At 47.5% G+C, this 69,782-nt stretch overlaps 4 protein-coding genes and 1 non-coding gene across 8 annotated transcripts in view; 1 reads left to right on the top strand and 4 right to left on the bottom strand.

Moving 5' to 3' along the window:
• Window positions 1–3,835, bottom strand: part of LOC606418 (protein disulfide isomerase 5) — a 4,565-nt gene extending 730 nt beyond the window's left edge. Inside the window, exons 1-11 of the mRNA NM_001112293.3 lie at window positions 2,909–3,835; window positions 2,653–2,782; window positions 2,331–2,496; window positions 2,097–2,215; window positions 1,853–1,933; window positions 1,666–1,755; window positions 1,320–1,391; window positions 1,163–1,231; window positions 713–790; window positions 485–619; window positions 1–13 (exon numbers count right to left, since the gene is read on the bottom strand). The exon at window positions 1–13 is cut by the window's left edge and continues 41 nt beyond it. Of these exons, the coding sequence (NP_001105763.2) occupies window positions 1–13; window positions 485–619; window positions 713–790; window positions 1,163–1,231; window positions 1,320–1,391; window positions 1,666–1,755; window positions 1,853–1,933; window positions 2,097–2,215; window positions 2,331–2,496; window positions 2,653–2,782; window positions 2,909–3,387 (1,432 nt within the window). The 5' untranslated portion in view covers window positions 3,388–3,835. The remainder of the gene's footprint in view (window positions 14–484; window positions 620–712; window positions 791–1,162; window positions 1,232–1,319; window positions 1,392–1,665; window positions 1,756–1,852; window positions 1,934–2,096; window positions 2,216–2,330; window positions 2,497–2,652; window positions 2,783–2,908) is intronic.
• A 23,602-nt stretch (window positions 3,836–27,437) lies between these two features.
• LOC111590245 (U4 spliceosomal RNA) lies at window positions 27,438–27,587 on the bottom strand. Its single transcript, XR_004852944.1, has one exon. It is a non-coding gene; the product is annotated as a U4 spliceosomal RNA (small nuclear RNA).
• A 268-nt stretch (window positions 27,588–27,855) lies between these two features.
• On the top strand, window positions 27,856–39,453 carry LOC103638020 (subtilisin-like protease SBT6.1). Of its 2 annotated transcripts, XM_008661030.4 has the most exons (11): window positions 27,877–28,525; window positions 29,921–30,049; window positions 31,978–32,130; window positions 32,522–32,638; window positions 34,009–34,193; window positions 34,967–35,087; window positions 35,160–35,230; window positions 35,577–36,660; window positions 37,355–37,870; window positions 38,443–38,503; window positions 38,580–39,453. In XM_008661030.4, the coding sequence occupies exons 1-11, from the start codon at window positions 28,010–28,012 to the stop codon at window positions 38,675–38,677; spliced, it is 3,051 nt and encodes a 1,016-aa protein (XP_008659252.1). In that variant the 5' UTR covers window positions 27,877–28,009; the 3' UTR covers window positions 38,678–39,453. The 2 variants fall into 2 exon arrangements, with proteins under 2 accessions (XP_008659251.1, XP_008659252.1); XM_008661029.4 differs by having other exon boundaries at window positions 27,856–28,525; window positions 34,967–35,230.
• Window positions 39,454–39,497: 44 nt separating this feature from the next.
• On the bottom strand, window positions 39,498–43,582 carry LOC100279880 (alpha/beta-Hydrolases superfamily protein). 3 transcript variants are annotated; one of them, XM_008660272.2, is made up of 10 exons: window positions 43,205–43,582; window positions 42,330–42,466; window positions 42,051–42,224; window positions 41,231–41,467; window positions 41,059–41,159; window positions 40,886–40,958; window positions 40,738–40,806; window positions 40,540–40,647; window positions 40,201–40,326; window positions 39,498–39,936 (listed from the first exon to the last, which is right to left on the bottom strand). In XM_008660272.2, exons 1-10 carry the CDS (start codon window positions 43,536–43,538, stop codon window positions 39,880–39,882), a joined length of 1,416 nt encoding a protein of 471 aa, XP_008658494.1. In that variant the 5' UTR covers window positions 43,539–43,582; the 3' UTR covers window positions 39,498–39,879. The 3 variants fall into 3 exon arrangements, with proteins under 3 accessions (XP_008658494.1, XP_020399214.1, NP_001146305.2); XM_020543625.1 differs by having other exon boundaries at window positions 39,498–39,923; window positions 42,156–42,224; NM_001152833.2 differs by having other exon boundaries at window positions 39,561–39,923; window positions 43,205–43,553.
• A 2,644-nt stretch (window positions 43,583–46,226) lies between these two features.
• On the bottom strand, window positions 46,227–69,425 carry LOC100217275 (uncharacterized). The gene is made up of 16 exons (NM_001320109.1): window positions 69,146–69,425; window positions 68,921–68,993; window positions 66,884–66,949; window positions 66,406–66,471; window positions 66,191–66,273; window positions 65,650–65,701; window positions 65,399–65,464; window positions 53,499–53,566; window positions 53,370–53,418; window positions 53,203–53,287; window positions 53,007–53,105; window positions 50,650–50,701; window positions 49,834–49,885; window positions 49,636–49,752; window positions 48,700–49,563; window positions 46,227–47,060 (listed from the first exon to the last, which is right to left on the bottom strand). Exons 1-16 carry the CDS (start codon window positions 69,355–69,357, stop codon window positions 46,482–46,484), a joined length of 2,583 nt encoding a protein of 860 aa, NP_001307038.1. The 5' UTR covers window positions 69,358–69,425; the 3' UTR covers window positions 46,227–46,481.
• Between the last annotated feature and the right edge of the window lie 357 nt (window positions 69,426–69,782).

Raw genomic sequence — 69,782 nt, 5'->3', positions numbered from 1 at the left:
GGTAATTATTCACCTGCTCATAAACATGGAAGATTGTAATGCAAAGTTTAAAATTTGACAAATCCACTTGGAGATGTAAGCATGCAGATGCATTAAACTGTGCTTCCAGTAGCCAAAGCAATGTGCCTCTAACCAAGAGTTTACAGATATTATATCATATTCTCATGATATTTGCTAGCGTTGGATGGACATGGTCGATTCAGTTATCCCATACAGTGTTGGAGTGAATCTGAGTGAAAATTTACTTTTCATCTCAATTCGCTACAGCACACATGAATTGAGATGGATACAAGTATATCCAAACAAGCCCTTAGGTGGGTGAAATGCCCTTGAAAATTAATCAAGATATAGCACAGAATATTGATACTAGATAGAAATTTGCACTGCAAGCCGGCAACCTGTGATGCATGAACATGGTAGAGAAAGTGTCAACTATTAATAATCCCATGCCTTTTCTTGGATGGTAATGCAAAGATTGACTCACCTTCAATTTGGGATGTTCATTCACAGAAGCATCTATGCGCGCAAATTTAAGATTGTCCGAACCACTAAAATGCTTCGCCAGCTTCTCAACATTTTTACTTATCGCTTCACAGTCAACACACCAAGGTGTATGAACCTTTCATTTCAAAAAGGATTGTAAGACCATTTAAAGAACAAATAATGTACATTAAAAACGAGAAGAGGTATAACAAATAAATTCGTGATATACCTCAAGGAAGACGTTTTGATGACTTTCCAGCACAGAAGAATCAAATGTACGACCAACAACCTTTTCAATAAGTCCCTTCTGCACAATGTAGGGTCAAACATACTGCTTAGTGGTTACACAAATTTCACAAAAGGAAAATACCCAAAACATTTCGAAACGAACAGCTCAGTACCAACATAAAGACCATGTAAGTTGGTTTTCACACACGCTACACCCGTGAACCCCCATTGGATCTCGTTCCAATTTTAGACATCCTTGCACCTTTACTACGCAAATTTTATTAAATGACAAGAGGAGATTGTTACCGAGAATCAGAACTACATATTTCAGAAATAGTAAGTTGTAATTATGTACCCTTAACCTGTGATTATTTCAAAATTAGAATGCTTCAGGAATTCAATCTCAGTACTACATACACCATACAAGTTTTAGCAAATAAATAAAACTTACCTCTTGAGGCAATGGTTCTGATTTGTGGTATGGCGGGAGCGTGCCATCCAGAAGACTTAAGCAGAACTCCTGTTGTCCAGCAACACAATACAGTTAAGTAACTGCCTCGAGTGGTCAAGTAAAATTCAACATAATATCAAAATAAAAATCTACATACCCTCAGGTTGTTTGCATTGATATCTGCCTCCATCAGATACTTGGCTCCATTGCTTGTATCAAATGCTGTAACCTGGTGAATCTTTCTAATTTTAGTAAATAAAAAATCTTGGACTTAAACAACATAGAAAAAAATTGACGATTGTCAGCTCAGGTCCCAGAGTAATAACTGCTATTATTATCACCCACTACCTTTAAGGAATCAATTATCCAAGTCAGTAACCAATCCGACTCCACCCATACCCACTCATAAGTCACAAGACGTCAGCGGTAGAACACAAGTGCCCTCGTGCATTCATGAAAAAAAACAATATGCATACTAATTAGGAGTCCAACATGAGACTTACAGTAGGCTTTTTTTCTGATTCAAGGCCATAAAGAGTGAGGAATGGTTTTGCAAGGTTTTCTTCAGCAGTGTCAACATATATAAACATTATCTGCAATGCCGTGGAAAAAACATGTTTAACCAAAATAGTCATCCAGGTGATGTGATTATGGTAAGAAACAAAATAAAAAGCACCAATATGTTGGCACCTTTGTCTTGAATGCTCTGGCTATTTCTTCAACCATAGATTCCAGATCTTCAAAATCATAAGCCTCTGCAAAGGTGAAGACCTAGAACAAATTTGCAAGAGAATAAATTTAACTGTCCTTTTGTAAGGATTGTAAGTGTACTATAGTTTTCTTTTGGTCATTATACAGTTAATGGTTTATTGCAGTTGAATGAAACATACATGTGATTGATCAGCAAAGTAGAGAAAAGGCAGAGAGTGCCAACCTGTAGCTCAATAGGGCTTGAATATACTTTACCAGAATTGAGCTCAGTGAATACAGTAATTAGAGGAAACTTGTTGAGCTCCACAAACCGCAAAATTTCCTTTTCTTCAAATTTCCCATCTGCAAAATCCCACTGTATGAGTTACTGCATATGGAACAAGAATTGCAATTTAACCCAGCATATTTGCTTCAGTAATCTGTGTCTTTTCTCCAGTAAACTTTACAAAATACTTACCGAACTTTTCAAACTTCTCTGGCTCGCTTTTAACGAGGCCCACAAATTTCTCCTCGGACGTAATACCTGGAAATAGAACTTTGGCAACACTTGTATCACTGGTTTCTACAAACTGTACCTCGTTGTCTGTGGTTGCTGCCTTCACAAATTCTTCATGGTCTGCTCCCTGCCAAAAATATGGATATGAGTGAGGACTGGATATGAGTGAGCACAAATTGAACAGATGCCAAAGTTTATTCCACAAGTTTTTACATTTCGAGCAAACTAAAACTTGAAAACGATACATTTTTTCCGCATCCAGCATTTCATAACGCACCAGTACCTCAAAATTCTTGAATAGACCAATAACAAAGGTCATGTCCTTTTTGAGGAACTCCTCAGCTGAATCCTTAGACTGAAGCCTAATGATTGGCACGCCAGTCTTCTTTCTTACCCAAGTAACTATGGCGTCCCTATCAACATGAGATGCATATAATTCCCAGTCAATTGGTCAGACACATGAAAGGGCACTCCAGCAGACGATAGATTGGTAATAACATAACGAAAAGAGACAAGAGAAAGCAAAGCAGCGTCCTCACTTGGTGTGGAGGCCATGGTAGGCGTGCTCGGTGCCATTGACGAAGAGGAGCACGGTGGGGAAGCCCTTGACCCCGACGGCGGCAGCCGCCTTGGGGTAGCGCTCCCCGTCGAGCTTCGCGAAGGCGACGGCGCTGCCCATGGCGCGCAGCGCGGCGGCGGCCTCGGCGAACCGCGGCATGAGCTGCGCGCTGCGCTCACACCACGGCGCGTACCCGAGCAGCAGCAGCTCCGCGTGGTCCTCCACGGCGCGGCGCGCGTTGTCATTGTCGAGCGCCAGCACCATCGACTGCGCCCGCCGCACCGCCTCCCCGGCGCCCTCCGCGTCCAGCAGCCCGCCCCGTTCGGCCTCCTCGTCGATGGCCAGGAGCTCGTCCAGCACGCCCGAGTCGTCGTCGTCGTCCAGGTCCAGCCGCGCCGCCGACGCGGTGAGCGCTAGGACCGCGAGCAGCAGAAGCGTCACAGCCCACCGCGCCCTCATCGTGCTCGACGAAATGCGCGGCGCCGCGGTCTCCCTTCCCTCCCTGGCTGTCTCCCTTCCACTCCTCCGAGATCTAGCTCCAGTAGAGCCCGCACGACGCGCCACCGCCACGAGGGGATCGAAGGAATCGGGGGGTGGGGTGGCACGAGTGCGCGATGCGATGGTGCCGTAAATTGCTCTCGAGCTCGAGTGTTCAAACGGCAAGGCGGACGGGAGGCGTGCGCCGCGACTACCGGAGCAGGCTGCAGTAGCACGAGGTGGGGTCGTGGGGAGCTGCAGCACAGAGATGACGGGTGGGCCTAGCTGGCGGTGGGCCTGGTGGTGTCAGTGGATTATAGGGCGGGCCGCGTGCGGAGGACGTGTCGGCGAGAGGGAGGACACATGGGCTTGCGGTGGCCGACGGCGACCCATAAGCCAAGGAGAGTGACGGAGCGGCATCTGCATGTGATTACGATTAGATTAGAGTGTGGCGAGAAGGTCAGCACTTCCTCTTCGGACGGACGCAAGTCAAAGCCGCAAAAGGGATTGAGATTCAGATCCAGGTCGAATTGCTTCTATTGATCCCAACATTTATGTCCCATTTGTAACAAAAGATCGCGCCGGATTGGCAAATGGTGAGCAGGGCCGGCCATGAGGGGGATGCGGAGGGTGCGGCCGCACCGGGGCCCCTAAAATAGAGGGCTCTTCTGACCACTAAACGTTAGCACTTTTTCTCCGCTAAGCATATCTACCCTAGACATAAATACGCAAGAGCGATGCGCTATCGATCAGTTCCGTTTAGATTGTTAAACTAATATCTCAATTACTTATCTAATATTCACTTCGTTCCAAAATAGTATTTGTTTTAACTCTTAATTTTTATGTCTATATGCAACTAGATGAGGAATCCACTAGAGAAGCAAAATAAATTATATTTTGATACAGAGGGTATTATTTAGGGCCCCTTTGGCAGGGCTCTGGCTTCTCCAAAAACGGCTTTGGCTCTGACTCACGAGGTGAAGCCACTTCTTTAGATGAGCCAAAGCCATTCTGAAAAATCATTTGGCAAAACGGCTTATAGGTTGTTTTTCAGAAAGACTCTTGTATAGTTTTGTCGGCGTTTCGAGACCGGGGGGTCCCTAAGCCGACGAGTGAGTGTGCTGCGTGTCCCAGCCCAGATGGGTCGAGCGCGTGGGCGAGCGCGAAGGGGGGAGAGGCGAGGTGGCGGAGACGGGCGTGAGAGAGGTGGAAGTCCCGCGGCCTTCGTGTTCGTCCCGCGCCCAGGTCGGGTGCGCTTGCAGTAGGGGGGTTACAAGCGTCCACGCGGATGAGGGAAGCGAGCGGCCCCAAGAGAGCGCCTGTCCCGTCCTCGGTCCCGCGCGGCCAACCTTCTCTAAGAAGGCCCTGGTCCTTCCTTTTATAGTCGTAAGGAGAGGATCCAGGTGTACAATGAGGGGTGTAGCAGAGTGCTACGTGTCTAGCGGAGGGAGAGCTAGCGCCCTAAGTACATGCCAATGTGGCAGCCGGAGAGATCTTGGCACCCTGCTGGCGTGATGTCGTGGCTGTCGGAGGAGCAACGGAGCTTTGGCGGAAGGACAGCTGTCGGAGCGGTCGAGTCCTTGCTGACGTCCACCTGCTTCCGTAAGAGAGCTGAGAGCCGCCGCCGTCATGGAGCTTGGGAGGCGCCATCATTGCCTATCTGGCGGAGCTGGTCAGATGGGACCCGGTCTTGTTCTCTGCGGCCCGAGTCGGCTCGGGGTAGAGTGGTGATGGCGCTCCCTGTTGACGTGGCGGGCCCGCGCCCGAGGCCGGGCGACGTGGGGGCTCCTCCGAAGCTGGGGTCGAATCTGTCTTCCGTTGCCGAGGCCGAGTCCGAGCCTCCGGGTCGGGCGAGGCGGAAGTCGTTCGGCAGAGGCCAGGGCGGAGTCCGAGCCCTGGGGTCGGGCGAGGCGGAGTTCGTCGTCTTCCGGGGCCGAGCCCGAGTCCGAGCCCTGGGGTTGGGCGGAGCGGAGTTCATCGTCTTCCGGGTCTTAGCCCGAGTCCGAGCCCTGGGGTCGGGCGGAGCGGAGTTCGCCGTCTTCCGGGTCTTAGCCCGAGTCCGAGCCCTGGGGTCGGGTGGAGCGGAGTTCGCCGTCTTCCGGGTCTTAGCCCGAGTCCGAGCCCTGGGGTCGGGCGGAGCGGAGTTCGCTATGGCGCCCCTGGCGAGGCCTGACTGCCTGTCAGACTCACTCTATCGAGCGGTGAAAGCGAATTAGGCTTACACCTAGTCCCTAATTAATTTTGGTGGTTGAATTGCCCAACACAAATATTTGGACTAACTAGTTTGCTCTAGTGTATAAGTTATACAGGTGTCAAAGGTTCACACTTAGCCAATAAAAAGACCAAGTATTGGGTTCAAACAAAGGAGCAAAGGGCCAACCGAAGGCACCCTGGTCTGGTGCACCGGACTGTCCGGTGCACCACCGGACAGTGTCCGGTGCACCAGGGAAGGTCGACTTTAAACTCTTCACCTTCGGGAATTCTCGGAAGCCGGCGCGCTATAATTCACCGGACTGTCCGATGTACACCGGACTGTCCGATGTACACCGGACAGTGTCCGGTGCTCCAAGGATGAGCGGCCTCGCGAACTCGGCAGCCTCGGGAATTCACTTCGGCTGCTCCACTATAATTCACCGGACTGTCCGGTGTACACCGGACTGTCCGGTGTGACAGCGGGCCAACGGCTACTTCGGCGCCAACGGTCACCTGCTAGCGCATTTAATGCACGACAGAGCGCGCAGAAGTCAAGCACGCGTGGCATGGCGCACCGGACACTCCACAGTACATGTCCGGTGCGCCACCGGACATCCAGGCGGGCCCAGAAGTCAGCTCTCCAACGGTCGGAACCCTAACGGTCGGGTGACGTGGCTGTCGCACCGGACATGTCCGGTGTGCACCGGACTGTCCGGTGCACCATACGACAGGCAGTCTTCTCCAACGGCTACATTTTGATTGGTGGCTATAAATACCACCCCAACCGGCCACTTCAAGGCGTGGGAGCCCAAGCAACATTCCAAGTCATCTAGTTGACATACTCAAGCCCTCCCAACCACATATATTCATTGATCCATCCTATACACAAGATTTAGACCACTACAACCAACACAAGTGTCACAAAAGAGAGAGCAAACAAAAGAGAGCTACTCATTTGAGTTTAGCACTAGTGCCTTGTGAGATTCATTGAGAGATAGTGTGTGCTTCATCTTTGTGTTCATTTGCGCGTGGAGTTTTGACTCCCATTGAACTTCCTCCAAAGTTTTGGAGGCTTGTAAAAGCTAGCAAGAGACACCAAAGATTGTGGTGGTCCTTGTGGGATCGAGAGTGATCCTTGAGAAGAAGAAGAGCTCACCGATCCTTGTGTGATCAGGGGAGAGAGGGAAAGGGTTGAAAAAGACTCGTCCTTAAGTGGACTCCTCAACGAGGACTAGGCCTTCGAGGGCCGAACCTCGGTAAAACAAATCACCCGTGTCTATTGTGTTTATTGCTTGTGATTTGTTTGCTTTCCCTTGCTCTAAGTTTTCTTGCACCATTATTTGCTAATTTCATTTGGTATTGCTTCAAGCTAAATTTCCATTTAGTGAAGCAACTCGTTGCAAGAAAGAACTCGTTCTAGTGCTCCTCTCATCTAAGGGTACTTGCTTTGTTATTCTATAACTTATTAGTTGTATTGATTTATCTCTCCCGCATTATTTAGCAATACTCCTTTCAAGCAAGAACTTAGTTTCTATTCTCCGATATTTGTATATCTTGTTCTAACCACTAATCAAGGGATCTAGTTGGGGGATAAAGTTTTAATTTTCAGGTTCCGCCTATTCACCCCCCCCCCTCTAGGCGACTTTCAATTGGTATCAGAGCTAGGCACTTCATCTTGAGTCTAACAACTCGAAGTGATGGCTCGTAGAAGATCCCAAAAGAACAAGAAGACCCAGGAGAACCCAACTCGGAAGGAGGTAACTCTTGAGATTTTATTTGATGATTGCTCTAACTATGATTCATGGTCATCTAGTGTGATAAATGCTTTTAGAACCATAGATCCTCGATTAGAACAAATTATAGACAAGAGTATTTTTCCCTCTAATTTCAATGGAAAAATTAATTCCGAGGAGGATCAAAGATGTTATCGCTTAAACTATCTAGCTTTTGACATCTTAACTAATTCTCTTAGCAAAGAAGATTATCATGCCTTCATATCAAACTATGACGAATCCGTCCATGATGCGCATGATATTTGGACTAGAATTAGAAGCAAATTTGATGAGTCCAAACATGATAGTTCATTTTGTGTCTCTACTTCCTTTAGTATTTGTGATGCTAACCCTTGCAAGGAAGAAGAAGAGAATGAACGATGGAGACCAAACGATGAATCCACCTCTCCAAAAGGTTTGTCTTCCCATTTCGATTCCCACATGTGTTGTGTGGCTAATGCAAATGATAGAGGAAGCACAAATGAGGATGAGGAGGAAGAAAGAAGCTTTGTGCAACTCTACGCTCGCTTAAGCCAAGAAGATAAGGCGGTCATGCTCAAACTTATAGAAAGAGCGAGAGAGCAAGGCGAAGCTCGTCAAAGGCTAGAAAGTATTCTCTCCATGAAGATGCAACACTTTGACGAGTTGACTAAAGAACATGAGGAGCTAAAGTGCTCTCATGTTGATTTGGTCCAAAGGTATGAAACTGTTTCAATTGAGCATGATAACGCTTTACATTGTATCGCTCAATTAGTAAATAGGAATACCTTGCTTAAGGACCAAGTAGAAAAGCTAAAAGTTGAAAATCTAGCTTTTCAAGATAAATATGATATGCTTCTATGTTCTCATGAAAATCTTATGGATGATCATATCATATCAAACATTGCTCATGAGGTCGTGATAGAAAACTTAAAATCCCAACAACCTCACTCATGCACATGTATTCAAATTGATACTATATTACCATGTGCTAATGCTTGTTGTTTGTCAACAAGCAAATCTTCCTTTGAGCTAGAATTTGCAGGAACAAATGATGATTCATATCAAAAGCTCAAAGAAGAAAATGAGAGGCTAAAGAAGAGCTTGACACAACTAAAAGGGAAATGCATTGCCCAACCTTCTCAAGATAACCATGATCACATGGTGAAGAAGCTTGAGACGGGAACAACCGTGGCATGTACTACATCCCTTGAAGAAAATGTCAAGGATTTGAGGATTGCCAAGAGGAAGAAACAAAAGATGAAATTCAACACCTCCTCCAAAAGCCTCAACCACACCTCCACAAAAGGTAACATCCAAGGTAATGATCAAACCACACTTCACATCAAGAGGTGTAGTGAATGCTTTGAAGAGGGGCACTTGATTAGGTCATGTCCCTACATTAAAAATGGCTTGATTATTAACAAGGATGATAGACTTTGTTTTAAATGCTCCAAGAAGGGACACTTGCTTAGATCTTGTCCCCATTTAAAACAAAAAGGCATAGGGTTAGAAAAGAAAGTTTTTACTAACCATGTAGCAGGCAACAAACAAGGAAAGAAGAAAACGTCAAATCTTGGAAAACGCCTTTGCTACACATGCCGTAAGAAGGGACATCAATGCAAGGATTGTCCCATTGGTAACAATTTCACTCCTAACTTGTCAATTGATTCTCATGTAACTAGGCAACCCAAAATTGCAACTTGTGCTAGAAAGGTAATGAGTTTACCTAGTGCTAACACAAAGGACTTTTGGGTTCCTAGATCTTTGTTGACTAACCATGATGGACCCATCAAGCGATGGGTACCAAAATATGCTTGACAACATTTGTAGGAGAAGGAGATGATATGAAGCCTTGGGGTGCTTGAGAGAGTCCATTCAAGCTATCAATCTTCAATAATCTATATCCGTGATTGACCCAAGGTTATTCTTCAAACTACTACATCTTAAACTCATATCATCTCGAGGAAGTTATTGATGTTGTAGGAAATAAAGAATTATCTTATGCGAAAAAATCAAGGCCTACAACATGGAGGAAAGCCAAAGGGTGGTAACACTTATCTTTTAAGTGCAAGTATTTAAAATATCATTTCTTATGTGTCTTGTGTAGTCACATAGAAAATTTGAAGCACTTTAAATGTCTTTAAATTGATATTACCATTCTTTGAAGAATTTCCTCTCATATGGTAGTTTGCACATTCATCATTTCCATTCTATGGCAATCTACATGCTTTAATTTGTTGCAAGTATGTCATGGCATATTCTTCCTCTAATTATCTTGTTATTGCCATGATTCTAGATATAGAGAGATATTTAATGTTCTTAAAAGAATAAGGTGTCATGTAAGGAATTCAAATCCTTAGGACACTTGTAAAAGGAAAACTCTCTCTATAACTAAAATAGTGAGACTAATGATTTTTATCTAAGTAACCCAAGTAGTCTCACATGTAGAGAATAAGTTTCTCTTTAGAAGCGTGTAATCTAACATGAAAAGAAAAAAAAATATAAATCCAAATGTTTATGATGTGTTTCTACTTACTTAAATTGGATTTGATTCTTTCACATTTATCGCTTTCCATATCATGAACTAAATTTATTCCCATAATCTTAAAGGATTATTTATGCTTGTTTTATAAGTTAAAATTGAGCATAACATCATCTATGGATAATCTAGTTCATGCTATGAAGTTTCCATGTTTTAGTAATCTAGCTTCCCATTCCTTATCAAAATGATTACAAAAATGGAAACTAGTGCTTGTGTTGCTACTAACATTTCTCTTGAGTTCAATTATGAAAATCTACAAGAAAGAAAGTGCACAAGCCTCATGGGTTGATCTTCACCCAAAGGAAGAAAGGTAAAAAGCAAAGGTATGGGAACTCCTCTTCTTAAGTTTGGTTCCCATCTCAATGGGTATTTAATCTAAATTATCATATTCTACCCTTGTGAGGAATAGATTCTTTATTGGACCGAAATTAACTAAGTATGCATTCAATATCATTTTCATAAATGCGCTTGTCCATTAGAATCTAATTCATGCCTTTGCTATATCCATTCTCATATTGATGCGCTTCTAAGTCATGATAATAAATTCAATATGAAAAAGTAAAATTCCTTTGATTGATCAAAAATGATTAAAAAGGTGCTCATTCCTCGTTTCTGTTAATGTGTACTAATGTTAAGGATTTTACTTCATGTCTGTGTGACTTATGAATGATGAACTGTCTATATTTTCTATCTAAAGAAATCATCTTTTATCATATACTCCCTTGTGCTATTAACATCTTTCTTGAGTATTTTCAATAAGTTTGAAAGGAAAAGGAAACAACTACAAAGGGAGGACTCTCAAATGAAAGAGGAGGACATCAAGAACAACAACACCTACTTGGATAATAAGGTCTTCAAAACAATAAATGGTGTGGTTGTGAGTATTCTAAATACTTTCATTATGAGATTACTAGGCTTAAGTTGTTATTGCAAAATTTAATGAGCCTTGATCAAGATGTATAATGCTTCTCCCTATTTGTTTTTAAAGTAAATCATCCATGCATATCTTTAGGGGGAGTCTATTCATATATCTTGATTTTGTTGAGACTATTGCTTTATCTCAGTAATTTCATATAGTCTCTTGCCTGAGAATAAGTTTCTCATGAAATATGCTACTATTTTTTAAATTCTTGTCTTTCACTCCAAAGTAGCATATTTGCTGGATTCTCCTACTCTAAGCTTAATTGGTAATCTAATGTGTATGTTGTTCATTTGATCACATCTGTTATTTGTTTGATCATTGAATGACTTCAATCAACAATCATGCTTCTTAGTGCCGTATATACTATCAACCGATATCTCTCTTGATATGCACTAAGTTAGAAGGGGAATTCATGATACATTTATGCAACTTGTGATCCATTTGATATATGCTAACAATAACTTGAAAAGATCACTAGTTGTAGAACTCTCTCTTGTGCAAAATATTTCCATATATTGTCATTAAGAATAGGTCTTAAGCATCTAAGACCAAGGACAAAGCACAATGAAGAGAGTGTCCCTATGTAAAGGTACATAAAGGTAAAACTATCTCCTTTCATTTAAACTTGTACCTAAATCTTCCTTTTCTATACATTCCTTGCATATCTTGTATAAAAGGAAGAGAAAGCATGTCCATGCATATCCCTGCTTCATATCTAGTTTAACTTCTCAAAAATTCATTCATGCTTTAGTGCATCTTTGTTGAAACTAGATGAAGTGATTTATTTGTCAAAGAGCTTAAAGCTTAACCTTGTAACGAGGATAAGCTGCCTTTATTCCAAAGGTGGATGGTCCTTAAGCCTCTTTGAAATCCTTAAGGGAAAAGCTTGAAATATTTACAACATGCTTTCATAAGTGCATAAACTGTCATGAGCATTACACTTATACTATGACACAATGCACTTCACATTCTGTATGATATAGATATGTTCTCATTTATCTAATTATGTGCAATTGGCATTTGAGGCCAAACATATGTTTTCCTCTCGCACATATTTAGGGGGAGCAATCTATGTTATATAGAACTATGATCATGCTTAATTTAAAATATCCTCTTGATCATATCCCTTTTATATGCTATGACTAATGTGTTTTCAAGTGAATTTCAAACCAAGTCATAGGTACAATTGAAAGGGAATTGGAGTCTTCGGCAAAGACAAAGCTTCCACTCTACTCTATCGATATTATCTACCCTTCGCCATCACTCCACAATGCCCCTCCATCTTTGGTATAATCTTCACTCATATGTTTTCTTTGCCAAAGGAGAGCAAGTAGTTAGGATTAGGGCTCTAATAATTCCGTTTTTGGCGATTCATGCCAAAGGGGGAGAGAGTATGAGCCCAAAGCAAAAGGACTGCACCACCACCAATTTCCAAAACTTAGTGTTTTCCAAGAGTATTTATCAATTGGTATCCTATTGTGTTCAAAAAAGGGAGAAAGTAGTATTTCAAAAATGATATATCAAAACCCTCTTGAACACTAAGAGGAGGATCTCCTTTAGGGGGAGTTTTGTTTAGTCAAAGGAAAAGCATTTGAAACAGGGGGAGAAAATTTCAAATCTTGAAAATGCTTTGCAAAATCCTATTCATTTACCTTTGACCATTTGCAAAAGAACTTTGAAAAGGATTTACAAAAGAGTTTGCAAAAACAAAACATGTGGTGCAAGCGTGGTCCAAAATGTTAAATAAGAAAGAAACAATCCATGCATACCTTGTAAGTAGTTATATTGGCTCAATTCCAAGCAACCTTTACACTTACATTATGCAAACGAGTTCAATTATGCACTTTTACATTTGCTTTGGTTTGTGTTGGCATCAATCACCAAAAAGGGGGAGATTGAAAGCGAATTAGGCTTACACCTAGTCCCTAATTAATTTTGGTGGTTGAATTGCCCAACACAAATATTTGGACTAACTAGTTTGCTCTAGTGTATAAGTTATACAGGTGCCAAAGGTTCACACTTAGCCAATAAAAAGACCAAGTATTGGGTTCAAACAAAGGAGCAAAGGGCCAACCGAAGGCACCCTGGTCTGGTGCACCGGACTGTCCGGTGCACCACCGGACAGTGTCCGGTGCACCAGGGAAGGTCGACTTTAAACTCTTCACCTTCGGGAATTCTCGGAAGCCGGCGCGCTATAATTCACCGGACTGTCCGATGTACACCGGACTGTCCGATGTACACCGGACAGTGTCCGGTGCTCCAAGGATGAGCGGCCTCGCGAACTCGGCAGCCTCGGGAATTCACTTCGGCTGCTCCGCTATAATTCACCGGACTGTCCGGTGTACACCGGACTGTCCGGTGTGACAGCGGGGCAACGGCTACTTCGGCGCCAACGGTCACCTGCCAGCGCATTTAATGCGTGACAGAGCGCGCAGAAGTCAAGCACGCGTGGCATGGCGCACCGGACACTCCACAGTACATGTCCGGTGCGCCACCGGACATCCAGGCGGGCCCAGAAGTCAGCTCTCCAACGGTCGGAACCCTAACGGTCGGGTGACGTGGCTGTCGCACCGGACATGTCCGGTGTGCACCGGACTGTCCGGTGCACCATACGACAGGCAGTCTTCTCCAACGGCTACATTTTGATTGGTGGCTATAAATACCACCCCAACCGGCCACTTCAAGGCGTGGGAGCCCAAGCAACATTCCAAGTCATCTAGTTGACATACTCAAGCCCTCCCAACCACATATATTCATTGATCCATCCTATACACAAGATTTAGACCACTACAACCAACACAAGTGCCACAAAAGAGAGAGCAAACAAAAGAGAGCTACTCATTTGAGTTTAGCACTAGTGCCTTGTGAGATTCATTGAGAGATAGTGTGTGCTTCATCTTTGTGTTCATTTGCGCGTGGAGTTTTGACTCCCATTGAACTTCCTCCAAAGTTTTGGAGGCTTGTAAAAGCTAGCAAGAGACACCAAAGATTGTGGTGGTCCTTGTGGGATCGAGAGTGATCCTTGAGAAGAAGAAGAGCTCACCGATCCTTGTGTGATCAGGGGAGAGAGGGAAAGGGTTGAAAAAGACTCGTCCTTAAGTGGACTCCTCAACGAGGACTAGGCCTTCGAGGGCCGAACCTCGGTAAAACAAATCACCCGTGTCTATTGTGTTTATTGCTTGTGATTTGTTTGCTTTCCCTTGCTCTAAGTTTTCTTGCACCATTATTTGCTAATTTCATTTGGTATTGCTTCAAGCTAAATTTCCATTTAGTGAAGCAACTCGTTGCAAGAAAGAACTTGTTCTAGTGCTCCTCTCATCTAAGGGTACTTGCTTTGTTATTCTATAACTTATTAGTTGTATTGATTTATCTCTCCCGCATTATTTAGCAATACTCCTTTCAAGCAAGAACTTAGTTTCTATTCTCCGATATTTGTATATCTTGTTCTAACCACTAATCAAGGGATCTAGTTGGGGGATAAAGTTTTAATTTTCAGGTTCCGCCTATTCACCCCCCCTCTAGGCGACTTTCAAGCGGCACTGCAGTCGGAGTGGCGCAGGCGGCGCTGTCCTTCTGTCAAACCGGTCAGTGGAGCAGCGGAGTGACGACGGTCACTTCGGCTCTGCCGGGGGGCGCGCGTCAGGATAGAGGTGTCAGGCCACCTTTGCGTTAAATGCCCCTGCAACTCGGTCAGTCGGTGCGGCGATTTAGTCAGGGTTGCTTCTTAGCGAAGCCAAGGCCTCGGGCGAGCCGGAGATGTGTCCGCCGTTAAAAGGGGGGGCTCGGGTGAGACGAAGTCCCTCGAGGTCGGCTGCCCGAGTCCGAGGCTAGGCTCGGGTGAAGCGTGATCGAGTCACTCGTATGGACTGATCCCTGACTTAATCATACCCATCAGGCCTCTGCAGCTTTATGCTGATGGGGGTTACCAGTTGAGAATTAGGCGTCTTGAGGGTACCCCTAATTATGGTCCCCGACAGTAGCCCCCGAGCCTCGAAGGGAGTGTTAGCACTCGCTTGGAGGCTTTCGTCGCACTTTTTTGCAAGGGGACCAGCCTTCCTCGGTTGCATTTTATTCCGGTGGGTGCGCGCGAGCGCACCCGCCGGGTGTAGCCCCCGAGGCCTCGGAGGAGTGGTTTCACTCCTTCGAGGTCTTAATGCCTTGCGTAACGCTTCGGCTGGTCTGGTCGTTCCCTCATGCGAACTGGCCGTAGCCCGGGTGCACGGTCGGGGCCCAAGTTCTCGGGCTGGTATGTTGACGCTGTCAACGGTTCGGCCGGAGCCGGGTTTGCGAGAGCAGCCCCCGAGCCTCCGCACAGGGCGAGAGGACGATCAGGGACAGACTCGACTTTTTACATACGCCCCTGCGTCGCCTTTCCGCAAGGAGGAGGGGGGAGTGCGCCATGTTACCCTCGATGGGCACCGAACATGGTGTCTCCGGTGAGCTGCAAGCGGGTAATCCGAGTGGACGTTCGTGCCCCGTTCGTTGGGGGTTGGCTAGGGGCCCAGAGGCACGCCCAAAAGTACCTGCGGGTGATCTGCCGGACCCGGTCCCCTGGCGACGGGGTCCGAGGGCTCGATGCCTCCCTCCGATGGGATTCCGTTACAAGATCGCTCCCGCTGGTCTCGGAAATGTCCTAGGGTACCTCGGGAGCGCAGCCCGAGCCTCGGTTATGTATCGAACGTACCCCTGGTCATCCCTCGCTCGGCGTCTGAGGCGACTGTGAACCCTTCGGGGGCCAGCCTTCGAACCTCTGATCAGTAATGGGCGCGGAGCCCGAGTAGCCTGAGGCGGCCATGGAGCCCTTCGGGGGGCCGGCCTTCGAACCCCTGACCAGTAGTGGGTGTCGGGCCCACGCGATCTGAGGCGACTATTGAACCCTTCGGAGGGCCAGCCTTCGAACCTCTGATCAGTAGGGGGGCTCGGAGCCCGGTTCCTTCACAGGGAAGGATCCTTTTCGGGGTATCCCCCTTTCCCGGTCCCTGTTGCAAGAGATAGAGAAAGAGGAAAAAGGGAAAAGGATATGAAATCGAACGACGTGGCGTACCTTTTTTGGCGCGGTTATTACGGCGAAGGCGAAGCGTCGTCCGCTTCCCCTGCCAGAAGCGCCGCCTGTCCTGCCGCGGAGTTAATGCGACGGGACGAGTGGTTGTTGTCGCAGTCAGAACGGGCGGCGGCGAGCCGCTCGTCAGTCTTCTGTTGCTCCGCAGGCCTTTCCCCATGGAGTGGGGTTGTTCGTGCCTGCGGAGGGGGAACCGGAGTTCCGTTTGTAATGGCATTTCGATTGCCAGGGTTTTTGTTCATTGTGGCTGTCGAGGCCTGAACATGTATGTAATTTCGGCACGGAGCCGTGTTTTTTCCTCATTTTCGAGCACTAAGTCTCGCCTGTTGATTATCTGTACCGCTTCACCAAGCATGAGTCGCCCCGTGTCAAGGTGACGAGTGAGGTATCCGTATCCCGGAGGCGTAGGAATCCCTCGGCTCGATCGGCCTTGTTGTCTGAGGCTCCTCTAGCTTAGTTAAAGAGACCCCTCGGCCGCTCTTCGACGAGCCGAGGCCAGGGGTAGCGGTATTAGTACGAACAGGGGCGGAGTTGGCTCGAAAATGGGAACCTGGTTGGCCGGAGCCTAGTCGGGTTGTCCGTCAGCGGATCCGACGCCGGAGTCGATCAGCCGAGGCCTCGGGTCGGGCTAGCGCCCTTGGAAGATGGTTGGCCGAGGCCCCGGGGGTAGCCGGCCGAGCCGCCTGCTCGGGCCGGATTCCCGGAGAAGTCCTCGGATCGCGTCGCCGTCCGAGGCTGGGTCGGACCTTGCTGAAGACGTCGTCGACGCCGAGGGTGCTACGGCCCCCTTCAGCGTGAAGACCTGAGCCTGCAGGATCAGATCGTCTTGTAGCGTGTGCCTTCTGCGGCCGCTGAGGCCAGAAAACACACCCTCGCTGCGCTTGCAAAGCTGCGTCTCTTTTCCCCTTATTCCGAGCATCTGGACTTTTCGTCGGTAACAGGGATGTTTGTGCGGGCAAGAGTTGCTTCTCGCGGAAGGTGATGAGTGAGGTATCCGTATCCCGGAGGCGTAGGAGTCCCTCGGCTCGGTCGGCCTTGCCGCTTACGCGTGCCTTCGCCCGTCCATGAGGCCCTGTCTCCGACTTAGTCGAGAAAGCTTGAAGGACCACTTTGGCAGAAGGGCTTCCGAACGTGAAGACTTGTTCGGTCCACAGAGTCACTTTATCCGAACGCGAGTTACTTATCGCAGAAGGTGATGAGTGAGGTATCCGTATCCCGGAGGCGTAGGAGTCCCTCAGCTCGGTCAGCCTTGGCTGCTTACGTGTACTCCGTCGTTTCCAGGATCCGCTTTTCGAAGTAGTCAAAAAGCACGGAAGAAATTCTGCTAAAAAGAGATCTTTTTTCGAGGGAAAAATTCGACGCAGAGGGGGTCTCCCCCCTTTTAGCCCCCGAGGGAGGGTCGGGCTTTGCCGAGGCGAGGCCGACCCTTCCTTGATGACTAAACTTTTGCGTGGGTGCGAGGTATATGAACAACTTGAAAACATCTTAAGGGTAGAAGCGACGTAGCTGTTTGATGTTCCAAGCGTTGCCGTAGATCTCGCCTTGATTATTGGCCAGCTTGTATGTTCCGGGCTTCAGGACTTTGGAGATGACGAATGGCCCCTCCCAGGGGGCGTGAGCTTGTGCCTCCCTCGGGCGTCTTGCCGCAGCCGAAGCACCAGATCGCCCACCTGGAGGTCTCGGGACCAGACCCCTCGGGCGTGGTAGCGTCGCAGGGACTGCTGGTACCGCGCCGAGTGTAGTAAGGCCTTGTCCCGAGCCTCCTCCAGCTGGTCCAGCGAGTCTTCTCGGCTAGCTTGGTTGCTTTGTTCGTTGTAGGCCCTCGCCCTCGGGGAGCCGTATTCCAGGTCAGTGGGTAAGATGGCCTCGGCCCCATAGACCAGGAAGAACGGCGTGAAACCCGTGGCTCGGCTTGGCGTTGTCCTCAGGCTCCAGACCACCGAGGGGAGTTCCTTCATCCATCTCTTGCCGAACTTGTTGAGGCCGTTGTAGATCCGGGGCTTGAGCCCTTGTAGAATCATGCCGTTGGCACGCTCCACTTGCCCATTCGACATGGGATGAGCCACGACGGCCCAGTCCACCCGGATGTGGTGATCTTCGCAAAAATCCAAGAATTTTTTGCCGGTGAACTGGGTACCGTTGTCGGTGATGATGGAGTTTGGGACCCCGAAGCGATGGATGATGTTGGTGAAGAACGCCACCGCCTGCTCGGACCTGATGCTGTTCAGGGGTCGGACCTCGATCCACTTGGAGAATTTGTCGATGGCGACCAGCAGGTGCGTGTAGCCCCCGGGCGCCTTCTGCAAGGGACCGACGAGGTCCAGACCCCATACAGCAAAGGGCCAGGTGATGGTTATCGTCTGCAGAGCCTGAGCGGGCAGGTGGGTCTGCTTCGCATAGAATTGGCACCCTTCGCAGGTGCGGACAATTCTAGTGGCGTCAGCCACCACCGTTGGCCAGTAGAAGCCTTGCCGGAAAGCATTCCCGACAAGGGCTCGGGGTGCTGCATGATGGTCGCAAGCCCCCGAGTGTATTTCTTGCAGGAGTTCCTGACCTTCGGCGATGGAGATGCATCGCTGGAGGACGCCCGAGGGGCTGCGGTGGTAGAGCTCCCCCTCATCGCCCAGCAAGACGAACGACTTGGCGCGTCGCGCTACCCGCCGAGCCTCGGCTTGGTCGAGGGGTAGCTCTCCTCGGCGGAGATATTGCAGGTACGAGGCCTATCAATCTTGATCAGGCGTGGCCCCGCTCTGCCCTTCCTCGACGTCCAATGCCTCGCCCTCGGGGGCCGAGGGTACCTCGGGCTGTGCCGAGGGTGCCTCGGGCTCGGGAGCGTCGTCGATCTTGACGGAGGGTTGATGCAGATCCCGGGAGAAGACGTCCGGGGGGACCGTCGTTCGCCCCGAGGCTATTTTAGCCAGCTCGTCTGCAGTCTCGTTGTAGCGCCGAGCGATGTGGTTGAGCTCGAGCCCGAAGAACTTGTCTTCCAGGCGCCGAACCTCATCGCAGTAGGCCTCCATCTTCGGGTCGCGGCAGTGGGAGTTCTTCATGACTTGGTCGATGACGAGCTGCGAGTCACCGCGGGCGTCGAGGCGTCTGACCCCTAGCTCGATGGCGATCCGCAACCCGTTGACCAGAGCCTCGTACTCGGCCACATTGTTGGACGCCGGGAAATGGAGGCGGAGCACGTAGCGTAGTTGCTTCCCAAGGGGCGAGATGAAGAGCAGGCCCGCGCTGGCTCCCGTCTTCATCAGCGACCCGTCGAAAAACATGGTCCAGAGCTCCGGTTGGATCGGAGCCGTCGGCAGCTGGGTGTCGACCCATTCGGCCACGAAGTCCGCCAACACCTGGGACTTGATGGCCTTCCGAGGGGCGAACGAGATTGTTTCGCCCATGATTTCCACCGCCCACTTTGCGATCCTGCCCGAGGCTTCTCGGCACTGGATGATCTCCCCCAGGGGGAAGGATGACACCACAGTTACCGGATGAGACTCGAAGTAGTGTCGTAACTTCCGCCTTGTCAGGATCACAGCATACAACAGCTTCTGAACTTGTGGGTAGCGGATCTTGGTCTCGGACAGTACTTCGCTGACGAAGTAGACTGGCCTCTGAACGGGCAATGCATGCCCTTCTTCTTGCCTCTCGACTACAATCGCGGCGCTAACCACCTGAGTGGTAGCGGCGACGTAGACCAAGAGGGCTTCTCCATCAGCTGGGGGCACCAAGACAGGCGCCTTTGTAAGGAGCGCCTTCAGGTTCCCGAGGGCTTCCTCGGCCTCAAGGGTCCAAGCGAAACACTCGGCCTTCCTTAAGAGGCGGTACAGAGGCAGACCTCTTTCGCCGAGGCGTGAGATGAAGCGGCTCAGGGCCGCAAGACATCCCATGACCCTCTGTACGCCTTTTAAGTCCTTGATGGGTCCCATGCTGGTGATGGCTGCGATCTTCTCCGGGTTGGCTTCGATGCCTCGCTCGGAGACGATGAACCCCAGGAGCATGCCTCGGGGCACCCCGAAGACACACTTCTCAGGATTGAGCTTGACTCCTTTCGCCTTGAGACATCGGAATGTCACTTCAAGGTCGGAGAGGAGGTCGGAAGCCTTCCTTGTCTTGACTACGATGTCATCGACGTAGGCCTCGACTGTGCGACCGATGTGTTCGCCGAACACATGGTTCATGCACCGCTGGTACGTCGCGCCCGCATTCCTCAAACCGAACGGCATGGTGACATAGCAGTACATGCCGAACGGCGTGATGAAAGAAGTCGCGAGCTGGTTGGACTCTTTCATCCGGATTTGGTGATACCCTGAGTAGGCATCGAGGAAGGACAGGGTTTCGCACCCAGCAGTGGAATCCACGATTTGATCGATGCGAGGCAGAGGGTAGGGAACCTTCGGACATGCTTTGTTGAGACCAGTGTAGTCTACGCACATCCGCCATTTCCCCCCTTTCTTCCTCACAAGCACAGGGTTGGCAAGCCATTCGGGATGGAATACCTCTTTGATGAACCCTGCTGCCATTAGCTTGTGGATCTCCTCGCCTATCGCTCTGCGCTTCTCCTCGTCGAATCGGCGCAGAGGCTGTCTGACGGGTCGGGCTCCGGCCCGAATATCCAGCGAGTGCTCGGCGACATCCCTCGGTATGCCGGGCATGTCCGAGGGACTCCACGCAAAGACGTCGGCGTTTGCGCGGAGAAAGTCGATGAGCACTGCTTCCTATTTGGGGTCGAGCCCGGAACCGATCCGAATCTGCTTGGAGGTGTCGCCACGGGGGTCGAGAGGGACGGCCTTAACCGTCTCCGCTGGCTCGAAGTTGCCGGCATGACGCTTCACATCTGGCACCTCTTTGGAGAGGTTCTCCAGGTCGGCGATGAGGGCCTCGGACTCGGCGAGGGCCTCGGCGTACTCCACGCACTCCACGTCGCATTCGAATGCGTGTTTGTACGTGGGACCGACGGTGATGACCCCGTTGGGGCCCGGCATCTTGAGCTTCAGGTAGGTGTAGTTGGGGACGGCCATGAACTTCGCGTAGCATGGCCTTCCCAGTACCGCGTGGTAGGCTCCTTGGAACCCGACCACCTCGAACGTCAAGGTCTCCCTTCGGAAGTTGGAGGGCGTTCCGAAGCAGATGGGGAGGTCGAGTCGTCCGAGGGGCTGGACGCGCTTCCCAGGGATGATCCCGTGGAAGGGCGCAGCGCCTGCTCGGATGGAGGACAGATCGACGCGCAGGAGCTTGAGGGTCTCGGCGTAGATGATGTTGAGGCAGCTGCCCCCATCCATCAGGACCTTGGTGAGTCTGACGTTGCCGATGACGGGGTCGACGACGAGCGGGTATTTCCCCGGGCTCGGCACGTGGTCGGGGTGGTCAGCCTGGTCGAAGGTGATGGGCTTGTCGGACCAGTCTAGGTAGACTGGCGCCGCCACCTTCACCGAGCAGACCTCCCGGCGCTCTTGCTTGCGATGCCGAGCCGAGGCATTCGCCGCATGCCCACCGTAGATCATGAAGCAGTCGCGGACCTCGGGGTATTCTCCTGCTTGGTGATCTTCTTTCTTGTCGTCGTCGTGGGCCCTGCCACCCTCCGCGGGTGGCCTGACCCTGTGGAAGTGGCGCCGGAGCATGGCGCACTCCTCGAGAGTGTGCTTGACGGGCCCCTGATGGTAGGGGCACAGCTCCTTGAGCATCTTGTCGAAGAGGTTTGCACCTCCGGGGGGCTTCCGAGGGTTCTTGTACTCGGCGGCGGCGACAAGGTCCGCGTCGGCGGCGTCGCGTTTCGATTGCGACTTCTTCTTGCCCTTCTTCTTGGCGCCGCGCGGAGTAGACGCCTCGGGAGCCTCTTCCGATGGGCGGCCCTGGGGCTGCTTGTCCTTTCGGAAGATAGCCTCGACCGCCTCCTGGCCAGAGGCGAACTTGGTGGCGATGTCCATCAGCTCGCTCGCCCTGGTGGGGGTCTTGCGACCCAACTTGCTCACCAGGTCACGGCAAGTAGTGCCGACAAGGAACGCGCCGATGACATCCGAGTCGGTGATGTTGGGCAGCTCGGTGCGCTGCTTCGAGAACCGCCGGATGTAGTCCCGGAGCGACTCTCCCGGCTGTTGCCGGCAGCTTCGAAGGTCCCAGGAATTCCCGGGGCGCACGTATGTGCCCTGGAAATTGCCGGCGAAGGCTTGGACCAAGTCGTCCCAGCTGGAGATCTGCCCCGGAGGCAGGTGCTCCAACCAGGCGCGGGCAGTGTCGGAGAGGAACAGGGGGAGGTTTCGGATGATGAGGTTGTCGTCGTCCGTTCCACCCAGTTGGCAGGCCAGGCGGTAGTCCGCAAGCCACAGTTCCGGTCTCGTTTCCCCCGAGTACTTCGTGATAGTAGTCGGGGGTCAGAACCGGGTCAGGAACGACGCCCGTCGGATGGCCCGACTGAAGGCCTGCGGACCGGGTGGTTCGGGCGAGGGACTCCGATCCTCCCCGCTGTCGTAGCGCCCCCCATGCCTGGGGTGGTAGCCTCGGCACACCCTTTCGTCGAGGTGGGCCCGACGGTCACGTCGATGGTGCTCGTTGCCGAGGTGGCCCGGGGCCGCAGGCGCGGTGTTGCGCGTGCGTCCGGTGTAGACCGAGGCTTCCCACATGAATCGGGAAGTCGCGGCATGAGGTTCCGAGAGGTATCCCTGCCTTCGGGAGGCAGTGCTCTCGGCCCGTCGGGCCGCAGCGCCTTCCAGGAGATTCTTGAGCTCTCCCTGGATCCGCCGACCCTCGGTAGTTGATGGCTCCGGCATCGCGCGGAGGAGCATCGCTGCGGCTGCCAGGTTCTGACCAACCCCGCTGGATGCGGGCGGCGGCCTGACCCTGACATCGTTGGTGACGCAGTGCTGGAGACCTTGGGGCAGGTGACGTATTTCTCCGGCCGGGGGTTGGCCCGCCCATACCTGTCCGACGTCCTGACGGATCGGCTCAAGCGCTCCTGTTCCCTTGTTGAGCCTGGCCTGCGCCCCGCGGACTTGCTCGAGTTGTGGGTCGTGACCCCCCGCCGGAACGGGGACCACAGCTAGCTCCCGCGGGATGTCGGCGCGAGGCACCGGCCTAGGAAGATCACCGTCCTCCGGCATGCCGAGATGGTTGCCTTCGGAGGGATCCCCTAGCTCGATGTGGAAACATTCGCGGCTTGGGCCGCAGCCCTCGTCGTTAAGGCTGCGGCTTCCGTCGGAACAGTCGGAGAGGCAGTTGTTACATGCGGTCATGAAGTCCCGCATGGCACTGGGGTTGCCAAGTCCAGAGAAATCCCAACAGATGCTGGGATCGTCATCTTCCTCGGACCCAGAGGGCCCGTAGGTTGAGATGTCCGTCAACCGGTCCCAAGGCGACCGCATACGAAACCCCAGTGGGGTTGCACTCGCCTCAATGAGAGCGCTCGCCAAAGCAAGGTTGCTAGGCGGGTTGAGGCCGAGTCGAAATGACGTAAGATGGGGATTAGTCAGTACCTTTTCGTCGACGCGGAGCGACGTAGTCACATCGGGGACTGGTTGCGTCGTCATCTCAGGTACAAGGGCGACGTCCTGCAAGCTCTCCGCGAGCGCGCTGGCGTCGTCTTCTTGCTCGGGATCAGCGTGTCGCGGGGGGACGGCGCTTGCCTTCGTCTCGAACGCGAGGTCGACGCCCGGCGTGCCTTCCGTCTGGGCGTCGGGGGCGTCGATTCGCTCGACGGCCGACGAAGCGCGGCCTCCCGCTTGGCCTTGGTTGCGCCGCCTCCTCCTTCGTTGGCGGGGGAGAGGACGGAGCGAGCTCGAATGTTGTTCTTCCACCACGCGGGGAAGATGTCGTCGATTCCGCCGCCGGCGGGCGGGTTGTCGGCCACCATTGTCGTTGTCGCACGGCGGTGGAAGGAGTATCATGTCGTAGCTGCCGTCGAAGGACATGAACTCAAGACTCCCGAAACGGAGCACCGTCCCGGGCCGGAGAGGTTGCTGGAGACTGCCCATCTGGAGCTTGACGGGAAGCTGTTCGTCAGCACGCGGCAGGCCCCTACCTGGCGCGCCAACTGTCGGCGTTTCGAGACCGGGGGGTCCCTAAGCCGACGAGTGAGTGTGCTGCGTGCCCCAGCCCAGATGGGTCGAGCGCGTGGGCGAGCACGAAGGGGGGAGAGGCGAGGTGGCCGGAGACGGGCGTGAGAGAGGTGGAAGTCCCGCGGCCTTCGTGTTCGTCCCGCGCCCAGGTCGGGTGCGCTTGCAGTAGGGGGGTTACAAGCGTCCACGCGGATGAGGGAAGCGAGCGGCCCCAAGAGAGCGCCTGTCCCGTCCTCGATCCCGCGCGGCCAACCTTATCTAAGAAGGCCCTGGTCCTTCCTTTTATAGTCGTAAGGAGAGGATCCAGGTGTACAATGAGGGGTGTAGCAGAGTGCTACGTGTCTAGCGGAGGGAGAGCTAGCGCCCTAAGTACATGCCAATGTGGCAGCCGGAGAGATCTTGGCACCCTGCTGGCGTGATGTCGTGGCTGTCGGAGGAGCAACGGAGCTTTGGCGGAAGGACAGCTGTCGGAGCGGTCGAGTCCTTGCTGACGTCCACCTGCTTCCGTAAGAGAGCTGAGAGCCGCCGCCGTCATGGAGCTTGGGAGGCGCCATCATTGCCTATCTGGCGGAGCTGGTCAGATGGGACACCGGTCTTGTTCTCTGCGGCCCGAGTCGGCTCGGGGTAGAGTGGTGATGGCGCTCCCTATTGACGTGGCGGGCCCGCGCCCGAGGCCGGGCGACGTGGGGGCTCCTCCGAAGCTGGGGTCGAATCTGTCTTCCGTTGCCGAGGCCGAGTCCGTGCCTCCGGGTCGGGCGAGGCGGAAGTCGTTCAGCAGAGGCCAGGGCGGAGTCCGAGCCCTGGGGTCGGGCGAGGCGGAGTTCGTCGTCTTCCGGGGCCGAGCCCGAGTCCGAGCCCTGGGGTCGGGCGGAGCGGAGTTCGTCGTCTTCCGGGTCTTAGCCCGAGTCCGAGCCCTGGGGTCGGGCGGAGCGGAGTTCGCCGTCTTCCGGGTCTTAGCCCGAGTCCGAGCCCTGGGGTCGGGCGGAGCGGAGTTCGCCGTCTTCCGGGTCTTAGCCCGAGTCCGAGCCCTGGGGTCGGGCGGAGCGGAGTTCGCCGTCTTCCGGGTCTTAGCCCGAGTCCGAGCCCTGGGGTCGGGCGGAGCGGAGTTCGCCGTCTTCCGGGTCTTAGCCCGAGTCCGAGCCCTGGGGTCGGGCGGAGCGGAGTTCGCTATGGCGCCCCTGGCGAGGCCTGACTGCCTGTCAGACTCACTCTATCGAGCGGCACTGCAGTCGGAGTGGCGCAGGCGGCGCTGTCCTTCTGTCAGACCGGTCAGTGGAGCAGCGGAGTGACGACGGTCACTTCGGCTCTGCCGGGGGGCGCGCGTCAGGATAGAGGTGTCAGGCCACCTTTGCGTTAAATGCCCCTGCAACTCGGTCAGTCGGTGCGGCGATTTAGTCAGGGTTGCTTCTTAGCGAAGCCAAGGCCTCGGGCGAGCCGGAGATGTGTCCGCCGTTAAAAGGGGGGCCTCGGGTGAGACGGAAGTCCCTCGAGGTCGGCTGCCCGAGTCCGAGGCTAGGCTCGGGTGAAGCGTGATCGAGTCACTCGTATGGACTGATCCCTGACTTAATCATACCCATCAGGCCTCTGCAGCTTTATGCTGATGGGAGTTACTAGCTGAGAATTAGGCGTCTTGAGGGTACCCCTAATTATGGTCCCCGATAAGTTTACTTTTTATAGATCTCTCTTGTACGTGGCTAGGGATTGAGGGTAGGACCAAAAAAATAATTTGGACTGGTGGGAGGGCTATTGTGCAAAAATGACGTGAGCTGAAGCCGGGTGAGCCACTTTTTTTGGCTCATGCCCTCTAGTTCATTTTGGAAAAGCACTTCACTGGTGAAGCCATTTGAAAAAGAGGTGTTTGGCACAACTTTTGCATGAGCCAGAGCCGAAGCTGAAAAATAAGCTCTACCAAAGGGGCCCTTACTATACACATGATGGTTGCATCGACGGAGAGAAGATTTTTAAAATTGAAATATTTTTTGGACTATTTAAGGCCAACAATTTCTTAAGAGAGGTTAAATGGTTTGGCGATTATATATATCTAAAAGAAGTTGTTGGATGGATTGGTCTTAATAGTATAAGCGATGATTTGTATCATAAAATGTTAGAAGATATTTTTAATGACATCGGATAATAAGTATGTGTTTTTGGCTATATTTTATATTTGTCATCTTATAAATTTAAAAATAGTGCATAATAATTTGTATATGTTAAATATTATATATATTATGTATGGATGGGGCCTCCATTTCGGATTTTGCCTCGGACCCCTAAAAAGTCAGGAACGGTCCTGATGATGAGTCTGATCATTGAGAAGAGTTTCACTGACTTTTAACCAAATAACAAATCATCTCTGGCTGGAAATGGTTACGGTGTTATATATTTAATGTTACTCACTCACTATGTCCTAAAGTAAGGCTCTTTTGGATTGTGAATGTGAGAATTTTTTTTTTCTGTTTTCTGCTGAATTCTATAAGATTTATGTATAATTTCTCTGAAATTCCTTAAAGAGGTCATAAGTGGCAATGCAATCAAAGATTAGGAAAAAGAAGGGTCTCACAGACAATGAGAATAGTTGAATCTTGAGCATTTATTACGTTTGTATGAAAAAAAACTCAAACTTGATAAGCTTGGGGCAAATGCACATTTATATTCTCTGTGTGAGAACAGTTGCATATTTGCGAACAGTTCCATCATCCATTGCGCTTCTGAAAAAAAAAAACTCAAGCTCCCGCGACTGTCGTGGTTCGAAAAAAAAGAAGGTTCGAACTAGAAGAAAAAATTGCTTTCGCGACCACGAGTTGTTTGCTGTGAAAAAACAAAAAGCTACCTGGTTCGAACTACATTTGAACTCTAGATTTTATATGATATGTTGAAATACTGTTTATATGCAAATTGTCTGTGGCAACATTTTTTATAACCTACATAGTTTTTACCGTTATAAAATTATGTACACACAACTAAATAGCAATTTTTTTTTGGAGAGGGTGCACTTAGCGAAGGTGACAAGGGTGTTGCGGAGGACTGTGGCTTGGAGGTCCTAAACAACGGCTATCTTGTAAGTATAGGTGTTCTTTATCTAATTTAAATTTTCAATTATTTACTTGTTTTAAAGTTATTTTCTAGTTATCTATAAGTATGAAATATTATAATGGCATACTTAGCTTTTAACTAGGACTTTTTTGTTTATATAGTAATTTTTCTAAGTTATTTCTTTTGTTATCTATGTAATATTACAATGGTAAAAATTACGTCCATTTTGCATTCGAACCAGACGACTAGGTTTTTTTACATAAGCAAACTTTCCTTCTACCGGCTTTTGTGGAATATTATAGTTGTAAAATTTATGTCAGCCGATTCGATTCCCGGATTTTGTGGAATATTACAAACGACTTTGCTTTTTTGCACTAGAAACACAGGGCTTCCATCCCTCAAAAGGCATTAACCCAGGAATCTAATTACACCAACATGTCGACATGTAAGCACAGATAAGAAAATACTTTACATTGATTTGTAGGGCTTTACCCTCTCCGAAGAGAGGGAGCCCTTCCAGAAATTCTCAGTGGCCCAGTGGGCCAAAGAGGGGGTTTGGAAATAGTTTTCAACCAGCAATTGACGCGCCTCGGTATGACCTCATAAGCTGCGTCATTGCCCCAAGCGCAAAGATGGTTTGTGCACGTTGCCCACCCCCACCTCTTGTACTCGCCTCCCCCTGCGTCTCCGTCTCTCATATTCCGAGGTGGGACTAACCGGACACCTAGCTCTGCAACCTGGGCTCACCTCGCGCTGTATTTCTTTATGGGCCCAATCCGCAGACGCACTGTTCCCAGCTTCCCTCAGCCAGTCATAATGGGCCCGAGCTTTCACAAATACAGTGATCAACTCAGAATGGGAGGGACAAATAAAGCCCACTGGCTAACGACTTCTATTACCGAGTGGCAAAAACGAAAAACGTCTCCGGAGTCCGGAGTAGTTGCCGATTCTGCCTCTCCTGTCTCCTCCCCTGCCCGCGGTCCCGCACCCACGCGTTGCCGGCGACCAGCCGCCCATTTCCGGCGGCTATCCATCTAGCCGCCGCCGCTTCCCGTGATGGAGAAGCGGCTAGCGTACGCGGCCTTGCTCCCACTGCTCCTCCTCACGCTCCGCATCCTCCCCCTGCCCTCCGGCTCCCCCAACTGCAGCGGCGGCGAGGGGGAAACCCCGCCCGCGTCCAGGCACGTGGTGCGGTTCCTGGAGTACCGCCGCGCGGAGGAGCACCGGGAGTACCTGGACGCGGGGCTCCGTGACGGCGCCCCCGCGGCGGCGTGGCGCTGGGTGGAGCGGCGGAACCCCGCGGCCGCGTTCCCTACCGACTTCGCGGTGCTCGAGATCCGCGACGCGCACCGCGAGGCCGTCGTGGCGGCGGTGCGGGCGCTCGGCCGCGTGCGGGACGTGCACGCCGACGCCACCTACTCGCGCTCCGCCCTTTCGGCGGCGCCGGATCGGTCGCGTCCTCCCCGGCGGGGGAAGCTGTTCACCGCCATGTCGTTCGAGGGCGAGGAGGAGGGTGGCGGAGAGACCGGCAATTCGTCTTCTGCTGCCTGGGGGCGGAAGCTTCTTCTGCAGGTACACGACCTCTGCTCATGTTACAAACGGCAAAGATTGGTGCAATGTTTTTTTTTGTTTGGTGTTGAGCACGTCTTTGTATTGTGGCTTTGAATGACAAATGGATAATCGTTTTGTCTGCCAGTGAAGAGCATTGGGCCTGTTGATTGAAATGATGTTTTTCATTGTTTTGATACTCATGTGTTGGTACCTTCAGACTTTGGTATTGGAAGAAGAGTGGAGGTATTCCATATAGCTTCTTGATTTAGTGATATTGTCTCAGATATAATTTTTAGAGTCTAAAATGAGTGTGGTGTACAATCAGCTCTGAAATTAGGACATTTCTGAAACAGCATAGTTCTATGGCACTGTGATCCAACCCAGTTCATCAATGCTATCAGCACTTGATTGTGATATATGGAAAGCTGCCAGAACCATATGGATCAGTATCTGTGTGATTGGTTAGCTGCACCGTCTCGTCCCGCGTCACCACGTGCGTTGACTTTATCTGAGTTTGTGTTTGGTTGCCTGCACGTGTGAAGCGTAAGCTGCATGGACAGACACAAAATAAGTTATGTTGGCTGCATCCACATGTACGCCCAAAACGGATGTACACGGCCGATCAGGCTCGCGCGAGATTGTACGCGTGGGCGCCGTCATCCAATCAGGCGGTATGAAACCTGCTGTGTTGCAAAGTTTTGGATTAGACTGTTGCCTGCATTGTGTGTAGAAGATCAACATTTTACCTATTTTTTTGGCATTATCTATGGAAATGGGAGAAGGGTGGGCCTGGTACAGCTGTAGAGCCTACCGTCTGTAACCGGAAGGTCCCGGGTTCGAACCCCAGCCTCTGCATATTATGCGGGTAAGGCTTGACGCTTAAATATACACTTCCCCAGAACCCGCACAACGCGGGAAGTCTACGGCACTGGGTACACCCCTTCTTTTTATCTCTGGAAATGGGAAATTTATGTTCATCACATTGCCAGGTTTATGTGGAAGATATATTGTCTTTGTGTCAAATATCAGTGTAATCACTATTGTGTTCTTCCAAGCATTTCTTGTGAATATCTTAAAAGACAAAGCAAATAGCAACTATCTTTTAGTTGTGCAGTCTATCTGGGGATTGTTGCTTTTCTGATATCTTATCCATTGTGATTTAATGGTAGTTTTATGGTAATATAACAGTTGAAAATGTTCGCTTGACCGAGCTTCTTGACCATTATATTTGTCTTTTTTCATGGATATAATCAAAGGATATATCCAATCACAATATTAACAACCAAACTCGATTGGATTCTTTGGTACAATGATATCTCTGATAAATCTCCACCGTCAACTATCCATAATTTGTCAGTTGACATGGATCCATGCTTTCATGTTTTGATGTTATATAATATATTTGTCATTTGACAGAGATCACAAGTTACATCCCTTTTTGGAGCTGAACGGTTATGGGGAAGAGGCTTCACTGGCAAGAAAGTCAAAATGGCCATTTTTGACACTGGTATTCGGGCCGATCATCCACATTTTCGCAATATTAAGGTATATTGTTGCATTTGTTTCCATCGATAGTGATTTTAACATACATGCATAAGAGTTGACCTTGAATTAAGTGCATGTTATTGGTTTGGTCTTGACCTTGAAGCCCTGTTTGGCACCATTTATTATAATATTTCCCTTGTGTGCATTGTGCCCTCCCTTGACGAGATATGTCAGCGTCCGGGGAAGGCCACATCCTCGGTTGTCACCAAGACGTGCTCAAGTATCCTGACTCAGGAGGCTGACTTCAAGGCCCACCATGAAGGGGCTACTACTCATGGGCCCCATGGCTTGGGGACCTCCTTTGGCCCCTATTAGCCCCCCCACTCTAAACTAGTTTATACGAGGTATCCTCTAAACTAGGCCTTTAGGGACACATCCTCTAACATGCAAACATAAGCCTCTATGGCCCCTCGCGCCCTGAGGCACCTGACATTGTAAGCCTCCAGTGCCCCGCACGCTTCGGGACACTTGATGGTGTCAGCCCTCAGGTTCTCATGCCCCAGGACATCTAACGATGTAAGCCTTAGGGCCCATCTTCCCTGAGATAGTATGGGGTACCATTAACACGCCGTCCTCACTCTGACCCGACATTCGGTTAGTCACCTCAAGGAGTATGATTACACCATCACGTGCTACATGATATCGAGGCCAAAGACGGTTGGCCCGATGACAAGCAGCGCCCCAAAAAGTATGTACATGTAATTTTGCCACTCCTTTGGACTATAAATGAGGTGGTAGAGCAGCATTCAATTCAGGTTGGACACACCATAAGAAATTACTCAAAGCTCTACCAAACCTTAGCCAATGGAGTTTTATTCGATCTGGTCAAGGCAACGACAGTTAGAGTTACACTCCTAAACTAAGAGGAGTTGTTGCTCATTGGGCTAGTACTTGTACCTTGTTTCATCTGCTTACAACAATTTATGATCAGCAAGAGGACGTAATGCATTACACACTGCGGCCCCAACCTCTACAAACCATGTCTATTATGCTCTTGATGTCATGACCTTGTAGACATACTCTACGGTGTCATGACTTGCTCCCCGCTCCTATAAGCAATTCTTTCCCTGGTACTATTGGTACCCTGGTGTCTTTGCTACGACAAGATCCTTCACCGCTGCCTGAGCTAGAATCAAGATTCTCGGCTTGCTCGCTTGATGCCTATGCCACCCGTTGTTGAGATATGTTTCGTCTAAGGCCACTTCTCTAGCGAGATTTGTTTGCTTTCCCGAGGCACCCATTCCCTTTATGGCTCTATGTGGGTGCTCCTCTCCAATCACAACTTGAGTCGCTCGAAGCAAGTTGTCAAAGCCGATTCTGTGGCCATGTTCCAATTCCTACTTGCTGAGCTCTTGCCTTGGGAGCTGATGACTGATCCAGGGTGGTCCAATACGACCGCCGGCAACCACTGCTCCAATCGGCTCAGAGGGACGAATGATGCTGAGTTCTCAATGACACCTGGGTCCCACATGAGAGGATCCATGAAAAACCTGGAGAAAGGTAGGCTGTCAATGCCAAATATACAGCTTTTGGAGCCTTTTAGGCTCATAGCTTCTTCAGAAACCTGCTTTCACAGCAGCTGTTCATAAGCTAGTGTAGTTATACATAAGTTTAAGTTGTGCCAAAACAGGGCCTGAATAATGTGTAATATCATACCACTGTTTGGTATCATTTCCTTCCGTTTTCCTGACCACATTAGCAATTTATCTGTTGCATTGATTCATGTCAAATACAAATAGTCATGTATTGGAACTGTAGGAGCAAACCTACTATATAATTCCCTCATGGAAAAATAAACCAAACTTTCTGCCAGATTAGACAATATTGCAGAAAATCTTGATGCCACATTGTTTTTTGAAATTGCATCCCCAAATTCTTTTCTTGCAGCAAGGTGGAAAACATTACTTAAGAGGCTAATTTTTTTGTAGGAGCGCACAAATTGGACAAATGAAGACACACTAAACGACAACCTTGGGCATGGAACATTTGTAGCAGGAGTTATTGCTGGCCAAGATGCAGAATGCCCTGGATTTGCACCTGATACTGAGATATATGCTTTTCGAGTCTTCACAGATGCTCAGGTACTGGATTAGACTGAACATGAAACTTTTGGTATTGTCCAATCCTACTACCTTCTCATAAAGTGACACTTTGGATATCTAGAAGGTCTCTAAAACACAACTTTCAACAACTTCCATCACAAAAGGAAAAGAATTCCAACTCTAACATGTTTTCATGAATCATAGTAAACTTACAGTATTCTGATCATATTATATTTTTTGACAAATCTACATAGTATCATTCCCATTGGAGTGATTAATCTATGGCTAGCAGATTGTGCATATAGCCGTGCAAAACACTGTTTTGCACTGTTTACAAAGTGAGGTTTGAAATGATAGTTGAGGATGAGTAAGCTGCTGGAGATAGCCTTACTGGTAAAATTTTGAGAATTTCATCTTGTTCTCAGTGCAGATATCTTACACATCATGGTTCTTGGATGCATTTAACTACGCGATAGCTACCGGTATGGATGTTTTAAACTTGAGCATCGGTGGACCTGATTACCTGGATCTCCCCTTTGTGGAAAAGGTACAGCCTGGTGGTGATTTTACTATTTTTCATTATGCTTTGACACATCTCTGTTTAGCGTGAACACACTAACTAGTTCAACCTAAAAGTTTAAGCTATTGGGAGAACGTAGGCAATCCACTTATACACTTCAACATCACCACTCACGTGCAGCCAGAGAGAAAGGCGCAAACGTGGAAAATAAAGGGGCGGAGGCACAAATTAAGCCTCTGCCAGGAATCGAATTTGAGACCTCTGACTCTGATACCATGTTAGAATAGACACACCCTGGGAACCGGGGCATATAAATCCGCTTATGCCATTCACCCAAGCATACAGAGACAGATGGAATGAAGAAAGAAAAAGTAGCTCCGCAGCTCAGCCAGAAGAAGAAAGACCCGCCGCTAACCTAACGATTTGGAAATCCCTGGTGGGCTGGGCCTGAAAGACAAGTGTGTGTGGATTTCTACATCCTCGTCTTTACTTTAAGACACAACTCTTCTCTTTCTCGGTCAAATGACTTGCGATAGTCTACCTTGAGTAGGACCATAGGGATCTTATGTTTGTGGCGAAAGATAAGTGGTTCTGTCACAACCAATAAAGTTTCTATGAGTGAGCGACCCACGCCGATTGATACGTGTCGATGTCAATAAGTGGATGAGTGTTGTTAAAGACAATGTTTGTTCCTCTTCTTTGAAACGATTTTGATGAATCTCGAAATGATACTGATTGGCCTGAAATCCTCGACGATGTTGGCATCTTTTTTCTTTGGGAGGAGAGTGATGGATGCCTGGGTTAGCCTCCAAACATAAAGGCCATTGCTATGAAAGAGCTGCAAGAGAGAAAGCAGTTGCGGGTGGATGATGTCCCAGAAGGCTTGGATTACACAGATTCTACCAGAGGATGTTGAGATGCTCCCATTGCAACTCACTGATGGAGAAGAACTGGAGAGCTCAGCTAGAGCTGGAGGAGGTGGTAGTACCAGTTCCCTACTGGTACCAGTGGTGGCTTGATCACTTCAAATTGGAGGGACTATTGGGCCAAATTCCCATACTGTAAAAAAAGGTTTTTTTTCTTCCTGAGTCTAAGCTATTGGAAGAACGTAGGCAATCCACTTATACACCTCAACAATCTCAACTGTTTATTGTAGCTACCTGATTGTTCTGATACTCCTTATAAAATATGATGGACGTTTGTTTTGGTTTTGTATTTGTAGTTTCTATGAATTTTCCTTGATATCCATACTTTCAGTTGTTGAGCGCAAAAAGGGGCCCTGTAAAACCAACATAAAAACTATTATCCTGCTAAATGAGTGAAAATTTCCTTTGTTGACAGTATTTTAAACAGGGTCTAGTGAAAGTTGGATTTTTTATTATGTACTGGTTCTGTAGGTCTGGGAGCTCACAGCAAACAACATTATTATGGTATCAGCTATTGGAAATGATGGGCCTCTATATGGCACATTAAACAACCCAGCTGATCAAAGCGATGTTATTGGTGTTGGTGGTATTGATTACAATAACCATATAGCTTCATTTTCCTCTAGAGGCATGACTACGTGGGAGCTTCCTCATGGGTACATTCTCTATCTTGGTGGTACAGTTTTCTTAGTATCTCACTGCTGTTTCTTTTTTATTTTATTTTATCTTGGTCTGGTTTTTCTGTAGAGGCAATAGTGATTGGAATTTTATTAAAAAAATAGCTTTCATTACTGCTACTCACATGTCTCACCAATGTGCAAAGCATATGAAACTGGTATCATGATTGTGTACGGTCTCATGCATATAGTCTTCGTCATGGGTGTTTTTAAGTTATGTTTTATGGTATCCTACTATCCTCCCACATATAAGAGGTACTTTTCAGGTTCATTCTTACCAAACTTGACTATCTGCAGTCTCCGCATTAGCACATAAGATGGTCCTGTGCTATTTCTCATGCTTGAAGTAACATATGATGTCTTAATATTGTCTTTTGTGGGTGTGCTTCTTTGCTCTCATCTTATGATACTTCATGGGAATAGTATTAATTGATGAAGCATGATTCAGCAATTACTTCTATTTGTGCATGTTTTTATGAGAGTTTTGCTTTATAAGAATTTAATTTTGAGATTTTCTAGTGCATGATGAGAAGCTGTTTCTTTGATTCCAACTTGTAGACATAGCCTTGACAAGTTTGTGTTATTGTTGGAAAAATTGGAGGACTAATTAACTTTACAATGAAAAGGTGAATACATATTGTATAGTTGTAAAAAGTTTGACCTTTTGAGAGTAACCATTTTCTTTTACACATGCTTCATGTCACTCATTGAAAAAATAGCATTCTCACAGAAGTATGTATTCTATTCTGCAGTTATGGTCGTGTGAAACCTGATGTTGTTGCATACAGTCGAGATATAATTGGATCAAAGATCAGCACAGGCTGTAAGACCCTTTCAGGCACCAGTGTAGCAAGCCCGGTGGTTGCTGGTGTAGTATGTTTGCTTGTTAGTGTTATACCTGAAGACAAGCGGAAATTGATCCTCAACCCTGCTGCTATGAAACAGGCCCTTGTGGAGGGTGCTTCTAAACTTTCAGGACCAAACATGTATGAACAAGGTGCTGGCAGGCTTGATCTGTGAGTTCCTTATCCCCTTTTTGGATACATTTTCAATAAATTACAAAATCATCAATTACAAGGTCTGTTTCCTGTTGTTGGATATTTCGTGCCTGCATGATTGTGCTTCTGCAGCTGCCGACGTTTGTTTTCTTCTGTGAAGAACAGTAGCTGCATGAGTGCTTACCGCAGCTGCAGTGCAAGAACTTCGGATTAGTGCTTTCAGATTTATCTTTTTCCACATCTCCATTGTTTTACGACATTAAGGGTTTATCTGTTTAGGATCCAGAGATAGAATCATATTGATCTTTGCTTTCCTTTGCATTGCTCAACATCATACTCATTTACTGTACCATTTTTTTTTCAGCTGGCAGTCATATGAAATCTTAAAAAATTACCAACCACGTGCAAGCATATTTCCTACTATGCTTGACTTCACCGACTGTCCATATTTCTGGCCTTTTTGTCGTCAACCTATGTATGCTGGAGCTATGCCAGTAATCTTCAATGCTACAATCCTGAACGGGATGGGGGTGATTGGTTATGTAAAGGATCAACCTTTATGGCAACCTTCTGAGGATATTGGCAATCTTCTTAGTGTTCACTTCACCTACTCAGATGTCATCTGGCCCTGGACGGGATACCTTGCTCTACATTTGCAAGTTAAAGATGAGGGTTCTCAGTTTTCAGGCATAATTAGTGGCAATGTTACTCTGACTATTTATACCCCAGCAGCTCATGGAGAAAGCAGCCCACGGAGTAGTACATGTATTCTTCACATGAAGGTCAAGGTTGTTCCAACACCTGTTAGGTCAAAAAGGATACTGTGGGACCAATATCATAATATTAAGTATCCTTCAGGATATGTTCCAAGGGATTCCCTTAATGTTCATAATGATATCCTTGACTGGCATGGTGACCACTTGCACACAAACTTCCACATTCTGTTCAACATGCTAAGAGATGCAGAGTACTATATTGAGACACTTGGATCACCACTTACTTGCTTTGATGCTAGCAATTATGGGACATTGCTTATGGTTGATCTTGAGGACGAATACTTTGATGAAGAGATTCAGAAACTTAGGGATGATGTTATACACAAGGGACTTGGTATTGCTGTTTTTGCTGAGTGGTACCATGTTGATACAATGGTTAAGATGACATTCTTTGATGAGAACACCCGGAGTTGGTGGACTCCAATTACTGGGGGTGCAAATATTCCTGCAATTAATGAACTTCTGGCACCATTTGGCATTGCTTTGGGGGACAAAATTCTTACTGGTGACTTCTCAATCAATGGTGAGCAGACCCACTATGCTTCTGGAACTGATATAGTGCAATTTCCTGCGGGAGGTTTCTTGCATAGCTTCCAGCTCCAAGAAAACTCAAAGACGGTGCAAGATCACATAGGAACACTGGATACAGAAAGCACCCAGGGGAAAGGCAAGGTTAGTAGATATGGCCTTTTAGTTCAGCACTTAGTAACCGGGAACTTGGCCACGTTCCTCGTTTCGGGAACATTCGTTCCGGAAACGTGGGAACAATCTCGTTCCAGTAGTGTTAAATCCTAGTTTTTGTAGCGTACCGCGTACCACGTTCCCGTTCCTCGATCCGGGAACCTGGTTACTAAGGTTCAGCACTTCTGAGACCATCTCTGTATCTGCGAGTGCAAGGTTCTAAACTAAATGATGAAGATCTGCACTAACTTGGCATTTGCATTTTTTAAACTCTGTTGGCTAAATAAAAATTCCGGTTGTTTAGATTACTCCACGTATCAGTTAACTAAAATTTATTATTTCAAAATTCTAAAAAGAAAATTGTAATGTAAGCTTTTGCTGTTATGGAAGTACTTAGTTTCTACAATTTAAATTTGACAAGTATGGAAATGGAGCACCCATCAGAGCTATTTTTTTAGTGATGAGAATTGATAAAAAACATATCATTCAAAAAATAGATTGAATGCTAATGAGCACAGTTAGCCATTCGTTGTTCAATTCTTCTAGTGGATTAAACATGCTTTGGTCACATTGTATGACTAAATATTCTTGTCTGGTGGTACTGTTTTACATTATTATATAAATATATTATATTATATTGCCGTATGTATTAATATGTAAGGCTTATTGGTTTCTCTCTTGTTAGCTCTCCTCAATTCTTGGAGTAATAGAAGCAGGGGAAGGGAGGATTGCAGTGTATGGTGATTCAAATTGTCTTGACAGTAGTCACATGGTAACAAACTGCTATTGGCTTTTGAGAAAAATATTGGAGTTCACTGGAAACAGAGTGAAAGATAATGTCCTTTTCTCAGAGGCAGCACAGTTAAAGTTTCCTGTTTTTGAGAATATCCATCATCCATCACGTAGAACGGATGTAAACTTTTCAACATACTCAACAGTTGTTGGCAAGGAATTAATCTGCCACCAAGATTCCCGGTTTGAGGTTTGGGGAACGAAAGGCTATGGTGTCCAACCAATAGGCACATCAAGAAAGCTTCCAGAGTACCAGATGCATGAAAGTTCTAGTTCTCCCAATGTAACAATACAAATTGCTGGCAGTAGACAAGATAAAGTTGAAAGGCTTCAAAGAAATCTTTCGATACCAAATGCTGCTAAATTTGATGATAAAAGAGATTATTTTGGATTTATTGGTCATGAGGAGGTATGAATCTTGACTTCTTTGGCTGGATTACAATACATAACAAAATAATTGACTTGCTTATTTTACTGAAAGAATAACTGTAACTTTATGATACCAGTTTGAGTTTAACCATCATAGTGTGCACTATATGCACTAATCCAACAGTTTTTACTGATAGAACTTGACTAGTATCTTCCTGTTGTTATACTGGAGTATAATTTGTACACAGTAGCAGATCATGCTTTTAGCTCCATATGATAACATGGAGCCATTAGATAGGATTAACTATAATATTTCTAGTGTAATGTAAAAATAGATTGTAGTGAACAATATTTCCCTTTATGTAGGATGCCAATATATATGATAGAAAGAAGTTCAAGTGTTGTTTTTTTGTAGGAGTGTAGGTTACAGAGCTGTGTAGAAGTTTATGCATTCAATAATGATGCCTTGCCTTCTTTAGTTACGATGTATTATTAGTTCATGACATATATTTAGTGAACAGAATTAGATACTAACTTTTCTTATAAGAGGGGAGCAGTCACTAGCAATTTATCCACTGGACAGTGCTGGATATGCTGATTTTTTGTTTGCAGGTTGACATAGGAATGTTAATGGCAAGCCAATGGATGATACCTTGCTTCGCTGCCACTGCTTGTCAGTAACAAACACTAACTAAGTTATGAATACATGCTGTGTTATTTCTTTCCTTATTCCTTTCTCCAACATGCAGGCCTTATGTTGTATCTTAGTTGTAGAGTGCAACAAAAACGCCGCAGACGAAGGAAGGGGTCGGTGGCTAGTGCTAATCGGCTAACAAGTATGGTATAATTCGTCATTCGCGCGGTGGTGCTGAAAAGGTTTTTTTAGCGTATCTAAGTTTCAGGCCTCCAGCCATGATGGATAACCAGGAAGCGCCATCTGCGCAGCATGACAGAATTTTAGTAGCCAGAAATCCCTGGTAGTGAAGACACATTTTAACTCGGCAACTAGAGGCTGAACTTGAGAGAAAGCTGGCTCGTCACTTCTGTGGTCACATGGAAAGCAGCTTGTCTTCCCAGATTCAGCCATTCGTGGCATCTACTGCTGTTGCTTGTAGTCGCTCACAATTTTGTTCTTCGCCACACGTAGTTGTAGCCACAAAAATCGCTGCTAAGGGCTAGTTTGATGACCAGAGATCACGAGAGGATCCATAAATAGCAATGGGATTCCTCTGACATGGATCTCCTCGTCATCCCTGGCCACCAAATTAGCCCTTAGATCATGGAGATCGGAAGGGATTGAGAGCAAAATTAGTTCATTTCTCATCAATCTCTTCCAATCTCTCCCAATCTTCCGTGATCCCCTTTGTCACTAAATCAACCCTAAGAGCCAATATCTAGGGTAGAAGCTAGAGCTAGTCATTTGTCATCTCCTTGGAATATGTGAAGGAGATTTGAGCTTCTCTGTAGATCCATGAGCAATAAGGGGCAGGGGGACTCGGCATGAGCTTGGCAGGTACAAAGGAGGCTTAGGCTTATTGGGAACTTTGTAAAGTAAATTTTGTATTGTTAATTTAAAAAAAAGAACCAGGCCTGTTTGAAACAATGGCACCTCTGGCTTCTGGATCTGTTTGGACTTTGGACACAAATGTCGACGAAGAACACAAACATTTGTTTCATAGTACTGCTCGGAACGTGTCTTGCGAGCAGACCAATTCCATTTCTATGATGTAGCTGCGGACCAAATTTCAAAACGTTATACATTATCCGTGAAATTTCTACAAGGTAAACATTATTCGTTTGTTCATGAAACCAAACGGACCTCATTATTTGCTCGTTTCAATCATAGTAGGTTCAGCTCAACTGACACTCGAACCTAGATAGCAGGGCTTCTGAAACAGCTAAAACAAAGGCTTCTTGCCGTTCAGAAGAGCCATGAGATACTCAAAGACGTGCGAGCCGCCGTCGCGGATGCCCGAGTGCATGTACTCGTTGGTCACCCAGAGCCGGATCCCAGCAATCTGGGAGGCGGTCTCCTTGGCGATGTTGAAGTTAACGAACATGTCCTCGTAGTACACCGCAGCCGCTACCGGAACCTGCAGGATGCCACTGCGATCAGCGAACTAATACATGACTGCCATCCAGACCGGAGTCAGCTGGAAATACCGAATTATTTTTTTCCCTGGACTCTGATCATGTATAGTATGTGAATAAATAGATGGAAACTTCTTTTAGGGCTAGTTTGGGAACTACATTTTTCCATGTGAAAATGAACTAATTTTCCTTGGAAAAATAAAAATCCCTTAGGAAAATGTGGTTCCCAAACTAGCCCTTACAGTATGAATTATGGTACGACCCTTATGAACAACGCACCTTATTGTTGTTCAACACGCTGACATCATAGAGCGGAGGCCAGTCTTCCTTCTCAGCTAACAAACAGGCAGCCTCCTTTAGGTCTCGTAGAGCAGGGATGTCATCGAACATGCAAGGGAACACCATCTGCGTAACAAAAAAAAATGAATACATTAATTATATCGAATTTTAGGGAAGCGTATGTTGAAAAAAATGTAGTAGGATAGTTGACAGCTTCTGCCTATAGTTTTGTCTCAAGATGAAAGAATAAACACACACATGGAAGGTTATTGACATTACACAAGCTCCTTTTTTAATTTGATTTTACCCAAGGGTCCAGCAAGATGTCCAAACGAGTACCTCTCCAGTAAAGTACACAGCTCGGCCTTCTTCTGTAGCTTTAATAGGGTCAAACAAACTCCCATATTCGCCATGAATCTTTTCAGCAGACCATTTTGATGAAGAGCCCTGAATCCAAGACCATAAACAAAATAGGACTTCAGGAGTGCTAGTAGGACCATAAACATAGTAAGTACTAGCCTAAGGTTCACAAGTTACCTCACAGTAGATAGACTCGTGCAAGAGGGCATAAAGAGGATTTTGATCAAAATCTAGCCACATTTCGAACTAGAGAATATAATGTTAGGTTATCCGCATTGGAGATCTAAAAACGTTAACGCTGTACATAAAGTAATAGAGGTTTCACCTCTTTTAAGAAGTAATAGCTTATCCTCTTTTTAGCTCCAGCGACAAGTACAGGATCCCACACCCTCTCAAGCCTGCACTGGACAAAATAGCAAGAAATGGTGCAGATCAGAAATCAGATATATCGTGTTCTTCCCTCTAATTTTGAATTAGAAGATCAAACGTGTTTCTTACAGATAATGCAGCCTTTCAAATCCACCACCAAAACCTAGACCTGATAATCCAAGACACTGCAGCATCTTAGGGGTTAACCGGCCACCAGATGGAAGAAGAACCTGCAAAAAAAAGTGCTGCATAAGAACAAGTTTCCAACATCACTGATATATTCACTGTTAAAGTGACTTACCCCTCCCCCTTCAGATTCACTTAAGTATCTTATAACCTCATGAACGACCTGTATATCTTGGGGGTACCTCTTATAGTACTTCTCGTTTTGCTGCTGGACCTGTTTAAAGCAAGCTCTGTACACCGTATCTGCAGTGCAAGGTTCTCCTAGTGGTGGGAGCCCTCCAGTCAAAAGAACAGATTTCAGGCCTTCTGGAGCAAAACTCAAATATGTAACGGCACAAAATCCACCATAACTCTGCAATTACGAACAGGTCGATGATGGCATAAGCAGAGTGCTACTACCCCAAAAGAATGCATGACTTTGTGAATGAAGGACAATAACTAAAAACTGCAAGGGAGGTTCGTATATTTTTAAGCTTTATCTCCAGAGAGCAAGATACAGATTAGTTAGCCTTCTGTTGATTACTGAGTTAGCTTGCATGACCCTGTGACTTTTCACATACTTAATTGATGTTAACAACTAACAAGAGATCTTCAACCTTAATTCCACTAGTAGAAGTTCATAATCAAGCTGAGCAAGTGAGGAGCGTTGTCCCACATGGCACAAATACTTTTGGGGAAAGACCCAGTGCTGGAGGCTCCCGAATGAGTGGGGTTTAGGGAAGGGATAAACTGAGGCAATCATTTCCCCGCAAATGTAGAGAGGCTGCTTCGAACCCACGACCTAGTGACTAAGTAAGGCATCTCTCACCACTGCACCAGCCTGCCCTTCAGTACAAATACTTATGTTGTTGAAATATTTAATTGAGCTATATATGAACATATCCTTAAAGCTTATGATGGTACCATTTCTACTAAGTGCATGCCAGATAGCATACCTGTCCTAGGACTGTCCAAGGCTTAGCATCTGGTACAAGACGTACACGAATAAATTCTGCATCCTTAACTATATTATCTGCCCTGAAATGCTTCAGGTACTCCACCTGATTTGCAGGAGATTTAATTTGCGAAAGAGATGATGGAGTCAACGGTGTGGATAATCCTGTTCCCCGCTGAAAACAAGAAGGGTGTCAACACAGTCCAATCCAAGGGGAAGGGGAGAACAAGGACAGAGAGAACTCAGGATCTAACCAAGAAATTCGACCGTGCATTCTTACCTGATCTAGCAGGACAACGCGGTGGTCTTCACAAGCTTTCTTTAACCACCCACCTGCTTCCGTGGGACGGGGACTCTCAAATCCAGGCCCTCCTTGTAGGTACAATAAATAAGGCAGAGATATGTATTCTTTCCCAGCTGAAACAGTTCAAACATGAGGGTCATTGATATTTTTAATAACTACAGAAGCACTAAAGCACGTAGTGGTTCTAGCTCTCCCAATATGATAAGGGTCAATTCACATACATTTAGGAGGGTAATGAGCTCTAAATTTTACACTATAAAATTTAAGGACTGGATCAAATTAGGATCAGGCTCTATTATATTCATTTTTTGAAATAAAATTAATTAAGGACTCAAATGAATTGTGAAGAAACATTTGGATCGTGATCCATTACTTCAAGCCTAAGCGTCCAATATGATAGGGTCAATTCACATACATAGAAGACATACAAGCCTAAACCAGTAGATACCTCACATCAGTTAAATGTAAATTGTTGCACGAAGCGACTTCACCAAAATCTTTCTTACCTTTTACATTTGCAAGCTGCGACATCGTTTACACAATTATATTGGTGGTGACAAAGAACTAGTCAGTTCTCCAAACAAATTTGCTCCTAGTTTGCCAGAAACATATACCTAGAATTAAGCTAAGCAGGCTGGCCCGATGCAGTAGCACAGATGAGCCACTGCTAAGATTCTTGATTCATGTGATCATGTCCAAACCCAGTGGATTATGTCTGTACTTCCCAAATAACACACCTACACATCGTTCCAATTTCTTCCAGCGAAACATAACGTAACCAACGTAACACACCCACATTAACACTGCGCGGATCGCAATCGGGTGAGCGGAAGCTGGTAAGCGCGACCTACCGGCGACGACCTCGCGCGCGAAGACGGTGATGGTGTCCCCGCGCTCGGGACTGGAGTGGTCAAGCGGGACGGCGAACCGGTGGTCGCGGAGGCTGAGGCCCGGTACCGCGTACCACGCGTCAGCCTCGTGCTCCGTCCCCTGCGCCGCCGCTGACGACGACATGGCCGCGGCCGCTCTCCTCGGCACCGGGATCCGGCACGACGAGAACCGGAGGCCAACGGCGGCGGGGACGCGGAAAAAGGCCGGGTGGCGGCGAATCGGGAGCGCCCGGGCGGCGGGGACAGCTGTGGCGGTGGCGATGGCGGCGGCGCAACGGAGTCTCGCTGCGTCCATGCGGGGAGACCGTCGATCCGATATATAGCGGATGGGATTAGGCGGATGCCAGCATCGGAGGCAGCTTTAATTATTTGACTGACACTGACGTCATAACTCACACGAGTTTTCATGCCGAGCATTAAAGTCCGCATTTAGGGAGAACTTTTCACCAGCTTAATTAAAATTTAAAAGGTCTGCGAAACAAATTCTACATTTGAGAACAACTCAGAGCATGTACAACTCTTTAGATCTCAGCGAGGGATTGAAGTGATTAAATTCCTTTCTATCAAAATTTGACTAGTAAAGATTTAATCTCCTTCAATTCATTCCTAACTAAAAAGTCTTTACGATAGGTTCCAATAAAAAAAGTCATTTATACATCTCTCTATATATATTACTTCTTAGGTCAATGTTATAGCATACGGTCTATTAGTTGTCTTTTATACTTAAAAACCTGATTTTAAGTTTACGGTGTACATGCCCTTGTAAAACAAAGAGCAGCGGTGGAGGGGAAGGCATTAAGACATGAAATTTCCTGGCTTTCTGTAAGGAATCCCAAACCCTGCTAAAAAGACTCTAATTTTTAGTGAGTTCCATCTTCACCGTTCCGCCAAACTTAATAATTCGGAATGGAAATCCATGACAACACAGAACGGGAGAACCGACAGGACAGATTTAAGACAAATATAATAAATATATACAGGAACCGTAGCAGCGTCCGTCTTCAGAACGACTAGGCGTCAATCGGATGCTCTACAATGGCTCAAAAAATGAAATTGTTCAATGCTTATTAGACATGATTTGATAACTACATAATCACGTTAAGATCTAATTAAGGAAAACACTGGTATATAAGTTCTGTTGTATCGTTCTGAAACTTTGAAACCATAGAAAAATCTCGCTTTCAAAGAGAATATTTTTGAGATCCAGATACTCTAGGCTTCATATTAGGTACATATTACACCAGCTCGGATCGTCATGTTAACAAACTAATGATGGGAAAAATAATCACCTTGTATTGTTGTAACCTACAATATCCAGCACCGGCAGGTAGTGACTAATAGCAAATCGTTCAACGTTTGAATTTCCACCATCCAACCTTCAGTTGCAAGGTTATGCAAATCGTTCAACATTTCAAGGTTGTCTAGTAGCAAACAATTGCATCAGCAGTTAACACGAACAAAGGGACACACAGTTTTCTTTTCAAAAGTTAGACACAGTTTTTGAAGCACATGGTCATAATTCAGGGAACTTGTTAGTCAATCCATTTTCAAGATGTACATATCCATGTATTACTTTGACAAAAAAAAGTTACAGCTGAAAGCATAGCCCCACATAGGACTAGAGAAACCTATGTATACAACTATACATATGATATTCAATATGAAAATACACCATGCGACACAGTTATTCAATATGAAAATACACCATGTGTTGTAGAACTAGGCAACGAGCACAAAAGAATAATATCTAAACCATCATCATCATAATCTACCTCCATAAAATGTCGATATGAAACGATCTTCTTAAAAACTGAAAGATGGTTAAGCACAAAACCATCCTCTTGCATCTTGTGCGTTTATAAATTCATCTTCATATGCATTTTTCTTGTCAAATCCTTAGACATGCAAATCAACTCTAGCTTGAGCCATAAAATAGATGTATTTTTCTCTTGTAAACAACCTTGCAAAATATTATTTGAAAGATGAAATTGAATTTGAGTCACGGCCTTACAATCTTCTCCTCATGGGTCCAAGATTTTGGATCTTTTTTACTGAACTTATCAAGAGTGTCATCGACTTCAGTTTGAGTAAGAATGTCCCTCATCTTGATTTGCCATAGAGCGAACCTTGTGCCTTGATCCAAAGATAGAGAAGATCATACTTCATTGACATGACAGAGAAATAACAAAAATAACTAGAAAAAAAATATAATCTGCAAAAAAAAAATTAGTGTAACTCTAGCTATAACCTCCTTGTGGTAATCTGCCTCTTAACAATAGTTTTTGCAAATGAATAGGTACCACCATCGATCGACAACAACATGAAGATTAACTCTATCTAAAAAACGGCGAATAGTAGACCCAATCGCACACGACGACACAACAAACTTACAGAGCAATCAAAACACTAGATTTATTTTTCAATCTTATGTCTAACTCTAGTTCACTCGTTAGCAAATAATGCAAACATGGATTAAACACAAGACACATAACTTCACCTAAAAATGATAAGCGCGCCAACTAGCAAATTTCACTATATAATGAGAGTTTACAAAACATAAAAAATAAAATAAGTTATATCTCTTCCCGTATATATATAACACGCATCCAGAGAGACTATAGTTCAATACCAAAACAAATCCGTTAATTGACATATCCCGAATCACGAACCCTCTAAGGGCTTATTCGGTTTTACCCCAATCCATATGGATTGAAGGGGATTGAGGGGTTTCAATCCTTAGTAAGTCAAAATTCCTCCCAATCTGTATAAATCCCCTCCAATCCATATGGATTGAAAATAACCAAACAAGCCTTAAACGTTCCCGTAAGACCCACGTTAGATTTCGGCTTATATTTCAACAACACCAGCATACGAACACAGGAACAGAAGTATATACTGTACTACACTACATTGTTCATATGCAAGTTACCTGTTCATTTTCATGGGAATCGTTCAGGAATTTCACATGAAAATCGGTCCAATTACACAGGCAAAACATTAGCATAAAAAATCCACGTTCCATATTGGGTACACAAATGGTTCACCTGATACTACTAATTTAACATCAGAGTGCGTTGTAGACAAGCAGAGCACTATCACTACTCACTAGGCTCCCCTACCTACACTAACATAGATCATCATAGCGCCAAATTAGCTATGATAATAAATTAAAATCTCTTGGTAAATTAGCTGCCCAAGCCCTGCTTGATAATCAGGGCAACGCCGCAATGTCTGGCAGTTACTGAGGCCTTCGCGCACCTGAAGTGTTGGGAGGCCGAGGCTCGCCCTGCTGCTGCTCAGAATGGCCCCGATAGTGCCTAATTGCAGAACTGTAAGCATTGCCTGTCAGACTCCCTCTCATCTGTCCCGTGGGGCGCCAGCTATCATCCACAGGGAGCTCCGGTGGAAGACCATGCGAAGGTCCAGCCTGAGGTGTGCTTGGAACAGTCGGTGGTACACTGGGAGGTTGCAGGTGCGGTGGCGCCCGCTGTAGAGGCGGGGTTGTTGTTCGTGGCACTTGTTGCGATCGTGGTGCCTGGCTTTGCTGCACAGGAAAGAGATGGTTTTGGATGTCTGCTTGGGTTGGTCGGACATACGCGGCAGCGGTGGTTTGGCCGGCAGCAGCCAGTGCTGTTTGGTTCATGCTCATCCGTGTGTGCCTCAGTGGATCCATAGTTGGAGTCTGTTGCATAGTTCTGTAGGCGTTCGCTCCTCCAGCCTGCACTGAAATTCCTGGTGGTGGTCGTGCACCCATGAGGTGTGGCGCAGGCAGACCAACAACTCGACTGGGTAGATGGCTCGATGTGTTGCGAATATCCTGCCAATAATTGTGATTATGTCAATGCATGTTTGCTATTGTGATATATAGTACTCCATCCCAAAATATAATTCGTTTTAGATAAAATATACATTCACTAATTAACCTATGAATATATTTTGTATGTATGTCTATATTCATTATCATCCATTCAAATGTAGACAGAAAAAAGAAGGCTAGAAAGAACTATATTTTGGGACAGAGGGAGTATAAGTAAGATAATAGTGAAGACCCTTTCAGTGCCATAGAACTGTCACTGTCTGCTGGTGCTGGACTCGGCAACAGACATAAATGCTTTCACTACATCAAGTTTCAGGTCCTAGCGCCACCAAAAACCTTGCTAGTACAGCAATCAACCTGTCACCCAGTATATACTGACAGCAATACAGCAAACTAGTATGTGATTCACTGATTCTTATTAGTTGTTACCAGTTTCTATGGTTCCTTTGACACATTTTTTCTCGAATATGAAACAAAGCTGTCATTGCATTAGGAAGGCCTGCAGTTGTAGAGATACAACAGTCCATATACCACCACTGCTGCAACAGTTCCTTTGGTCAGTAAGGACTTTGTGATTAGTATCACTAGATTCCAGTTGAATTAGGCCAGGTAACTTACGGGTTCCATTCACTTCCTGTGGGGTTTCATTAAAAATAGTATGTGCAACCTGTAGTTGTTATGCTAATATTTCAGGTGTTATGCAGACTTTTTTTCAAAAAGAAAGGATAAAACAATTCAAGCTAATTGCAAGGTGGTCTGACATACATGTATGAGGATTGAGGAAGCTGAGCTAGTTCAGTTGGTCGAGGGTGTGAATGTATACCATGACCACCTAGGTTTAAGTCCTCGTCGAGTCGAATTCGGGTGCCTATTTTCTTCTTAATAAAATGCCACCTAGTTTCTCCTAAGTCGAAAGTGCTACTCAGACCACCTAACCAACTCGGCTAGAGGCCCTTTTGCTAGCCACAACAACTCAGTTTCAAATTCATCTTAAGATGCCAAGAAGGCAAGAACCAAAGTAGACAAGCAATCAACCTGGCGCTGTATATCATGTGCTGACAATTGTTAGTGTTAGTGGACACACTAACCAAGCTTTTGGGTTGAACTGATTAGTGCGTCCACTCTAACATGGTATCGAAGTCAGAGGTCTCGAGTTCGAATCCTGGCAGAGGCTTTATTTGTGCCTCCACCCATTTATTTCCACGTTTGCGCCTTTCTCTCTGGTGTGTGTTCACCTTTTCTCTCTTGCTGCACGTGAGTGGGGGTGTTGAAGTGTATAAGTGGATTGAGTACCTTCTCCTGTGAGCTTAAGCTTTGGGTTGAACTGGTTAGTGAGTCCACTCTAACAACAATGACACTTCTGTTTTCTTAAATCTCAGCATCAAACATGATTTTTGTGATGATTTTTGAAACATTGTAACACGGTATTTTATATTTCAGTCCTTTAGCTAACAAGGGCACCACCCCCCTGGGTGCCATACGATTTTCCTTTATTCACTATCCTAGTTCTGATGATAGCCTTTTCACTTTTCACAGAATATACTGATTGCGACTTTCAAGTTGACTACTGGAAAAGTTATAGTATCTTATGTTTGAAGCTAGAACAGATGATAATACAAAGACTTGAAAAGATGATTACCCGTGCTGTCGACTGTAGGTGCAATGATGCAGCAGCGACGCTAGGAGTCCTTGGTAATGGCCCACTACCACTGTTCCTTGAAGCAATGACACTGTCTGGATTCTTCACTTGATGTGCTTGGTAAGTTGAAGAGGATGGACTAGATAGCGGGATAGGAGGTGGACAATTGAGAATATTTGGCTGCAACCTTGTTGATGACCCAGGATTCTGTGGTGGAACCGTCAACCCCTGTACTCCTATTGGCTCTCTCCTGGGATTTCTAGGTATAGGAAGCCTTCTCACTTCGGACCCATGTACTGGACCTATTTGTGGCTGCAGCTGTACAGTTCCACAATGTGTTTCCTGTGAAACATGTTGCATGCCAGATGCTGAAGAGGTTTCAAGAGAAGGAGAGACTGCATCTGTGATAACAGGGTGCAGAACATTTTGAGGTAGAATAGATTCCAAGGTCCCTAATGAACTTGAGCCCAGCCCACTAGTAGGAGGTAGTAACAAATTTTGACGTGAAGTGGAAGCCATGTTGCTTCCCCCATTATTTCCATCCCCTCGATTCAGATCTTCTGTCTGAGCTGTCATAGGGAAATCTGTAAGATAGTCTGATACAGACAAATCTTGACTATTCAACACAGGCTTTGAATCTTCTGGAGCCGATGCCCAATCCATTTGCATATCACCATCATCATTGCCATTTATCAGATCTATGACATCTCGAGAAGGTGAACCAGTTTCTACAGCATCTCCAGCCTGCTGAATTGTGTCACCTCTATGTCTATCAGATTTTTCATCCTGAGCTGGAACAACTTTCCAAGATCCATCAGCAAATACAAGGACATCAGTGACATCATCTCCAGTCTCTTCTAGTATCTGAGTTAAAAGGAAAAAAGGAGGTCAGATAGAAAAAAAATGAGATACAAATATAAGCAAAATGTAACTTGCCTTCATCATCTTTTGGTCAATACGTAGGTCAGTGAAGCTTGAGGAGGTGTTACAATATGGACAGCGCCAGTTTGGTTTTCTTGAGTTCATCTCCATGTAATTATCATAATCAAAACACTAAACAATACAGTCATGTTACCATTTTGTAATAAAAAAAATCACAGAATCAATATAAACAAGGCAAGATTAAATAAATACCTGATAGTGTTTGCAAAGACGGCCTTTGATAGGAGTTTTTATGCGCCTAAAACTACGACAGGAGAGGGGGAAATAAGTTCAACATCAAAAGGCAGATCTAGTGTTTTTACAACCAAATATATTAAATTGATTAGTATATGTCAAGCAGATATCAAATTTTCAAAATGTTACCCAACTATCTAAAAGTTATTGAGTGAGAAATTGCAGACGCAGCCAGAAAGTTGTTACATTCTGAATGTATGGTCCAATTCAATAGGAGGCTGTGTGTAGTCATAGTCATAGCGAATTGCGATCATATGGATTCAAGATACGATTATTTCTTTTGCACTCTTTCCATCACCATCCATGTGCAGTATTTTTTTTATTCCCAACTAAGTAGACACTAAGATTAGTTGTTCACTAAAACAACTATTATTTATCCTCAAGGTCCATATTGAAAGGGCATCTAGCTGAGCTAGTTAGGTGGCTCCCATGGAAGCAAATTTCAGGCAGGGGTTAAAAAAATTCCCCTGTCTGTTCCATGCCTAAGATTCTGCCCTGGTTGTGGCCACTCACACATGGGCTACAACGCTGTTGTGTATGGGTGGGGCAACTGTTCGGTGGTTTTCTCGACCTGCATGTTAAGGTCTTTTGCTTAAGCAAAATGCCTGAGGGCTGTATTACTCCCCCCCCCCCCTCCTCCTGGACACCTGGTCAGTCATAAATAGTTCCTCTACATACATATATGTTTATATGCGTAAGATTTGACAATGTACAATGTTTGAAAATGGTACAGTGAGCATATTCCATGAAAAGTGCAGCACAGTAGTACAGTACCTTATAGGACAATTTAGGGAAACTCTTGATGGTCCCTCAAGTACATCAGAATCTACAAGAGACCAGTACACATCGTTAACTGTAATGGAAGAAATTATTAAAAAATAAGCCATCACTAAGAAAATGCATATACTGTATTACTTAGGCTGTCTCCAGCAACTATTCTATTGCATCCCCTATTTCAAACTTCACTCTGTAAACAATGTAATCTACAGTGTAAATCCCCTATTTTACACGATCTGCTGCGGACAGCCTTAAAACTCAAATTATGGCCACACTACATAAAGACAATGAATGCAGGGGAACCAAAGAGGGCAATCAACTTTTGCTAATCTGGCAATTAGAACTACAATAAAAAAATACTCACATGGTTTAACTCTTACTAGTTACTGTCACTACATGTACTTCATGCAAGCAAACCATATTATTTTGAACAAGAAACCAAGGCATGATACCGAAAAATGAATGGAAATGCTATCAACAAATAAACGTAGTTATTGAAACTGGACAGACTGCTAGCAGAACTAAAGCCTGGTTCAGCATGATTCAAGTCATCAGATAGATGCAAATTATCACTGAGCCATCTGACTTTGCACGAACCAACTGAAACGATCAGCATACAATTGGGGTTTAGGTACTTAGATACAACCACGCTGATCACATCACCAAGGCAAATATACTCGGTAGTTGCTACTAAGAGGACTAGTTGTTGGAGAGGAAAACTGTTGAACCTGCCTGAGCAGGTCAATTGCCCATCCAGCTTCAATAACTATGCAAATAAGCCCCGCATGGGCTGCTAGCAGATGATCCGGCATTTGTGTCACCTTTCTATGTTGTTCATAGGTTCATTTGCTTACAAGTATGGTCTCTTCCAATATAAACTGATTGTTCAAGTACAGCTAGGTATTTCACTTTTATGGATCAATAAAACTGAACTTACAGGTTTCATTTGCCCATGGGAAGAACTAGGGGAAAACACAAGTCTATTTTGTGCAGAGCAAAAAAAAACCAAGTCTTTAAAAAGCTGCATGTTATCACAAACAGACAGGAATTCATGTTTACAGCCAAAAATATATATAGTCAGTTTAAAAGAGGGAAACTATACAAGTAACTGTCCACCTACATACTGAGTCCCAGCTCCTATCACTTTACAGAGAAACTGAATCCAGTTCCAGACAACAGGTTCACTTTACATGCTCCATGTCCATGATCATGCATAACACCACAATCAATCTTCGGTACTACTTCTATCCCCAAAAGCTTGATGTTTCCGTTTGATTAAAATGCATCAGCAGTCCTCGAACTTGATATATTGTGTCAATTGGGTCTCCGAACTCTCAGAACCAGAAAAACAGGTGCTATAACTTGTCTGCACCATTCAAAACCGGGTTTGTTCAAACCGGATGCTGACATAGCGAGCCACGTTGGAGCGCACTAATGAAAGTTCGGGGATCCAAGTGACTCTAACGTGGCACTCCACGTCGGCAAACGGTTTGAGCAAACCTGATTTTGAATGGGCTGGCAAAGTTATAACACCTGTTTTCCTAGTTTCAAGAGTGTACGGGGACCCAGGGGACCCAATTGACACAGTATGCCAAGTTCGAGGACCGTTGATGCATTTTACTCTTTCTATTTTATTCTAAGTCAAACTATCTAAAGTTTGACCAATTTTATACAATAGAATATTAATGTATATATTACCAAATATAAGTATCATTAGATCTGAACATGTTTTCATAGCATAACTATTTGTATCATAAGTTGACAACTTTATCTATAAATTTAGTCAAACTTAAGATAGTTTGATTTACGAACATAAAGTTTTTGGGGATGGAGGTAGCAATCAGTTATTTCCATTTTCCAACATAAGGCCAAACAGAGACAAGAGCAGATTGACGATGGTGAAAAAACTCAAAAGGTGTAGCAAGAATTGAATTGAATAATTACGAGTAAAACTGATAGTCCATTTCTAAAAAAACAAAAAATAACATAAAAAACTATAATGTCAGTGGGTATGAAGAATCAGACACAAATTTAAATGAACCTACATGGATATTTCAATCGAGAGATTACAAAATGTCATTTAAAACACACTTCAGTCCCAGTCAAGAAACTCGACGACAACAACAACAACAACAACAAACTGGACGCATAGCATAAAATATACTGAACTTTCAGTGGTGAGAAGCCTTCCCACTGAGCCAAAGCCAAAGGTCCTGGGTTCAACGCAGCCTCTCTGCAAAAATGCAGGGGTAAGGCTTGCCTCGGTTATGGCTTCCCCCAAACCCCACTCATGTGGGAACAGCCAGCACTGAGTTCACTCTGCAACTAAAAGAACTAAAATGGATTTCACCTACCTGCAGGATAAACAGTGATAGGTTGTGCATAGTCATCCAGTTTTGGAGCACTGAAGGATGTCAAATCGTTCACAACTGCTACAGCTATGATATAATTAGCTGCAAAGTTAAAATCAAAAGGCGTAAATAAACAATTCGCCAGATCGGTGTATAATAAAAAGTACAACTCAGAGCATAGCATGGTGACCGAGCATACCATTAAAATATCCAACACCTTGGATAATGTTAGCCCCATATTTGAGCATTTTGGTGATATCAGTAGGTAACTGGGGTCCTTGTTCCTGTTTGAAATGCTGAGTTAAATTTTCCAATAAAAAAGATGAAGTTTAACCAGAGGTTACAGAAGGCATGGAAACCACTAACCATTGAAACATTAGTCCTCTTGTCCACACCCTTCCCATTGACCAAAAAGCTGAACAGAAAAAAGGAATCACTCATATTTCTTGGGTTAACATTAGTAGGTGATGGACATCAAAGCTGAGAGAAACGAACCTCACATGTGGTGGACTTGAGACACATGATGAGGCATCTAAATTTTCCTTTTGTACGACAATTAGTCTCTGGAAAAATGTTGGTTAAGTTACTTACAGAGCCTACATGTAAAAAAACTAAATAGACACCCCTGAACTCCAGTCACAAGTATGCCCCTAACTGCAATCTGTACAAATACAACCATATGCTTGGACAGGACGAGTGTGGGCTAAGGGCTCATAGATAGTCCTTGCATTAGTTAGCATAGAGGCAAACTCTATGCCACTGGTAGTGTTCAAACTAGTGCAGGTAGTCAACATGCTTCTGGCCTCTGTAGCTTGAAACAGATGGTATAGGTATCTAATACATTCCAATTAAGAAGATACGTAAACAAGCTAGATCTTTTCTTTTGTACTACAAGGGAAAGGAAGTGGGTAGCATACAGAAACATCAGATGTACCCAAGTGTGCTAGACTATTGTTTTCTGTCTATGTATTATGGGCCTTGAGCCCAGTCCATGTACCTCATGTATATGTACACCATCAACCCACTCAAGGGTTAGGGTTTTCAACTATTCCAACATGGTATCCAGCCAGCCTCTCTCTCTCCTTCCCTGCCCCAGTCACCGCCACCTAGCCTTCCCGCCGCCCGCGCAATAGCCATGGCTGATGTGCCGCCGCCTCCCTCTTCCCCACCTCTACTCCCTCGCCACTAGGTGGCGATGGCCGCGGCCGCGCACCTAAGCTCCCCTCCTCTCCAGCCGGTGTGGGCAGCGGGCGGTCCTGAGATTTTAGGGGCCCGAGGCAGATTTAAAATAGAGGCCTTCTATATATATATATATATATATATATATATATATATATATATATATATATATATATATATATATATATATATATGTTTCCAATATAAATAATCAATATATGTCTAAAAATATTCATATCAAACAAAAAGAAGATACACATTACATTATTATATTAAAAGTTTCTTCTAAATATACATCTAGCATAGGGTCCTATAAGCTTGGGGGCCCGGGGCGGCCACCCCTGGGCCCCACCCTCAAGACCGGCACTAGGTGTGTCGTCCTCCCTTACCAGTGCTAGGCTGCTGCAGGCAGCAGGCCGTCGCGGCCTCTCGCATGGGCCCTGCTCCACCCGCCCTAGCCCCTCTGCTTCCTGTTGGTCTGCTTGTCTCCCCCTGTAGGTGGGGATCCGGCCGGCCATGGTTTCGCCGCCCCTGCTCCAGCCGGCCTTGGCCCAGCCGCCCTTGACCTAGGCGCCAACTGATCCTGACGTTTCCCGGTTTGGGTCTACCTTGTCTAGGCCCGTTTACCGGCGGCGGCGGCCATGGTGTCCTCCTTAAGTCCTCTCCACCCTTCGCAAATCCGCCAGTCATGCCCCCTGATGTTGTAGCGGCTCACTCTACCTTGGCCATAGCCCTCACTGCTGCCACGACTGTTGTGCCTATTGCACGGGAGCGCGAACATGTCGCCGCTCTTGCATGAGAGCACGAACACACTACACAGGATGCTTTCACTCGTCAGCTGGCCAGCGCTAAGCGTCATCTGCTTGGCTCTACCTGCATCGACCCTCCGCGGGAGCCCCCAGTCGTCGACCCTCCATGGCATACGAGGTTGCCACCGTCGCCAACCTTCATGCCTAGGCAGCGGGTGTTTAGAACATCTGTTCTTGGGTCCCCATCCTCCTCGACCCGGCTTCCTCCACCTACCCCGTTGGCGCGACCTCGTCCTCCTCACACTGCACCATGGACAACCACGTTCTCACCGACATGATGTCCCTCAACCCTCCTGGCGGCGGATGGGTAGTGTGGTCCTCTCCTGGATACTCGGCATGGTCACTGTTGAGCTGCAAGACGTCATTCGCGAGCGGTGTGGCACTACCCGTTAGGCCTAGGTTGCCATCAAGAAGCAGTTCCTCGGCAATTACGGGACTCATGCTCTTCACCTTGATGTCGCCTTATGGACCTTTGTCTAGGGACTTCTCTGTCACCGAGTACTACCGCCACATGAAAGACATGGTAGCCTCTCTTTATGATCTCGACCGTATGCTTGGCTTCAACCTTCTCTATTGCCTCAATGGGCACAACAACCACCTCGCACTTGGATCACTCGCTCGGTCATGTTCCTGTCCTTCCATAAGGGCCAAAATGACCTCATCCTCGAGGAACTGACCAAGGGGTCGCCTCCTCGCTCTGACGCCGTTACCGCCCTCTACAACTCCAAGAGCCATCCCTCACGCCCGCCCTCCTCCACTCCTGCCTTGGGACGCTCGTCGTTGCACTGACCTACCACGCACCCCTCCGCGCCTGGCTCCTCGCATGCTCCCTCACACCGAGGGGTGTGGGGTCTCAGGGTGGTTGCGCCTTCGACGGAAAGGTGGTTGCATGGGTGGGAGTAGCTGAGGCTGATGGAATAAGTCTTGAGCATCTAGAGGACAGCCTGCTTTTGACTGTCCTCTGTAGTCCTTTAGCATCTAGAGGACAGCTTGACTGTCCTCTGTAGTCTCTTTAGCATCTAGAGGACAGCAGTCGCTTTTTGACTGTCCTCTGTAGTCGCTTTAGCATCTAGAGGACAACAGTCGCTTTTGACTGTCCTCTGTAGTCTCTTTAGCATCTAGAGGACAATCCTGTTGTGTAGTGTGTGTGAGAAGGTGTGGTAGTGCAGCCCCTAGGGCTATAAATATGTGTCCCCAACCCCTCTAAGGGTATGACATTGTGTAGTGTTTGAGGAAATAAACAGAAAATTGCCCCAACTCATAGTGTCATCCTCTTGATGAGAGTTAGAGTCCCTCTACTTACAATTGGTATCAAAGCCAAACTATCCTGCAGCCTAAACATCTCGTGCTCATCTCCTTCCCGCGCCTCTCCTCTCCCCACACTCAGTCGGCAGCAAGAGCTCCAACTGTTCCTTCCTCCCCTGCTCAGACGAGCAGCCTTTCGTCCGAGACAGCCTCTTCCACACGCAGCGACCCCTCACTAGCCCACCATGTCCCTACGCTCGGCCACTTCGAGTGTGCGGCGCCAGCAGGAGGCCGAGGTCGCCGCGGCACAAGAACGCGAGCGAGCAGCAGCAGCGGCTGCAGCGACAGCGGCGAGGGCAGCACGGTTGGCAGCGGCGGAACTGGCAGCGGCGAGAGCGGAAGTAGAAGCAGCGGAGGCGGCGGATGCTGCACGTGCGGCGGCAACAGAGCTCGAGGTTCTGCGCGGCAGTAGAGCTGGCAGCTCTGCTTCTGTCGACGACAACACCGACGAAGAGCTTAGGCTGGCGAGGGAAGCAGCGCGAGAGCAGGCGGCACAGTGGGCAGTCGCGCATCCCCATGGGGGCGCGCGTGGCGGCAGCCCGGATAGGCGTCGACACGCTGACGGCGCTCCAGGCGGGGGCGCACGCGGCGGCAGCCCAGACGGGCATAGACGCGCCGGCGGTGCTCCCGGCGGCGGCGACCGAGTTGACGGAGATCGCGGCCTCTACAGGCGGCGCGGTTCTCCCTCCCCGGATCGGTACCATGGTCGCCGCATGGCCCAAGCCATTGTCAGGGACATCGGTCCCGGCGGTGGGTGGCCTACCCTCACCAAGACCAACTACGTCGAGTGGGCCGCGGTGATGAGGGTACGGCTTCAGGTTCGCCACATGTGGGAAGCAGTTCGTTACGACGACGTCGACTACCACGAGGATCGGCGGGCGCTGGATGCCCTCATTGCTGCAGTCCCGCCCGAGATGCAGTTTTCGCTTTCCCAGAAGCGGACTGCCAAGGAGGCCTGGGACGCCATCGCTGCGACCCGCATCGGCAGCGATCGGGCCCGCAAGACCACACTGCAGGCACTTCGCAAGGAGTGGGAGAACCTGGCCTTCAAGCCAGGTGAGGATGTTGATGACTTTGCTCTCCGCCTCAACACTATGTTGCAGAAGATGGTGCAGTTCGGCGACGACACCTACGATGAGGAGAGAGCTGTTGAGAAGCTCTTCCGTTGTATCCCCGAGAAGTACAGGCAGATTGCTCGCTCGATCGAGTCTCTGCTAGACCTCTCCACGATGACGATCGAAGAGGCGATTGGTCGCCTCAAGGTGGTCGACGGCGACGAACCACAGGCTCTCTCTGGGCCTATCACTATCGGCGGGAAGCTACATCTCACTCGGGAGCAGTGGGAGGCCTGCCAGGGTGACAAGAAGAAGGGGGAGTCCTCGACACGAGGCCGCAAACGCGGCAAGCCGCGCAAGGCGCGTGGGGGCGCCCAGGCCGAGGCGCGAGGACATGCTGAGGGTGGTGCACGTGGAGGTGCCCAAGGCGGCGCCGTCCGCAACAAGAAGCCGGCACGAGACGACGGCTGCCACAACTGCGGCAAGCTTGGCCACTGGGCCAGGGATTGTCGGCAGCCACGACGTGGCCAGGCCAACGTCGCACAGGCGGAGGCGGAGGAGGAGGCCCTGCTCCTGGCACATGCAAGCATCGAGCCATCTCCAGCGGCACCGGCCGCAGCGGCACTCCTCCACCTTGATGAGTCGAAAGCACGCGCTTTCCTCGGCGACGGCTCCAACAAGGACATGATCGAAGGATGGTGCCTCGACACCGGCGCCACTCATCACATGACCGGCCGACGGGAGTTCTTCACCGAGCTTGACTCTAGCGTCCGAGGCTCCGTCAAGTTTGGGGACGCCTCCGGCGTAGAGATCAAGGGCGCCGGCTCAGTCGTCTTCACCGCCGCGTATGGTGAGCACAGGCTGCTCACCGGAGTCTACTACATCCCCGCGTTGAGGAACTCTATCATCAGCTTGGGACAGCTGGATGAGAACGGTTCGCGCGTGGAGGTCGAGCACGGAGTCATGAGGATCTGGGATCCCTCTCGTCGCCTTCTTGCCAAGGTACACAGGTGTCCAAATCGGCTATACATCCTCAATGTGAAGGTGGCACAACCTTGCTGCCTTGCTGCTCGTCGAGACGACGGGGCATGGCAGTGGCACGAGCGCTTCGGGCACCTTAACTTCGAGGCCCTGAAGCGGCTCAGTGCCAAGGAGATGGTACGAGGCCTGCGGTGCCTTGACCATGTGGAGCAATTCTGCGATGTCTGCGTGTTGACAAAGCAGAGACGACTCCCCTTTCCCCAGCAGTCGAGCTTCCGAGCCAAGGAGAGGCTCGAGCTCGTGCATGGGGACTTGTGTGGCCCGGTGACACCAGCCACACCAGGAGGACGACGCTACTTCTTGCTGCTCGTCGACGATCTCTCCCGCTACATGTGGGTGATGATCCTTGGCAGCAAGGGAGAGGTTGCGAACGCCATCAGGCGTGTGCAGGTCGCTGCGGAGGCGGAGTGCGGCCGCAAGCTGCGCGTGCTGCGCACCGACAACGGCGGCGAATTCACGGCGGCTGAGTTCGCGTCGTACTGCGCGGATGAGGGCGTTCAGCGCCACTACTCCGCGTCGTACAGCCCGCAACAGAACGGCGTCGTCGAGCGGCGCAACCAGACGGTTGTGGGGATGGCTCGGGCTCTCCTCAAGCAGAGAGGAATGCCAGCTGTCTTCTGGGGAGAGGCGGTGGTGACAGCGGTTTACATCCTCAACCGCTCGCCCACCAAGGCTCTCAACGGGATGACACCGTACGAGGCTTGGCATGGGCGCAAGCCGGCGGTCTCTCACCTACGGGTCTTCGGTTGCCTCGCGTTCACCAAGGAGCTTGGCCACATCAGCAAGCTCGACGATAGGAGCACCCCGGGGGTGTTCATTGGCTACGCGGAGGGCTCGAAGGCCTACCGCATCCTTGACCCAAGAACACAGCGTGTGCGCACGGCACGCGACGTAGTGTTCGACGAAGGGCGAGGATGGGCGTGGGACAAGGCGGTGGACGACGGCACGACTCCGACGTACGACTTCACCATCGAGTACGTCCACTTTGAGGGAGCTGGGGGAGTAGGAAACTCTTCTCCGAGCAGGTCTACCCCAGCCCCCAAGTCTCCACCGACTCCCGCGCCACACTCTCCAGCTCCTGCTACAACGAGCTCTTCACCACCACGCACTCCAGCCACGACTCCGGCTACAGCGAGCTCTTCGCCACCACGTACTCCAGCACCGACGGTACCCCCTCCGGGAACGTCCTCTCCGACACCAGCTCGTGTCGAGCACGACCCAGTGGAGCTCGTGACCCCTCTGTCCCGCGACGAGGAGCGCGTCGACGCGTGCTACGACGGCGAGCCGTTGCGGTATCGAAGGGTGGAGGGCCTTCTCATCGACCCGTCGGTGCCAGGCCCTGCATCTCGCATTCTGGCAGGAGAGTTGCATCTTGCATGCGACGATGGTGAGCCTCGGTCTTTCGCGGAGGCCGAGAAACATGCGGCTTAGCGTGCCGCGATGCAGTCGGAGATGGACACGGTTGAGACGAACCGCACTTGGGAGCTCGCTGATCTCCCTCATGGTCATCGCGCGATCACCCTTAAGTGGGTGTTCAAACTGAAGAGGGATGAAGCCGGCGCCATCGTCAAGCATAAGGCTCGCTTGGTGGCACGCGGTTTCTTGCAGCAGGAGGGGATCGACTTCGACGATGCCTTCGCCCCTGTAGCACGGATGGAATCCGTGCAACTCCTCGCGTTGGCAGCCCTGAAGGGCTGGCATGTTCATCACATGGATGTCAAGTCAGCGTTTCTTAACGGCGACTTAAAGGAGGAGGTCTATGTACACCAGCCGCCAGGTTTTGCGATCCCTGGCAAGGAGGGCAAGGTGTTGCGCCTGCGCAAGGCCCTCTACGGCTTGCGACAGGCACCAAGGGCGTGGAATGTCAAGCTGGATTCCACGCTCAAGAGGATGGGCTTCATGCCAAGCCCACACGAGGCGGCCATCTATCGGCGGGGCAATGGAGAAAATGCCCTGCTGGTGGGTGTCTACGTCGACGACTTGGTGATCACCGGCGCCAAGGATGCAGAGGTGGCAGCGTTCAAGGAAGAGATGAAGGCCACCTTCCAAATGAGTGACCTGGGGCATCTCTCCTTCTACCTGGGGATTGAGGTGCATCAGGGAGACTCCGGGATCACACTTCGCCAGACCGCCTACGCCAAGCGCATTGTTGAGCTGGCTGGGCTCACCGACTGCAACCCAGCTCTCACTCCGATGGAGGAGAGGCTGAAGCTGAGTCGCGACAGCACGACGGAGGAGGTGGATGCTACACAGTACCGGCGTCTTGTGGGGAGCCTTCGCTACCTCGTCCACACACGGCCTGACTTGGCATACTCCGTCGGCTACGTTAGTCGGTTTCTGCAGCGACCGACGACGGAGCATGAGCAGGCTGTGAAGAGGATCATCCGCTATGTTGCGGGGACTCTCGACCACGGTCTCTACTACCCGAGGTGCCCTGGGGAGGCACACCTTGTCGGGTACAGCGATAGCGACCACGCCAGCGACATCGACACCAGCAAGAGCACAAGCGGGATTCTCTTCTTCCTCGGCAAGTGCCCCATCAGCTGGCAGTCGGTCAAGCAGCAGGTGGTGGCCATGTCCAGCTGCGAGGCCGAGTACATAGCGGCGTCCACTGCTTCGACTCAGGCTCTCTGGCTGGCTCGACTGCTCGGTGATCTCCTCGGGAGAGACACTGGAGCGGTGGAACTCAGGGTGGACAGCCAGTCCGCTCTGGCATTGGCCAAGAACCCCGTGTTCCATGAACGGAGCAAGCACATCCGGCTGAGATACCACTTCATCCGAGACTGCTTGGCAGAAGGGAGCATCAAGGCGCGCTACATCAACACCAAGGATCAGCTTGCAGACCTGCTCACCAAGCCCCTTGGGAAGATCAAGTTTGTTGAGCTTTGCTCCAGGTCCGGGATGGCCCAACTTTCTCACAAGACGACGCCCAAGACTTAGGGGGAGAATGATGGAATAAGTCTTGAGCATCTAGAGGACAGCCTGCTTTTGACTGTCCTTTGTAGTCCTTTAGCATCTAGAGGACAGCTTGACTGTCCTCTGTAGTCTCTTTAGCATCTAGAGGACAGCAGTCGCTTTTTGACTGTCCTCTGTAGTCGCTTTAGCATCTAGAGGACAACAGTCGCTTTTGACTGTCCTCTGTAGTCTCTTTAGCATCTAGAGGACAATCCTGTTGTGTAGTGTGTGTGAGAAGGTGTGGTAGTGCAGCCCCTAGGGCTATAAATATGTGTCCCCAACCCCTCTAAAGGTATGGCATTGTGTAGTGTTTGAGGAAATAAACAGAAAATTGCCCCAACTCATAGTGTCATCCTCTTGATGAGAGTTAGAGTCCCTCTACTTACAGAGGCGAAGCTCCTTGGCCCTCTCTACAACTCGTGGATAGGCCACACCTCCATGTGGTCCAACCCGTCACCAACGGAACCTCCTTCGCACCTACCTCCACCCTAGCCACACCTAACGCTTCCTACTTCCTGACCCACTCCCCTCCGCGCCTCTAGCACCTTAGCCACCACTACTTCCCATGCCACCACCCTCTGTCCGACCCTAGAACCTATGGCTTGGATAGTGGGATCGATAGTCTCTTGCTAGTTCCTTCAGCACAATGACCCTAACCCTCCTGCCCTCACCGACTGGGTTGCTGATTCCGATGCTTCCTACCACACCACTCTAGACGTGATTATACTTTTTCCTTCCCACCCACCTCTCCCATATCATCCTTCATTTATCATTGTTGGGCAATGGGAACATTCTCTGAGTCATCTTAGTAGGTGATCCTTCTCAAGCCCTCTCATCTTCGCAATGTCCTTGTCGCCCCCATATTATTCAAAACTTTGTATATGTTCGCCAGTTTATCATTGATAACTCTTGCTCTATTGAGTTTGATCCTTTTGGCTTGTCCGTGAAGGATCTCGCTACCCGGGGCCTTCTCGCCTGTGTCCCCTTATCCACCTACTGCTTCCACTACATCGTCGCATTCGTCTTCGCCGCAACCGCACGCATCGACTACTTCCACTACCTCTAGCACTTGGCATCGACGCCTCGATCATCCTAGCCTTGTCGTGTTGTCCAAGTTGTGTAGTAGTTCAGTCGTTTCTTGTACTTGGGGCACCTCTGAGCATTCTATGAAATGCCTGTCAACTAGGTCATCATGTTCGACTCCCTTTCACTAGCTCCTCCCAGGCTGCGCAAAATTTTGATATCATACACCATGATTTGTGGAGCTCTCTTGTTATTAGTGTTTCAGGTTATACATATAATCTTGTAGTTCTTGATCGTTGCTCTCATTATTTGTGGGTTTTTCCCTTGTGCTCGAAGTCAGATACTTTTGCGACTATTCTGCACTTCTTTGCGTGGGTTCCCACTCAGTTTGGTCGCACCGTTAAGGGTTGTAATGTGTGACAATGGCCATGAGCTTGACAACTCCTCTCAGCCCTTCTCATCCCATGGTGTGCAGCTCTGAATGTCCTTTCCCTACACTTCTCATAATAGCAAGGCTGAGCGCATGATTCGCACCACTAACAACATCATGCGCTCCTTGCTATTTTAGGCCTCTATTCCTGCTCAGTACTAGGTTGAGAGCCTCACACCACCACCTACCTCCTTAATCACCTTCTTATAATTGTGATTCACACCTTGACACCCCATTTTGCTCTTTTTGGCATCGCTTCATCCTACAACCATATTCACGTCTTTCACCATTCCTCATAAGCTCGCCCCTCGCTCCACCCATTGTGTCTTCCTCAGTTACTCTCCTGGTCACAAAGGGTATCGATGTCTTGACCTCGCTACTAATTGTCTCTTGATCTCCCATCATGTTGTCTTCGACAAGATATACTTCCACATCTCGAGCCCCTTTAGCTCCACCACTGACTCCCTTCCTAAGTAGGATTTTCTTCTTGGCCTCGTGGCTCCCTCTGCAAACCACCCTTTATTCTTTCCCCTGTAGGTTCATCCCCACCACTCTCATTTGTGGCACTGGCGGTCCCTGTGCACTTGGACTCCCTTCAGGCTACCTTGACGCCCCGGTCGACTCGTGTGCCCACCCGTCGACCCCCACCAAACCCCTGGTGGCCCCCATGGCCCCACCTTTGCCTCGCCCGAGCCGGCTCCTTGGCGCTATGCCCAACTAGTGCATGTCTATTAGCTGTCTGAGTGGGTACATTGCCTTGCTCCCGCGCCAAACCGATGGTGCACCATTCCCTCTTTATTCACTGTGGCCCTCACCATATCGACCCAATGTTGACTCGACAGGCTGTTGGGGTCCTTCGCCCTATTGATCGTCCCATCCTCTCCGTGACCTCATCGTCGATCTCTCGTGTCGTCTCCTGTCCATAGCGCCCTTGTCGATCCTCACTGGCATTACACTATGGAGAATGAGTATTAGGCCCTTCTTGCCAATCACACCTCGGATTTGGTGTCACGTCCCCCAGGCAGCAATGTGATGACTAGCAAGTGGGTCAGGACATATCGGAAGACGGATGGTTCTCTAGACCGGTACAAGGCCCACAATTATCCATGCAACGTCCTGGGGTTGACTATGATAAGACGTTCAATCATGTCGTAAGGCCCACAATTATCCGTGTCATTCTCACATTAGCCATCTCCCGTTCTTGACCAGCACATCAGCTAGATGTCAAGAATGCCTTTGTCCATGGAACTCTCACTGAAATTGTCTACTACCGACTTTGTTGAAGCTACTCACTCTGGCATGATCTACAAGCTCAACAAGTCCCTCAATGGTCTGAAGCAAGCCCCTCGCGCTTGGCACAGCCGGTTTGTCACCTATCTTCTCTAACTTGGCTTGGTTGAGGCTAAGTCAGACACATCTCTATTTATCTACTGGCGTGGCAGTGACACTGTGTACCCCCTCGACACCTCCTGTATGTTGATGACATTGTGCTCATTGCCTCCTCTTCGAGCCTCCTGCACTGGATCATCATCGTCCTTCAACATGAGCTCGCAAATGAAGGATTTGGTCCCCTTCATCAATTTCTGGGGATTGTTGTTGAGGGTCACTTTGATGGCTTGTTTCTCCAACAACGACAGTACATCCTGAATATCCTCGAACGCATTGGCATGTTGGACTGCAAGCCATGTGACACCGGTGGACACGCGGGCTAAGCTCTCTAGCAACCCCACTACCTACCAGCCAGTGCTCTTCAGTATCTCACCTTCACCAGACCCAAAATAGTGTATGTTGTCCAACAAGTTTGTCTCTACGTGCATGATCCCCATGAGCCGCACTTGAGCATGGTCAAATGAATCCTTCGATACCTTCAAGGTACTATCGACTGTGACAACGTCAGCGTCGTCTACCTCTCCGTCAACCCCATCCAACAACAGCGCACAAAACATGTCGAGATCGACCTTCACTTCGTCTGTGAACACATTGTTGTCGAGGATCGAGGACGTACGCGTTCATCACGTCCCAACGAGCTCGCAGTTTGCCGACATCTTCACTAAGGGTCTTCCATCCTCGTTCTCGGAGTTTTGGTCCAGTCTCAACATCTATCGTGGCTAGAGTTTCAACTACAGGGGTGTTAGAATATTGGTTTCTATCTATGTATTATGGACGTTAAGCACAGCCCATGTACCCCATATATATGTACACACTTAGCCCACTCAAGGGTTAGGGTTTTCAACTATTCCAACACCAAGATTATGAGCTCGAGTATGCAATAACTTTACAAGAGATCAGTGCAGAGTGCGTTGTGAAAATAGTGTCAATTACAGTCTCATGAAATTAAACATTCAAAAAAAAGTTATGCTACGCGAAGTTATCATGTGAACACCATGCATAGACTTGATAGCGTTGTGGTTTGTTCAAATCGTGTTTGTTAAAAAAGACAATAAAGTTCAAAAGTTAACAACTGAAATACTAGCATCAATACACAAACAATTAAAACAATTGTAACTTGTTAAAAACACCCATTAGCTAACAATCAAATTTTGCATGTTGAATATGCATGCCATAACATTTGTTTCCAAAGCCCCTGACTACACTTACAATCTTTTCATCTCGAGATAGGCTCCTCTCAATAAAGAAGTCAGCCATTAATATATCATAGCCAACCTACATAGGGTAGACAAAAATATCAAAATCAAGTATCCGAAGATTAAAAAAAGGAACTTTTATCATTCATCAAGAATGCCACAGCATATGATGATTTTCAAATTAGATAAAAGCTGACATAATGAATGATCAACTTTTACTAGGTATAATTATAAAATTCAACTTCAAGTTAAAAGAGTAACTACCTTTGCTTCAATAGAAGTGATTAGGCGCTCAAACTTCAACCGAGGGTAATACCTATAAAATATAAGCATAAATAAACAACAGGGTGTTTGAATAGATAGCTTGTGTTATATGTCTAATGTATGATTCAGGATTTCAACCTGCTGAGTTGCTTACATGATTTAATCAAGAGTTATTACAACTCAACTTTCATATATGGTAAACATGAATATGGTATTCTAGTTTTATCGAAATGTCTTTGGACTGAAACGAGGATAGAAATCCACATGACCATCCATGATCTAGGAAAGCATCTTTACTATAGTTAATATCACTATATTTGAGCTCTAGTTGGGTTTTATATCATGTCTTTATTCCCAATTGTGTATTATAAAAAAACTATGCGATGCTGGCGGCAAGTTTTCATCTCATTTTGAGCAAGCACATTTAAAATCAGATACTGAGGTTCACAGCCACTTTTGACTAAAATATTTTTCCACGGTAACAAAAAACTCCATACAAATTTTAATCTGTATACATTTCATGGTATTAATAGGTACGTGCCTTGGCATTATTTGTGATATAATTTCAAGCACAGTGCTGTCACTAGCTGCCTGGCCTGTGGACGTGCAGAAGTTGCCAGAGAGCTGCATAGCAAGGGGGAACACAAATAGTCGAGTTAATGTCTGAGGGACGTCCCACCACAAGAATGGGTCCAAAAATATGAAAAACTGATCATGGGAAAATAACTAAAAATATAAAAGATATTACATGCACACCTCATTGACCATTCTAAGAATGTCTCTGGAATCTGCAGGTTGAAACCATTTATTGGAGCAAGCATTCTGCAAAACAGCCAGTGTAAATTACTACCTTTGACATTGTCGGTAGATTAACCTAAAAAGCTGATCATATAGCTTGGATATAATTATATATTTATATGCTAAAGAGCCTGTGAATGGAACAACTCCCTGTCCTTTGTTCCAGAAACTTCGGTGTGAAACAACGAACAGAATATTGACATGAATGCTGGTGCATCGTTGACTTGACAACCACAAGCCCACCAGGATTAAAATAGTAAGTTACTGAAAATGTACTGTTATGTAATAGATTATTCCTTACCAATTCTATATAAGTATGTATATGTTTGGAACTCTGAATAGAAAAAAATATGACTTTTAAAAAGTTAATGGTTCCAGTTGAACAATAGCAACTATGAGACATCTCATATAAAACTGACAAGGAAATAAACTTTACCTTGCAAGAGATCGCTAGTATCATAAGCGAAGATTGTATAATTGTTTCTTTCCTCAGCTCATATACCTGCCCAACAATGGTAGATTTCAGATCAACATCAAACAATTGGCAGTCATACCTCAATTTGTGAACAAATTAAATCCCCCATAACATGAGTCAGTTCAAGCCTTCAAGGTTTTTTCTCGAATGCGCAGGAGAACTGTGCATCATTATATTAAGAAGAAAAGGAGTTTAGTCCAGAATGGACTAGAACAATACAGACATAAGGCCAACTTAAGGAGGCCAAAAGCGAAAATACACAAACACATCCATAAAATCCTGAGAAACACCAAACACGACCCCCTCAGACCTAAAAACCAAGGATGGGGGCTGTGAGAATACAGTTGTGATTTAATTTCACTTAACATGTTAGAATCTCCACATACACCACCGCTTGGCACAAAAGTCTTTGTACGTTGTTGTTGAATATTTTTATATCTATGTGCATGCAGCCGATTTATTGGTAAATTATGTTATTTTTTGCTGCAAAAAAAACCTAGTGTAAACTATTAAAACCTACCATCCATTCATTAAAACACTACTAATGATGCATTAATGAGAAAATTGGATTTTTGGGACTCCACACAATGTGCTTCGCAATTTTGCCATTCATAACATTGACTTCACAAAAATAGAACTCAAAACATGTCACACTTGGTTTTGATGCAATTTTGGACATTTTTGCCCTTCTGTGCCCTTCTGTGTCTTTTGCATCTATACGTACGCACTGAAGGGGAAAATGACAAAAATGGCATCAAAACCGAATGTGACATGGTTTAGGTCCTATTTTTGTGAAGTTAATGTTACGAATGGAAAAAATGTGAAGCACATTGTTTGGAGTCCCAAAAATCCAATTTTCTCATGCATTGATACAATCTGCTTTTGGAAGGAAAGGGAAAGGACAAGATAGCTACTTCTACTGAAATCAAGAAGCTCTAAGGGCAATCTCAAAACTGAAATTAGGATAGTTTCCATGGCATTGATTAAATACTTTGCCACATAAGCGAAAAATCTGATGTGACAACCAATTTAATGAAGAAAGAGAGAAAAGCAAGAAGAAACCATTTCTCATATGAGAAATGGTGTCAGTTTGCACTCCAAACTGCAAAGAAATCGCTCGTTTTGCGTTGGGCGAGATGTCGTTTCCATCTTGTGGGGCCCAGTGTTGACCCCATCAGTGACTTGTAGCTTGCCATGAATTCTCACCAGCCTAGACGGTTGTACAGCCTTGCGTAGATCCTCACCGGTCAAGACGGATCTACACCTGCAGATCACATACCAGCAATGCCGTGCCGTGCTACTCACGCGGCCATGGCATTGCCTTGTGCTCCGATGTCCAAGGTGGAAGAACTAGGCTTGCCCCTGCCACCTTGGACGCGCGCTCGCCGTCGTTGACAAGGCATGTCACTGTGCCAACGCACGTGTTGTCACTGTCGCTGCATCCACACAGCTGTGTGCCACATGTTGCTTCTGCCGTCGTCTGCGCCACAGCCCGTGGCCAGTGCCCACGCCTATAGGCCGCCGCTCCCACTCTTCTTGGAGACAAGAACAGGAGGGAGGGAGGGAGGGAGAGGGAGAGAGAGAGAGAGAGAGGGGGAGAGAGAGAGAGAGAGAGATCTGTTTTTCTTGTTGGACACGAGAAAGGCAAAGAGAGAAGAATGCGGGACGAGAAAATGCTAGAAATTCATTATGGACTCACTGCTATGAAACGATGTGTTGTGAGATAAGTTTCCTAGAACTAGAAGATTTTTAATTGACGTGGAAGGTATAGAAACTGGGTAGCATAGCAGTTTCCGGGTTAGGACTGCCCTTATATGCATCAGATAAATGTTCCTCTTCTATGCTGCATTGATACTAATTCATTCAAACGCTCGTCCTAGAAAAAATCAGGCCGTACTTTTAGCTTCTCAGCACATAAATTTATCAATTTATCGTAACCGCTATACCACTAATTTAAATCTTGAAGGACTGATACAAGATGAGAGGAAACAACATTACCTTTCTCAGAATCTCGGGTATGTCACCGGCTGTCAGAGGAATATCACCAGCTGAGACCGCGAAGTCAATCCCTCTGCATGCGCGCAACACGAAATGTGAGTACGCCGTAGACGAACGGCGCGGCGGGCATAAACCCTAACCGCAAGGGGACTCGAAGGGGGCGGGGCGCGCGGCAGCGCGGACCCTAGGAAGCTCGGAATCGCAAGAGGCGGAGTGGACGCGCACCTGGCGAACGCGTAGATGAGGTGGGCCAACTCGGCGACTGGGGGCACGCTCATGCCCTTCAGGTGGAACCTGATGCGGTCGCCGATCCCCTTCAGGCGGAATGCGTTCAAGGCCAGCGCCTTCTGCTGCTGGTCCTTGGGTGGCTGATGCTGTTGTTGTTGGAGCGGCGTCGGCGGAGTCGGGTGAGGGGCCGTACCGGCGGCGTTCGTCATCACCAGACAGTTTTGCGCGGCGGCGGAGCGCGAGAGAGACGAGGGGAGGTGGGCGGATGCTTTTTCGCTAGCGACTGTTACCAAAACGAACTTGCCACGGCAAAAAAAAAATGCTATTGGCTGAGAAAGGGTATCCATGATTCGAGAAAATGTTCAGAAAATAACATTTATTTTCAAGCAATTTGTAGAATAGCAGCGGTTTTACCAAGTTATTTCGAAAAACAACATTTCATCTATATATTAGATTCTTTTATTGCTTACACCACATATAGATAAAGCTATCCATTTCACAGCCCATTTTTATCTCTTATATCCATAAGAAAAACATAAATAGATAAAATATATAAGCTCTATTTCTATAGTGTTAAATATACAAATAGATGTATATTTTTATGAAGGAATAAATTTAGATTTAACTGTTGAAC

The sequence above is a fragment of the Zea mays genome, chromosome 9, assembly GCF_902167145.1.
Source record: "Zea mays cultivar B73 chromosome 9, Zm-B73-REFERENCE-NAM-5.0, whole genome shotgun sequence".
In the NCBI taxonomy this organism is placed as follows: domain Eukaryota; kingdom Viridiplantae; phylum Streptophyta; class Magnoliopsida; order Poales; family Poaceae; genus Zea; species Zea mays.
The sequence above is the reverse complement of the archived record's forward strand: the minus strand, read 5'-3'. Positions and strand labels throughout refer to the sequence as shown.

Coding starts and splice junctions, on each gene's coding strand:
- LOC103638020 (XM_008661029.4), top strand. CDS start 28,010: ATGGAGAAGCGGCTAGCGTACGCGGCCTTGCTCCCACTGCTCCTCCTC. Junction 28,526..29,920: donor GGCGGAAGCTTCTTCTGCAG/GTACACGACCTC, acceptor GTCATTTGACAG/AGATCACAAGTTACATCCCT. Junction 34,194..34,966: donor ACGTGGGAGCTTCCTCATGG/GTACATTCTCTA, acceptor TCTATTCTGCAG/TTATGGTCGTGTGAAACCTG.
- LOC100217275 (NM_001320109.1), bottom strand. CDS start 69,357: ATGACGAACGCCGCCGGTACGGCCCCTCACCCGACTCCGCCGACGCCG. Junction 66,950..68,920: donor TACCCGAGATTCTGAGAAAG/GTAATGTTGTTT, acceptor ATTGTTGGGCAG/GTATATGAGCTGAGGAAAGA. Junction 53,419..53,498: donor TCAAGTCCACCACATGTGAG/GTTCGTTTCTCT, acceptor TTTTCTGTTCAG/CTTTTTGGTCAATGGGAAGG.
- LOC100279880 (NM_001152833.2), bottom strand. CDS start 43,538: ATGGACGCAGCGAGACTCCGTTGCGCCGCCGCCATCGCCACCGCCACA. Junction 40,959..41,058: donor TTTGAAAGGCTGCATTATCT/GTAAGAAACACG, acceptor TGTCCAGTGCAG/GCTTGAGAGGGTGTGGGATC. Junction 40,327..40,539: donor CTGTGTACTTTACTGGAGAG/GTACTCGTTTGG, acceptor TTTGTTACGCAG/ATGGTGTTCCCTTGCATGTT.